This window comes from Salvelinus fontinalis, chromosome 21 (genome assembly GCF_029448725.1).
Source record: "Salvelinus fontinalis isolate EN_2023a chromosome 21, ASM2944872v1, whole genome shotgun sequence".
Lineage (NCBI taxonomy): Eukaryota > Metazoa > Chordata > Actinopteri > Salmoniformes > Salmonidae > Salvelinus > Salvelinus fontinalis.
In genome coordinates this window covers 5,358,647-5,419,594 of record NC_074685.1, presented here as the reverse complement: position 1 = coordinate 5,419,594, position 60,948 = coordinate 5,358,647, and the positions used below count along the sequence as shown (strand labels likewise).

General features: G+C 46.6%; 1 protein-coding gene across 1 annotated transcript; it reads left to right on the top strand.

Annotated features, from left to right (window-relative positions):
* The first annotated feature begins 4,398 nt into the window (after positions 1-4,398).
* On the top strand, positions 4,399-52,136 carry LOC129818074 (ceramide glucosyltransferase-like). Its single transcript, XM_055873626.1, has 9 exons — positions 4,399-4,682; positions 19,238-19,379; positions 24,417-24,519; positions 38,540-38,641; positions 42,289-42,401; positions 45,619-45,797; positions 47,033-47,119; positions 47,458-47,644; positions 48,075-52,136. The coding sequence occupies exons 1-9, from the start codon at positions 4,585-4,587 to the stop codon at positions 48,243-48,245; spliced, it is 1,182 nt and encodes a 393-aa protein (XP_055729601.1). The 5' UTR covers positions 4,399-4,584; the 3' UTR covers positions 48,246-52,136.
* Positions 52,137-60,948: the final 8,812 nt, after the last annotated feature.

The window sequence follows — 60,948 nt, the reverse complement described above, 5'->3', positions numbered from 1 at the left end:
GTGATGTTGGTGTCTAGCTGTAGGCTAGTTGTCTTGTGATATTGATATCTAGCTGTAGGCTAGTTGTCTAGTGATATTGGTGTCTAGCTAGCTGTTGGCTAGTTGTCTAGTGATATTGGTGTCTAGCTGTAGGCTAGTTGTCTAGTGATATTAGTGTCTAGCTGTAGGCTAGTTGTCTAGTGATATTGGTGTCTAGCTGTAGGCTAGTTGTCTAGTGATATTGGTGTCTAGCTGTAGGCTAGTTGTCTAGTGATATTGGTGTCTAGCTGTAGGCTAGTTGTCTAGTGATATTGGTGTCTAGCTGTAGGCTAGTTGTCTAGTGATATTGGTGTCTAGCTGTATGCTAGTGATATTGGTGTCTAGCTGTAGGCTAGTTGTCTAGTGATATTGGTGTCTAGCTGTAGGCTAGTTGTCTAGTGATGTTGGTGTCTAGCTGTAGGCTAGTTGTCTAGTGATATTGGTGTCTAGTGATATTGGTGTCTAGCTGTAGGCTAGTTGTCTAGTGATGTTGGTGTCTAGCTGTAGACTAGTTGTCTAGTGATATTGGTGTCTAGCTGTAGACTAGTTGTCTAGTGATATTGGTGTCTAGTTGTCGAGTGATATTGGTGTCTAGCTGTAGGCTAGTTGTCTAGTGATATTGGTGTCTAGCTGTAGGCTAGTTGTCTAGTGATATTGGTGTCTAGCTGTAGGCTAGTTGTCTAGTGATATTGGTGTCTAGTGATATTGGTGTCTAGCTGTAGGCTAGTTGTCTAGTGATGTTGGTGTCTAGCTGTAGACTAGTTGTCTAGTGATATTGGTGTCTAGCTGTAGACTAGTTGTCTAGTGATATTGGTGTCTAGTTGTCGAGTGATATTGGTGTCTAGCTGTAGGCTAGTTGTCTAGTGATATTGGTGTCTAGCTGTAGGCTAGTTGTCTAGTGATATTGGTGTCTAGCTGTAGGCTAGTTGTCTAGTGATGTTGGTGTCTAGCTGTAGGCTAGTTGTCTAGTGATATTGGTGTCTAGCTGTAGGCTAGTTGTCTAGTAATATTGGTGTATAGCTGTAGGCTAGTTGTCTAGTGATATTGGTGTCTAGTGATACTGGTGTCTAGTGATATTGGTGTCTAGCTGTAGGTTAGTTGTCTAGTGATATTGATATCTAGCTGTAGGCTAGTTGTCTAGTGATATTGGTGTCTAGCTGTAGGCTAGTTGTCTAGTGATATTGGTGTCTAGCTGTAGGCTAGTTGTCTAGTGATATTGGTGTCTAGCTGTAGGCTAGTTGTCTAGTGATATTGGTGTCTAGCTGTAGGCTAGGTTTCTAGTGATATTGGTGTCTAGCTGTAGGCTAGTTGTCTAGTGATATTGATATCTAGCTGTAGGCTAGTTGTCTAGTGATGTTGGTGTCTAGCTGTAGACTAGTTGTCTAGTGATATTGATATCTAGCTGTAGGCTAGTTGTCTAGTGATATTGGTGTCTAGCTGTTGGCTAGTTGTCTAGTGATATTGATATCTAGCTGTTGGCTAGTTGTCTAGTGATGTTGGTGTCTAGCTGTAGGCTAGTTGTCTAGTGATATTGATGTCTAGCTGTAGGCTAGTTGTCTAGTGATGTTGGTGTCTAGCTGTAGGCTAGTTGTCTTGTGATATTGATATCTAGCTGTAGGCTAGTTGTCTAGTGATGTTGGTGTCTAGCTGTAGGCTAGTTGTCTTGTGATATTGATATCTAGCTGTAGGCTAGTTGTCTAGTGATATTGGTGTCTAGCTAGCTGTTGGCTAGTTGTCTAGTGATATTGGTGTCTAGCTGTAGGCTAGTTGTCTAGTGATATTAGTGTCTAGCTGTAGGCTAGTTGTCTAGTGATATTGGTGTCTAGCTGTAGGCTAGTTGTCTAGTGATATTGGTGTCTAGCTGTAGGCTAGTTGTCTAGTGATGTTGGTGTCTAGCTGTAGGCTAGTTGTCTAGTGATATTGATATCTAGCTGTAGGCTAGTTGTCTAGTGATATTGATATCTAGCTGTAGGCTAGTTGTCTAGTGATGTTGGTGTCTAGCTGTAGGCTAGTTGTCTAGTGATATTGGTGTCTAGCTAGCTGTTGGCTAGTTGTCTAGTGATATTGGTGTCTAGCTGTAGGCTAGTTGTCTAGTGATATTAGTGTCTAGCTGTAGGCTAGTTGTCTAGTGATATTGGTGTCTAGCTGTAGGCTAGTTGTCTAGTGATATTGGTGTCTAGCTGTAGGCTAGTTGTCTAGTGATGTTGGTGTCTAGCTGTAGGCTAGTTGTCTAGTGATATTGATATCTAGCTGTAGGCTAGTTGTCTAGTGATATTGATATCTAGCTGTAGGCTAGTTGTCTAGTGATGTTGGTGTCTAGCTGTAGGCTAGTTGTCTAGTGATATTGGTGTCTAGCTGTAGGCTAGTTGTCTAGTGATATTGGTGTCTAGCTGTAGGCTAGTTGTCTAGTGATATTGGTGTCTAGCTGTAGGCTAGGTTTCTAGTGATATTGGTGTCTAGCTGTAGGCTAGTTGTCTAGTGATATTGATATCTAGCTGTTGGCTAGTTGTCTAGTGATGTTGGTGTCTAGTGATATTGGTGTCTAGCTAGCTGTTGGCTAGTTGTCTAGTGATGTTGGTGTCTAGCTGTAGGCTAGTTGTCTTGTGATATTGATATCTAGCTGTAGGCTAGTTGTCTAGTGATATTGGTGTCTAGCTAGCTGTTGGCTAGTTGTCTAGTGATGTTGGTGTCTAGCTGTAGGCTAGTTGTCTAGTGATATTAGTGTCTAGCTGTAGGCTAGTTGTCTTGTGATATTGATATCTAGCTGTAGGCTAGTTGTCTAGTGATATTGATATCTAGCTGTAGGCTAGTTGTCTAGTGATATTGATATCTAGCTGTAGGCTAGTTGTCTAGTGATAAATAAACATGTTTTTCTTACTAGTTTAATAGACTTAATAGAAAAGTCTGAATTTATTTTTCTATTTGGGGAGGTCATAGGTCATTCACACTTTTTGAGTGGTTTAAACAATATGCTGTAAAACAGTCAGACACTGTTGAATGAGCCTTAATACATTTAGAATGATTTTATGGAGAAGGGTGAGATTATTTTACAGGACAAAGTCTGAGTGTTACTGCAGTAATCAGTATTATTGCGTCAGATATCCACAGAGGTTTAAGAGCACCAGAAAGGTAAAGTTTATTTTAGTAAACAAACCAACATGCTGTATGGATGAAGGTTATGTATTTTGTGCTCCCGAGTGGCGCAGCGGTCTAAGGCACCGCATCTCAGTGCTAGAGGTGTCACTGCAGGCCCTGGTTCGATTCCAGACTGTATCACAACCGGCCGTGACTGGGAGTCCCATAGGGAGGTGCACAATTGGCCCAGCGTCGTCTGGGTTTGGACGGGGTAGGCCGTCATTGTAAAAAATAAAATGTTCTTAACTGACTTGCCTAGTTAAATAAAGGTTAAAATACATGGAATGCATGACATGTACTTGGGAATGTGCACCCATTGAGAATTTCCAAAGACACACATGCTTCCTCGTACATGTTGTATGACTCCCGAGATGTACATTGTCAGTGAGAGTGAGGCAATACTCAGCAGGTAAGAGATGTTGGCATATTAAATATCGGTGGAAACAACCAGAGGAGAAAGTCCAGTCCAATGACGCCATAATGACGCATATCCATGGGAACAAGAGTGGAGTGGATCGTTCGTTCATATAGAAAGGATTGGGTGTGATGCACAGTTATATAAAGGAGATGTGATTGTGCTCTTACCAAGTATACCCATTCAGTACACAATAGGTCATGAATAAATCATTACAAATTATTTCCCCAAAAACAGCCAATTGAAAACTTTTTTTGTGACACGTGAAACATTCATGAATGAATTAACACACAAACTGTCCACACATAAACAAAGCAAGTTAAGACATAAAATTCAACAGTACAAAATATTTCAACAATACCAAATAACAGACAGGTAATAATCTATCAAAATTAATCCATACCGCATGTTGGTATAACGTACATTTATTTAACTAGGCAAGTCAGATAAGAACAAATTCGTATTTACAATGAAGGCCTACCCCGACCGGTTGTGATACAGCCTTGTAATACAAGGTAGTTTGATAAGGACTTGAATTAAATTATCTGTTCATAAAGATAACATGAAACTTGACTATGCAAACACGAAAAGCTTTTTTTCTGTTCTGCAAAATTAATCTTCAAAAGCTTCTGTAACTTAAGTTAGTTCTTCTCTAAGGAACTCCTTTCTCTAATATAGGCCTACAAATGATATTTATAACTGGTGCTGATATTGCAATAGTATATCATTCTAAAGAAGGAATGCATCGACATGCTTTCTCACACAAGTTGTATTGTATTATAGCGCAATATGATCTGTAGTAGACGAGAGAGACGTGGTTCTCTGGTCAGGAACTCGAAGTCTTTTTTTGAGTTAGAAGACTACCGTCGTCATGGGCGGAAGTGCTGTACCCCGCCCAGTTCGTACCTTATGCGACGTTTTGGAGCAGATTCTCTACCTCGGTGATTCGCTCACCAGTCTGCGTGGGTATTTACACCCGTGGTACACCCGTGGTGTAGCTACAACAAGGCGCAACCATGGACCTTGTGGATCTTGCTATGCAAGGGCTCTCTGTCTTTGGATTCATTCTTTTTCTCGTACTCTGGTTTATGCATTTCATGTCCATCATCTATGTGTAAGTATTGCCTATCAATTTAGGTAGCTAGCTAAGTTAGTACTGTAGCCAATTTAACTCATCTCCACGATGAGTTGATCCGTAACTAACGTTAGTGTGGGCAGAGATGAGCTCTGAGTCACATCAAATGAAGTTTTTTTTAAATAAAAAACGATAGATTTCAGCACCCAAAGAATAGCCTGCAATTACACACGACATTGTTATGCGTAATTTTGGCCTATTGTTTGGGTGCTGAAATCAGTAGTTGTTGAACAACTCCAGTCTGTCCAAACTAACGTTAGTCGCCGCTCAACTCCACCGTAAATCGTTGAGTTTAGTCGGCTAGGTATGTCGCTCAAGACAAGGTAGCACGCTAACGGTAGCCTACTCAAAGTTGTCAAATGGTAGCAGCTTGCTATCTAACTAGTTATCTATGCCAATATACTGATTTTAGAACTCCTAACCTCGCATATAACTAACTAGCCACCGTGAGCTACATGGCTAGCTTAACATCGATTAGCTTACTAGCTAACGTCAGCTGACTAGCTACCTAGCTAAGGTGAAGTGGGCACTGTAAAGTTGGTTAACTAAAACGTAACTAGTAACAGTTGTTAGCTAACTATTTGTAAGATACTACCAAAGATACTGGTAACTAATGCTACTTGTTTTTTGTTGTTGTCTAAACCGGTGTTTTTCAGCGCTTCCTTGTGGTTCTGATGCGGCACTATCTACAGTAACTAGATGGTTACTTTACTTAGTGGCTTGGTATCTAGCTAGCTAGTTTGATAGCGATCTAGTACCTGCTCTTGGGGCTAAGGAAATCCGTTACCTCTGTCATTTTCATTACCGTGAGAAAGCACCGTTCCCCCATTTGATGGCGAGTTAGCCAATTCAACTCTAGGAGATGGAGCCACCTTTTCGGTCAGCCCCGTTTCTGTCTCAGGCACAAACCTCTCTACTCAGAGTTCAGCCACACACTTACTCAGATTTGCCTACAGGGGAAAAAACAATCAATGTGTTTTAGCTGCTCATGTGCACATTACATGAACCCTTGTAAAATGAAATACTAACTACTAGTTTTGAGTCTAGGCAGATGTAGATAGGCAGTGGCTGTTATTCAAAGGTACATCGAAGTTGCTGATTTGTAAATTCTTTACTCAAAGCCGGTGCACTATAAAAGTGGTGCACTATATAGGGAATAGGGTGCCATAGGGATCTAATCAAAAGTAGTGCACTATATAGGGAATAGGGTTCCATTGGGATCTAGTCAAAAGTAGTGCACTATATAGGGGAATAGGGTGCCATAGGGATCTAATCAAAAGTAGTGCACTATATAGGGAATAGGGTGCCATAGGGATCTAGTCAAAAGTAGTGCACTATATAGGGAATAGGGTGTCATTTGGGATGCACCCAGGAGTCTGGACAGGAGAGAGGTGGTATGTTTGGTATGGTACTATAGGTAATGGATGGGGAGGCTGACCATTTGTAATGTATACATGTGTAGCTAATGGATTTGCTGCTTACATCAAATGCATCAAAACACAATGTTGAAGACCCCTGCCAACTAGTATTAACACTTATATTTAGTTTTGGATAAATGATTTGCTTTCTGTAAGTTTTTAAAAGGCCCAGTGCCTGTCGGGTGTGATTTTTATTTTATTTATCAGTGTTATTCCTGCTGTTGTTGTTTTTTTACAATCAGCAACTATCTAGACAGGACCTTCTAATCAACAGGTTTGCATGGGCGGGACTTTTGTCTTTCCCAGGTGATGTCATCATGTGGTTTAATAGACCAATAGCAAAGTGTTCCAAACCCCTCTGCCATTCCAAATAGCTTTTATTTCCCTGGGAGGGAACTTCATGTCTGGTGATGAATGGTACATACAAGACGCGACAACATAAAACACTAAAACATGCAGGCTACAGTATAAACTAATCATTCTATGTAATCACAGGGTATGTATACAAATAGAGTAATTGAAAACACATCTATCTTTTCTAATATAGAAATGCTCTATTTTTACATAAGCTAATGATGGAGTGCTGCTGGAGATAATGAATATGAAGTTGACATAAAAATAAAAATAAAATCCCTTTAAGTGATTTGCTTTGTATAAAAGTAAAGACGGCTTCAAAATGGTGTAGCATACACTGTAGTTGGAGGAAACATGCTTTAAAAGTTGGTACATTTGAGCTCCGTTCAAGACTATCCTACCAACGGGTCGTAAAAAACTGTAATATCTTATTTTTCACCGAGTCGTGGCTGAACGACGACATGGATAACATACAGCTGGCTGGGTTTTCCGTTCATCGGCAAGATAGAACAGCTGCCTCCGGTAAGACAAGGGCTGGAGGTCTGTGGCTATCTGTCAACAACAGCTGGTGTGCGAAATCAAATATTAAGGAAGTCTCAAGGTTTTGCTCGCCGGAGGTAGAGTATCTCATGATAAACTGTAGACCACACTATTTACCAAGAGTTCTCATCTATATATTTTTTTTGTAGCTGTCTATTTACCACCATAAACCGATGCTGTCACTAAGACCGCACTCAACGAGCTGTATTCCGCCATAAGCAAACAAGGTTATGCTCCTCGAGAGGCGGTGCTCCTAGTGGCCGGGGACTTTAACGCAGGGAAACTGTTACATGTGCAACAAGAGTGGAAAAAACGTCTAGACCACCTTTACGCCACACACAGAGACTTGGAACAAAGCTCTCCCTCACCCTCCATTTGGAAACTCTGACCAGGTAGACAACAACACATCTGCCACGCTGATCCTCAACATGGGGGGCCCCCTCAGGGGTGTGCGCTTAGTCCCCTCCTGTACTCGCTGTTCACCCATGACTGCGTGGCCAAGCACGACTGAGGCCTGGTTACCGACAACGATGAGACAGCCTATAGGGAGGAACTCAGAGACCTGACAGTGTGGTTCCAGGACAACAACCTCTCCCTCAACATGATCAAGACAAAGGAGATGATCGTGGACTACAGGAAAAGGAGGGCCAAGCACTCCCCCATTCTCATCGACGTGGCTGTATTGGAGCAGGCTGAGAGCTTCAAGTTCCTTGGCGTCCACATCACCGACAAACTAGAATGGTCCAAACACACCAAGACAGTCGTGAAGAGGGCACGACAAAACCTTTTCCCCTTCAGGAGACAAAAGATTTGGCATGGGTCCCCAGATCCTCAAAACGTTCTACAGATGCACCATCGAGAGCATCCTGACTGGTTGCATCACCGCCTGGTGTGGCAACTGATTGGCCTCTGACCGCAAGGCGCTACAGAGGGTAGTGTGTAATGCCCAGTACATCATGGGGCCAAGCTTCCTGCCATCCAGGACATCTATACCAGGCGGTGTCAGAGGAAGACCCTAAAAATTGACTGACTCCAGCCACCCTAGTCATAGACTGTTCTCTCTGCTACCTCACAGCAAGCGGTAACGGAGCACCAAGTCTAGGACCAAAAGGCTCCTTAACAGCTTCTACCCCCAAGCCATAAGACTGCTGAACAATTAATCAAATGGCCACCGGACTAGTAGCATTGACCCCCCCCCCCCCCCCCCCCCACTGCTGCTACACGCTGTTTATTATCTATTACCTATCCATAGTCACTTCACCCCTACCTACATGTACATACTACCTCGGCTAACCTGTACCCCCGCACATTGACTCGATACCGGTATCCCCCTGTATATATTGTCTATTTTATTGTTGCTCTTTTGTCTTAACTTCCCTTAAGCCCGCCATATTTAGCATCGTTTACGGCCCCTTAAGCCCGCCATATTTATTAGCATCGTTTACGGCCCCTTAAGCCCGCCATATTTATTAGCATCGTTTACGGCCCCTTAAGCCCGCCATATTTATTAGCATCGTTTACGGCCCCTTAAGCCCGCCATATTTATTAGCATCGTTTACGGCCCCTTAAGCCTGCCATGTTTATTAGCATCGTTTACGGCCCCTTAAGCCCGCCATGTTTATTAGCATCGTTTACGACCCCTTAAGCCCGCCATGTTTATTAGCATCGTTTACGGCCCCTTAAGCCCGCCATGTTTAGCATCGTTTACATGTGAACCCATGTAACTGTGTCCATTTGCTAAAGCAGTGAGGTAGTGCTTCAATTAAGAAAAAATAATATATTTATTTACCTCAAGTCCTAGCCCACAAGTAGGAAACGCATGACGGTAAAAACACTAACTAGACCTATTACATTAAATATGTGATGTGAACCTTTTTAAACTTTAAAAACTTATTGACGCACGGATCCCTTTAGCGGGATCTATTTCATCAACAACTGCTAAATTGCAGAGCGCCAAATTTATTATTTTCTTCAAAAAATATTTATATTCATGAAATCACAAGTGCAATATAGCAAAACACAGCTTAGCTTGTTGTTAATCCACCTGTCGTGTCAGATTTTGAAAATATGCTTTACAGCGAAAGCAATCCAAGCGTTTGTGTGAGTTTATCGATCACTATGCAAAACATTAAGAACACCTAGCAGCAGTGTAGATTGGTCACGAAAGCCAGAAAAGCAATAAAATGAATCGCTTACCGTTGATGATCTTCGGATGTTTGCACTCACGAGACTCCCAGTTACACAATAAATGTTCGTTAAAGATAATTTTTATATTCAAAAACCTCCATTTGTTTGGCGCGTTATGTTCAGTATTCCACAGCCTTAGACAGGTCATCGAGGCTTGACGAAAATTCCAAAGAGTATCCGTAAAGTTCTTAGAAACATGTCAAAAGTTTTTAATAATCAATCCTCAGGTTGTTTTTAACATCAATAAACGATAATATTTGAACCGGACTGTAAACTATTCAATACTGGAGAGAAAGAAAATATCGAGCAAACAGTGGCGAGCGCATCAACTAATGGAGGGACATCCGTGTATCCACCGACGCGTTTTGATAAATCTCGCAAATTTTTCAAAATAAAAGCTTGAAACTATGTCTAAAGACTGTTCACACCCTGAGGAAGCCACAGGAAAAGGAATCTGGTTGATATCCCTTTAAATGGAGGATAGGCAGGCAATGGAACAGGGATTTTTCAAAATAGAAGTCACTTCCGGGTTGGATTTTCTCAGGTTTTCGCCTGCAAAATCAGTTCTGTTATACTCACAGACAATATTTTGACAGTTTTGGAAACTTTAGAGTGTTTTCTATTCTACCCTGTCAATTATATGCATATTCTAGCATCTGGACCTGAGAAATAGGCAGCTTACAATGGGAACGTTATTTTTCCAAACCTAAAAATTCTGCCCCCTAGCTTCAAGAGGTTTTAAAGATGCACTATGTAGAATTCATTCCGCCATTACAAAAATGTGAATAGTTCGCCTATTTTCAGTTTGTGGCTTAACAAGCAAGTGTAGTGTAGAGAATCATTGTACCATCTAAACCGCTGTGGAAAAATATTGTATAATCAGCTGCTGGGGTACAAAACCGAAAGTAAAAGATGCAAAACAAACTAAACTTAAGCAACATCTCACTCATCAATATCATCAATATCTATTCATTCATGATAGGACCAGCTTTACAGAAGTTGTGAGACATTGCAAGCCAAGTCAAGAAATTGAGAGATACAGCTTTTTGGTTGCCGATAGATAGGCCTAGGTCAGGATTCTGACTGTCTGCATGTTGGCCGACCTGCCTGTATTGTGTCCCTCCCGTCTCTTTCCATCTCTCGCTAGGTCGCTATGAAGGATGCCAGTGTTTGTGTTGCTCGGCTGTATGGCAACTAATCAGTCTCCTCCGTTTTCAAAAATACTGATTCTTAGGAGTCGATTCCTTGCAGGATCGAATGTTGACACTCCGAAATTGGGAGTCGCCATGCAAGGGGGTCGAGGAATACATTACTTTGGAGTCGACTCCAGCACTATGTCATCGTCGTTAACAGTTAGAAAAATGGAAAGTAGGGATCGGCGATTTTATATCGATATATTTCAAATGTCTGTTTTAGCGCAACGTTCCAAATGCCTTTTATAAACCGCATGGTTCGAGCCCTGAATGCTGATTGGCTGACAGCCGTGGTATATCAGACCGTATACCACGACTATGACAAAACATTCTATTTTTACTGCTCTAATCACGTTGGTAACCAGTTTATAATAGCAATAAGGCTCCTCTGGGGTTTGTGGTATATGGCCAATATACCACGGCTAAGGGCTGTATCCAGGCACTAAGAATCTCCCTTAGCCGTGGTATATGGCCAATATACCACGGCTAAGGGCTGTATCCAGGCACTAAGAATCTCCCTTAGCCGTGGTATATGGCCAATATACCACGGCTAAGGGCTGTATCCAGGCACTAAGAATCTCCCTTAGCCGTGGTATATGGCCAATATACCACGGCTAAGGGCTGTATCCAGGCACTAAGAATCTCCCTTAGCCGTGGTATATTGGCCAATATACCACGGCTAAGGGCTGTATCCAGGCACTAAGAATCTCCCTTAGCCGTGGTATATGGCCAATATACCACGGCTAAGGGCTGTATCCAGGCACTAAGAATCTCCCTTAGCCGTGGTATATGGCCAATATACCACAGCTAAGGGCTGTATCCAGGCACTAAGAATCTCCCTTAGCCGTGGTATATGGCCAATATACCACGGCTAAGGGCTGTATCCAGGCACTAAGAATCTCCCTTAGCCGTGGTATATGGCCAATATACCACGGCTAAGGGCTGTATCCAGGCACTAAGAATCTCCCTTAGCCGTGGTATATGGCCAATATACCACGGCTAAGGGCTGTATCCAGGCACTAAGAATCTCCCTTAGCCGTGGTATATGGCCAATATACCACGGCTAAGGGCTGTATCCAGGCACTAAGAATCTCCCTTAGCCGTGGTATATGGCCAATATACCACGGCTAAGGGCTGTATCCAGGCACTAAGAATCTCCCTTAGCCGTGGTATATGGCCAATATACCACGGCTAAGGGCTGTATCCAGGCACTAAGAATCTCCCTTAGCCGTGGTATATTGGCCATATACCACAACCCCTCGTACCTTATTGCTTAAGTATATATCGCAAGAATCAAGGTTTTTATTAACATTTTTAACATTTTTTAAGAGCGTTCTGTGTCTTTGGTCTCATCTCCTTCTGTGCCGTGTGCACTGTGCACCTTCCCACTCCACAGACGCCAAGCCCCTTCCTCTGCCGCTCACAACAACAACAGAAGACAGAAGATAACTTGTTCTCGAACAACGAGCAGATTCAACGAGCTATTTGAGGTTTGCTACAACAGATTCGGTCATATCGACCCTGATTTAATGAGCACAGCAGACCCTACTAAAACGAGAGGATTAATGAACACAGCAGACCCTACTAAAACGAGAGGATTAATGAACATGTTGAACACAGCAGACCCTACTAAAACGAGAGGATTAATGAACACAGCAGACCCTACTAAAACGAGAGGATTAATGAACATGTTGAACACAGCAGACCCTACTAAAACGAGAGGATTAATGAACACAGCAGACCCTACTAAAACGAGAGGATTAATGAACATGTTGAACACAGCAGACCCTACTAAAACGAGAGGATTAATGAACACAGCAGACCCTACTAAAACGAGAGGATTAATGAGCACAGCAGACCCTACTAAAACGAGAGGATTAATGAGCACAGCAGACCCTACTAAAACGAGAGGATTAATGAACATGTTGAACACAGCAGACCCTACTAAAACGAGAGGATTAATGAACACAGCAGACCCTACTAAAACGAGAGGATTAATGAGCACAGCAGACCCTACTAAAACGAGAGGATTAATGAACATGTTGAACACAGCAGACCCTACTAAAACGAGAGGATTAATGAGCACAGCAGACCCTACTAAAACGAGAGGATTAATGAACACAGCAGACCCTACTAAAACGAGAGGATTAATGAACACGATCGAGGGAAATGTGTGCTCAGGTTTTTTTATTCAGGTAGGCCATTGCGGTACCGCGTAGTCGCAAAAATCTTGCCACAGACTCTTATATGCTACCTGTCTAGTTTTGTGTTTGTTTTTTTAATACATATTGAGTGAGCATAAAAATACAGGTTTTATATCAGGATTTGGCTTATCATTTTGAGTAATAAGCATCGTCTTATCCAGGTAGGCCACTTGATTTCAACATGTAAACAAAGTGAACAGGCTGTGTTGTTAACAGTTGGAGACGGACAGGAGGGTGAATCGCCGTATACAGAACAGTTCAACTGTTCTACCTAGTTAGCAAGAAAATAGATCCGTTTTTGGCTAGAATTTAAATCTAAAGTTTAGCTGGTTACTCACTAGCATGTGGACTTGTTCCTGAGAGATTGTTAGTGAGTCCTTGTTAATGATCTATATGGTCTCCTACCAGAAGTTGGTCTTTCAAATCAAAGTTTATTTGTCACGTGCGCCGAATACAACAGGTGTAGTAGACCTCACAGTGAAATGTTTACTTACAGGCTCTAACCAATAGTGCCAAAAATAGGTGTTTGGTGAGCAATAGGTAAGTAAAAATAAATAAAAACAACAGTAAAAAGACAGGCTCTGTGCGGCAGAGGGGCTCTGTGCGCGGCAGAGGGGCTCTGTGCGCGGCAGAGGGGCTCTGTGCGCGGCAGAGGGGCTCTGTGCGCGGCAGAGGGGCTCTGTGCGCGGCAGAGGGGCTCTGTGCGCGGCAGAGGGGCTCTGTGCGCGGCAGAGGGGCTCTGTGCGCGGCAGAGGGGCTCTGTGCGCGGCAGAGGGGCTCTGTGCGCGGCAGAGGGGCTCTGTGCGCGGCAGAGGGGCTCTGTGCGCGGCAGAGGGGCTCTGTGCGCGGCAGAGGGGCTCTGTGCGCGGCAGAGGGGCTCTGTGCGCGGCAGAGGGGCTCTGTGCGCGGCAGAGGGGCTCTGTGCGCGGCAGAGGGGCTCTGTGCGCGGCAGAGGGGCTCTGTGCGCGGCAGAGGGGCTCTGTGCGCGGCAGAGGGGCTCTGTGCGCGGCAGAGGGGCTCTGTGCGCGGCAGAGGGGCTCTGTGCGCGGCAGAGGGGCTCTGTGCGCGGCAGAGGGGCTCTGTGCGCGGCAGAGGGGCTCTGTGCGCGGCAGAGGGGCTCTGTGCGCGGCAGAGGGGCTCTGTGCGCGGCAGAGGGGCTCTGTGCGCGGCAGAGGGGCTCTGTGCGCGGCAGAGGGGCTCTGTGCGCGGCAGAGGGGCTCTGTGCGCGGCAGAGGGGCTCTGTGCGCGGCAGAGGGGCTCTGTGCGCGGCAGAGGGGCTCTGTGCGCGGCAGAGGGGCTCTGTGCGCGGCAGAGGGGCTCTGTGCGCGGCAGAGGGGCTCTGTGCGCGGCAGAGGGGCTCTGTGCGCGGCAGAGGGGCTCTGTGCGCGGCAGAGGGGCTCTGTGCGCGGCAGAGGGGCTCTGTGCGCGGCAGAGGGGCTCTGTGCGCGGCAGAGGGGCTCTGTGCGCGGCAGAGGGGCTCTGTGCGCGGCAGAGGGGCTCTGTGCGCGGCAGAGGGGCTCTGTGCGCGGCAGAGGGGCTCTGTGCGCGGCAGAGGGGCTCTGTGCGCGGCAGAGGGGCTCTGTGCGCGGCAGAGGGGCTCTGTGCGCGGCAGAGGGGCTCTGTGCGCGGCAGAGGGGCTCTGTGCGCGGCAGAGGGGCTCTGTGCGCGGCAGAGGGGCTCTGTGCGCGGCAGAGGGGCTCTATTAGTGGATGTGCGTTCTGGTTAAATTGAAGAAAAAGGTTGTTTTCATAGACAGACTTGAAAGCCAGGTCAGTTATTATTGCAAATAAAGCAGGTTAAACAATTGTGATAAAATAATCAAGTTATTAGTCTAATTTCATACACCCTGAATTCATTAGATTATTGCTAACTGTTTGTAATGTGGGGTATTTGACCTTTTTAATTGTACAAAGCTTATTTAGAGCAAACATTTTTTTGTTGATAATATATATATATATATATATATATATATATATATATTTTATACCTATCTCATGAATCGCCGTTAAGCTTGGAAAAAAATCAAAATATGATTTTTGTGACCATATTGACCAGCCCTATTCGTGTGGAAACATAGACTCTTAACAGTGTGATTAAACTTCGTTACTCCTTGCTGAAGAAACGAGCAACAAACAAGTATTTGGTTGCCTAGGCCTTACCCCTACAATGCAGCACACAAATATATATAATTAGTGCTCGTCTGTCTCCGTAAGAAGAGCGGTGACACTAACGATGTGATTGTCTGTCTCCTGTAGCCGACTCTCTGCCTCAACAAGAAGAGCGGTGACACTAACGATGTGATTGTCTCTCCTGTAGCCGACTCTCTGCCTCAACAAGAAGAGCGGTGACACTAACGATGTGCTTGTCTGTCCTGTAGCCGACTCTCTGCCTCAACAAGAAGAGCGGTGACACTAACGATGTGCTTGTCTGTCTCTCCTGTAGCCGACTCTGCCTCAACAAGAAGAGCGGTGACACTAACGATGTGCTTGTCTGTCTCTCCTGTAGCCGACTCTGCCTCAACAAGAAGAGCGGTGACACTAACGATGTGCTTGTCTGTCTCTCCTGTAGCCGACTCTCTGCCTCAACAAGAAGAGCGGTGACACTAACGATGTGCTTGTCTGTCTCTCCTGTAGCCGACTCTCTGCCTCAACAAGAAGAGCGGTGACACTAACGATGTGATTGTCTGTCCTGTAGCCGACTCTCTGCCTCAACAAGAAGAGCGGTGACACTAACGATGTGCTTGTCTGTCCTGTAGCCGACTCTCTGCCTCAACAAGAAGAGCGGTGACACTAACGATGTGATTGTCTGTCCTGTAGCCGACTCTCTGCCTCAACAAGAAGAGCGGTGACACTAACGATGTGATTGTCTCTCCTGTAGCCGACTCTCTGCCTCAACAAGAAGAGCGGTGACACTAACGATGTGCTTGTCTCTCCTGTAGCCGACTCTCTGCCTCAACAAGAAGAGCGGTGACACTAACGATGTGCTTGTCTGTCTCTCCTGTAGCCGACTCTCTGCCTCAACAAGAAGAGCGGTGACACTAACGATGTGCTTGTCTGTCTCTCCTGTAGCCGACTCTCTGCCTCAACAAGAAGAGCGGTGACACTAACGATGTGCTTGTCTCTCCTGTAGCCGACTCTCTGCCTCAACAAGAAGAGCGGTGACACTAACGATGTGATTGTCTCTCCTGTAGCCGACTCTGCCTCAACAAGAAGAGCGGTGACACTAACGATGTGCTTGTCTGTCCTGTAGCCGACTCTGCCTCAACAAGAAGAGCGGTGACACTAACGATGTGATTGTCTGTCTCTCCTGTAGCCGACTCTCTGCCTCAACAAGAAGAGCGGTGACTCTAACGATGTGATTGTCTCTCCTGTAGCCGACTCTGCCTCAACAAGAAGAGCGGTGACTCTAACGATGTGCTTGTCTGTCTCTCCTGTAGCCGACTCTGCCTCAACAGGAAGAGCGGTGACACTAACGATGTGATTGTCTCTCCTGTAGCCGACTCTCTGCCTCAACAAGAAGAGCGGTGACACTAACGATGTGATTGTCTCTCCTGTAGCCGACTCTCTGCCTCAACAAGAAGAGCGGTGACACTAACGATGTGCTTGTCTGTCCTGTAGCCGACTCTCTGCCTCAACAGGAAGAGCGGTGACACTAACGATGTGCTTGTCTGTCCTGTAGCCGACTCTGCCTCAACAAGAAGAGCGGTGACACTAACGATGTGATTGTCTGTCCTGTAGCCGACTCTGCCTCAACAAGAAGAGCGGTGACACTAACGATGTGATTGTCTCTCCTGTAGCCGACTCTCTGCCTCAACAGGAAGAGCGGTGACACTAACGATGTGATTGTCTCTCCTGTAGCCGACTCTCTGCCTCAACAGGAAGAGCGGTGACACTAACGATGTGCTTGTCTCTCCTGTAGCCGACTCTCTGCCTCAACAAGAAGAGCGGTGACACTAACGATGTGCTTGTCTGTCTCTCCTGTAGCCGACTCTGCCTCAACAGGAAGAGCGGTGACACTAACGATGTGCTTGTCTGTCTCTCCTGTAGCCGACTCTCTGCCTCAACAAGAAGAGCGGTGACACTAACGATGTGCTTGTCTGTCTCTCCTGTAGCCGACTCTCTGCCTCAACAAGAAGAGCGGTGACACTAACGATGTGCTTGTCTGTCTCTCCTGTAGCCGACTCTCTGCCTCAACAAGAAGAGCGGTGACACTAACGATGTGCTTGTCTGTCTCTCCTGTAGCCGACTCTCTGCCTCAACAAGAAGAGCGGTGACACTAACGATGTGTCTGTCTCTCCTGTAGCCGACTCTCTGCCTCAACAAGAAGAGCGGTGACACTAACGATGTGCTTGTCTGTCTCTCCTGTAGCCGACTCTCTGCCTCAACAAGAAGAGCGGTGACACTAACGATGTGCTTGTCTGTCTCTCCTGTAGCCGACTCTCTGCCTCAACAAGAAGAGCGGTGACACTAACGATGTGCTTGTCTGTCCTGTAGCCGACTCTGCCTCAACAAGAAGAGCGGTGACACTAACGATGTGATTGTCTCTCCTGTAGCCGACTCTGCCTCAACAAGAAGAGCGGTGACACTAACGATGTGATTGTCTCTCCTGTAGCCGACTCTGCCTCAACAAGAAGAGCGGTGACACTAACGATGTGATTGTCTCTCCTGTAGCCGACTCTGCCTCAACAAGAAGAGCGGTGACACTAACGATGTGCTTGTCTGTCCTGTAGCCGACTCTCTGCCTCAACAAGAAGAGCGGTGACTCTAACGATGTGCTTGTCTGTCTCTCCTGTAGCCGACTCTCTGCCTCAACAAGAAGAGCGGTGACACTAACGATGTGCTTGTCTCTCCTGTAGCCGACTCTCTGCCTCAACAAGAAGAGCGGTGACACTAACGATGTGATTGTCTCTCCTGTAGCCGACTCTCTGCCTCAACAAGAAGAGCGGTGACACTAACGATGTGATTGTCTCTCCTGTAGCCGACTCTGCCTCAACAAGAAGAGCGGTGACACTAACGATGTGATTGTCTCTCCTGTAGCCGACTCTGCCTCAACAAGAAGAGCGGTGACACTAACGATGTGATTGTCTCTCCTGTAGCCGACTCTCTGCCTCAACAAGAAGAGCGGTGACACTAACGATGTGCTTGTCTGTCCTGTAGCCGACTCTCTGCCTCAACAAGAAGAGCGGTGACACTAACGATGTGCTTGTCTGTCTCTCCTGTAGCCGACTCTCTGCCTCAACAAGAAGAGCGGTGACACTAACGATGTGATTGTCTCTCCTGTAGCCGACTCTGCCTCAACAAGAAGAGCGGTGACACTAACGATGTGATTGTCTGTCCTGTAGCCGACTCTGCCTCAACAAGAAGAGCGGTGACACTAACGATGTGATTGTCTGTCCTGTAGCCGACTCTGCCTCAACAAGAAGAGCGGTGACACTAACGATGTGATTGTCTCTCCTGTAGCCGACTCTCTGCCTCAACAGGAAGAGCGGTGACACTAACGATGTGATTGTCTCTCCTGTAGCCGACTCTCTGCCTCAACAAGAAGAGCGGTGACTCTAACGATGTGCTTGTCTGTCTCTCCTGTAGCCGACTCTGCCTCAACAGGAAGAGCGGTGACACTAACGATGTGATTGTCTCTCCTGTAGCCGACTCTCTGCCTCAACAAGAAGAGCGGTGACACTAACGATGTGATTGTCTCTCCTGTAGCCGACTCTCTGCCTCAACAAGAAGAGCGGTGACACTAACGATGTGCTTGTCTGTCCTGTAGCCGACTCTCTGCCTCAACAGGAAGAGCGGTGACACTAACGATGTGCTTGTCTGTCTCTCCTGTAGCCGACTCTGCCTCAACAGGAAGAGCGGTGACACTAACGATGTGATTGTCTGTCTGTCCTGTAGCCGACTCTCTGCCTCAACAAGAAGAGCGGTGACACTAACGATGTGCTTGTCTGTCTGTCCTGTAGCCGACTCTCTGCCTCAACAAGAAGAGCGGTGACACTAACGATGTGCTTGTCTGTCTCTCCTGTAGCCGACTCTCTGCCTCAACAAGAAGAGCGGTGACACTAACGATGTGCTTGTCTGTCCTGTAGCCGACTCTGCCTCAACAAGAAGAGCGGTGACACTAACGATGTGATTGTCTCTCCTGTAGCCGACTCTCTGCCTCAACAAGAAGAGCGGTGACACTAACGATGTGATTGTCTCTCCTGTAGCCGACTCTCTGCCTCAACAAGAAGAGCGGTGACACTAACGATGTGATTGTCTCTCCTGTAGCCGACTCTGCCTCAACAAGAAGAGCGGTGACACTAACGATGTGCTTGTCTGTCCTGTAGCCGACTCTCTGCCTCAACAGGAAGAGCGGTGACACTAACGATGTGCTTGTCTGTCTGTCCTGTAGCCGACTCTGCCTCAACAGGAAGAGCGGTGACACTAACGATGTGCTTGTCTGTCCTGTAGCCGACTCTCTGCCTCAACAGGAAGAGCGGTGACACTAACGATGTGCTTGTCTGTCTGTCCTGTAGCCGACTCTGCCTCAACAGGAAGAGCGGTGACACTAACGATGTGATTGTCTCTCCTGTAGCCGACTCTCTGCCTCAACAGGAAGAGCGGTGACACTAACGATGTGCTTGTCTGTCTGTCCTGTAGCCGACTCTGCCTCAACAGGAAGAGCGGTGACAAGCAGCCCTACAGTAAGCTGGCAGGGGTCTCTCTACTGAAGCCTCTGAAAGGAGTAGATCCTAACCTCATCAATAACCTGGAGACCTTCTTTGAACTCGACTACCCCACGGTACTTCCTGTTCTATATCCTACATGTCTATATCCTACCCCACGGTACTTCCTGTTCTATATCCTACATGTCTATACTCTACCCCACGGTACTACCTGTTCTATATCCTACATGTCTATATCCTACCCCACGGTACTACCTGTTCTATATCCTACATGTCTATACTCTACCCCACGGTACTACCTGTTCTATATCCTACATGTCTATACCCTACCCCACGGTACTACCTGTTCTATATCCTACATGTCTATACTCTACCCCACGGTACTACCTGTTCTATATCCTACATGTCTATACTCTACCCCACGGTACTACCTGTTCTATATCCTACATGTCTATACCCTACCCCACGGTACTACCTGTTCTATATCCTACATGTCTATACCCTATCCCTCGACTACCCCACGGTACTACCTGTTCTATATCCTACATGTCTATACTCTACCCCTCGGTACTACCTGTTCTATATCCTACATGTCTATACCCTACCCCACGGTACTACCTGTTCTATATCCTACATGTCTATACCCTATCCCTCGACTACCCCACGGTACTACCTGTTCTATATCCTACATGTCTATACCCTACCCCTCGGTACTACCTGTTCTATATCCTACATGTCTATATCCTACCCCACGGTACTACCTGTTCTATATCCTACATGTCTATACCCTACCCCTCGGTACTACCTGTTCTATATCCTACATGTCTATACCCTACCCCTCGGTACTACCTGTTCTATATCCTACATGTCTATATCCTACCCCACGGTACTACCTGTTCTATATCCTACATGTCTATACTCTACCCCACGGTACTACCTGTTCTATATCCTACATGTCTATACCCTACCCCACAGTACTACCTGTTCTATATCCTACATGTCTATACCCTACCCCTCGGTACTACCTGTTCTATATCCTACATGTCTATACCCTACCCCACGGTACTACCTGTTCTATATAGTGCGTGTCTATACCCTACCCCACGGTACTAGCTGTTCTATATCGTGCGTGTCTATATCCTACCCCACAGTACTAGCTGTTCTATATCGTGCGTGTCTATATCCTACCCCACGGTACTACCTGTTCTATATCCTACATGTCTATACCCTATCCCTCGGTACTACCTGTTCTATATCCTACATGTCTATACCCTATCCCTCAGTACTACCTGTTCTATATCCTACATGTCTATACCCTACCCCACGGTACTACCTGTTCTATATCCTACATGTCTATACTCTACCCCTCGGTACTACCTGTTCTATATCCTACATGTCTATACCCTATCCCTCAGTACTACCTGTTCTATATCCTACATGTCTATACTCTACCCCACGGTACTACCTGTTCTATATCCTACGTGTCTATACTCTACCCCTCGGTACTACCTGTTCTATATCCTACGTGTCTATACCCTACCCCACGGTACTACCTGTTCTATATCTTGCGTGTCTATATCCTACCCCACGGTAGGAACCTCTTCTACAGGCTTGAGCATAACCACCCCAAGGTACGACCTGTTCTATATCCTACGTGTCTATACCCTACCCCACGGTAGGAACCTCTTCTACAGGCTTGAGCATAACCACCCCAAGGTACGACCTGTTCTATATCCTACATGTCTACACCCTACCCCACGGTAGGAACCTCTTCTACAGGCTTGAGCATAACCACCCCAAGGTACGACCTGTTCTATATCCTACATGTCTATACCCTACCCCACGGTAGGAACCTCTTCTACAGGCTTGAGCATAACCACCCCAAGGTACGACCTGTTCTATATCCTACATGTCTATACCCTACCCCACGGTAGGAACCTCTTCTACAGGCTTGAGCATAACCACCCCAAGGTACGACCTGTTCTATATCCTACATGTCTATACCCTACCCCATGGTAGGAACCTCTTCTACAGGCTTGAGCATAACCACCCCAAGGTACGACCTGTTCTATATCCTACGTGTCTATACCCTACCCCACGGTAGGAACCTCTTCTACAGGCTTGAGCATAACCACCCCAAGGTACGACCTGTTCTATATCCTACGTGTCTATACCCTACCCCACGGTAGGAACCTCTTCTACAGGCTTGAGCATAACCACCCCAAGGTACGACCTGTTCTATATCCTACATGTCTATACCCTACCCCATGGTAGGAACCTCTTCTACAGGCTTGAGCATAACCACCCCAAGGTACGACCTGTTCTATATCCTACGTGTCTATACCCTACCCCACGGTAGGAACCTCTTCTACAGGCTTGAGCATAACCACCCCAAGGTACGACCTGTTCTATATCCTACATGTCTATACCCTACCCCACGGTAGGAACCTCTTCTACAGGCTTGAGCATAACCACCCCAAGGTACGACCTGGAACGACACTGTTTGTAAAGAGTTAATTTCCCTCCCAGACGTCTCGCCACATTGTTTCAGTGACTCTCTATCAGTCTACTGTTAGAATGTTGCAGTGCAGTTAGACAGGGCAAAGTCATGCATTATAGGGTGCAGCAAGCAGGTACTACGTGCTGCTTCCCGTAGAACAAGTTCTACGTGCTGCTTCCCGTAGAACAAGTTCTACGTGCTGCTTCCCGTAGAACAAGTTCTACGTGCTGCTTCCCGTAGAACAAGTTCTACGTGCTGCTTCCCGTAGAACAAGTTCTACGTGCTGCTTCCCGTAGAACAAGTTCTACGTGCTGCTTCCCGTAGAACAAGTTCTACGTGCTGCTTCCCGTAGAACAAGTTCTACGTGCTGCTTCCCGTAGAACAAGTTCTACGTGCTGCTTCCCGTAGAACAAGTTCTACGTGCTGCTTCCCGTAGAACAAGTTCTACGTGCTGCTTCCCGTAGAACAAGTTCTACGTGCTGCTTCCCGTAGAACAAGTTCTACGTGCTGCTTCCCGTAGAACAAGTTCTACGTGCTGCTTCCCGTAGAACAAGTTCTACGTGCTGCTTCCCGTAGAACAAGTTCTACGTGGCTAGAGCGGAGGGGCGGCTGGTAGACTAGCGGTTAGAGTGGAGGGGATCAGTATGAGGCCCGTTAACCAGACCGGGGTAATAACATGGCAGCTTTGGACTAATGTCTCTCTGTGTTTCTCTCCCCAGTATGGGACTAATGTCTGTGTTTCTCTCCCCAGTATTGGACTAATGTCTGTGTTTCTCTCCCCAGTATGAGACTAATGTCTCTCTGTGTTTCTCTCCCCAGTATTGGACTAATGTCTGTGTTTCTCTCCCCAGTATTGGACTAATGTCTGTGTTTCTCTCCCCAGTATGGGACTAATGTCTCTCTGTGTTTCTCTCCCCAGTATGGGACTAATGTCTCTCTGTGTTTCTCTCCCCAGTATGGGACTAATGTCTCTCTCTGTGTTTCTCTCCCCAGTATGGGACTAATGTCTCTCTGTGTTTCTCTCCCCAGTATGGGACTAATGTCTCTCTGTGTTTCTCTCCCCAGTATGGGACTAATGTCTCTCTGTGTTTCTCTCCCCAGTATGGGACTAATGTCTCTCTGTGTTTCTCTCCCCAGTATGGGACTAATGTCTGTGTTTCTCTCCCCAGTATGGGACTAATGTCTCTCTGTGTTTCTCTCCCCAGTATGGGACTAATGTCTCTCTGTGTTTCTCTCCCCAGTATGGGACTAATGTCTCTCTGTGTTTCTCTCCCCAGTATGGGACTAATGTCTCTCTGTGTTTCTCTCCCCAGTATGGGACTAATGTCTGTGTTTCTATCCCCAGTATGAGACTAATGTCTCTGTGTTTCTCTCCCCAGTATGAGACTAATGTCTCTGTGTTTCTCTCCCCAGTATGAGACTAATGTCTGTGTTTCTCTCCCCAGTATGGGACTAATGTCTGTGTTTTTCTCCCCAGTATTGGACTAATGTCTCTCTCTGTGTTTCTCTCCCCAGTATGAGACTAATGTCTCTGTGTTTCTCTCCCCAGTATGAGACTAATGTCTCTGTGTTTCTCTCCCCAGTATGAGACTAATGTCTGTGTTTCTCTCCCCAGTATGAGACTAATGTCTCTGTGTTTCTCTCCCCAGTATGAGACTAATGTCTGTGTTTCTCTCCCCAGTATGGGACTAATGTCTGTGTTTTTCTCCCCAGTATTGGACTAATGTCTCTCTCTGTGTTTCTCTCCCCAGTATGGGACTAATGTCTCTCTCTGTGTTTCTCTCCCCAGTATGAGACTAATGTCTCTGTGTTTCTCTCCCCAGTATGAGACTAATGTCTCTGTGTTTCTCTCCCCAGTATGAGACTAATGTCTCTGTGTTTCTCTCCCCAGTATGGGACTAATGTCTCTCTGTGTTTCTCTCCCCAGTATGGGACTAATGTGTCTCTCTGTGTTTCTCTCCCCAGTATGGGACTAATGTCTCTCTGTGTTTCTCTCCCCAGTATGGGACTAATGTCTCTCTGTGTTTCTCTCCCCAGTATGGGACTAATGTCTCTCTGTGTTTCTCTCCCCAGTATGGGACTAATGTCTGTGTTTCTATCCCCAGTATGAGACTAATGTCTCTCTGTGTTTCTCTCCCCAGTATGGGACTAATGTCTCTCTGTGTTTCTCTCCCCAGTATTGGACTAATGTCTCTCTCTGTGTTTCTCTCCCCATTATGGGACTAATGTCTCTCTCTGTGTTTCTCTCCCCAGTATGGGACTAATGTCTCTGTTTCTCTCCCCAGTATGAGACTAATGTCTCTGTTTCTCTCCCCAGTATGGGACTAATGTCTGTGTTTCTCTCCCCAGTATTGGACTAATGTCTGTGTTTCTCTCCCCAGTATGAGACTAATGTCTCTGTGTTTCTCTCCCCAGTATGGGACTAATGTCTGTGTTTCTCTCCCCAGTATTGGACTAATGTCTCTCTCTGTGTTTCTCTCCCCAGTATGAGACTAATGTCTGTGTTTTTCTCCCCAGTATTGGACTAATGTCTCTCTCTGTGTTTCTCTCCCCAGTATGGGACTAATGTCTGTGTTTCTCTCCCCAGTATGGGACTAATGTCTGTGTTTCTCTCCCCAGTATGGGACTAATGTCTCTGTGTTTCTCTCCCCAGTATGAGATCCTGTTGTGTGTACAGGACCATGATGACCCAGCCGTTGATGTGTGTAAAAAGCTCCTGGGAAAATATCCCAACGTAGATGCTAGGTTGTTTGTAGGTAAGAGCTTGACTTTATGTTTTATTAGAAGAAACTGTTAATTTAATATTCATGTTTCTGACATTTCTACAATCTGTCTAATAAATATGTTTGTGTAGTATTGAAGTGGGGAACCTGTTGGTATTAACAGTTTTATACATTGATTCCAAGGTAGTCTAGTCTATAAATATAACAAATGATGTCAAAATGTGTGTAATTGGACTATAGAGGCCAAAATGTCACCTTATTCCATAATAGTGTGAGGCCATTTGGAGAAACTATTGATTCTAGCTCATTAGCAGCATCTGAGGTCTCTCTCTAGTGAAAGGCAGGGGATCCACACTGTGCTGTCTGTAAGGCAGGGGATCCACACTGTGCTGTCTGCAGGGGATCCACACTGTGCTGTCTGAAAGGCAGGGGATCCACACTGTGCTGTCTGTAAGGCAGGGGATCCACACTGTGCTGTCTGAAAGGCAGGGGATCCACACTGTGCTGTCTGCAGGGGATCCACACTGTGCTGTCTGCAGGGGATCCACACTGTGCTGTCTGAAAGGCAGGGGATCCACACTGTGCTGTCTGTAAGGCAGGGGATCCACACTGTGCTGTATGAAAGGCAGGGGATCCACACTGTGCTGTCTGCAGGGGATCCACACTGTGCTGTATGAAAGGCAGGGGATCCACACTGTGCTGTATGCAGGGGATCCACACTGTGCTGTCTGCAGGGGATCCACACTGTGCTGTCTGAAAGGCAGGGGATCCACACTGTGCTGTATGAAAGGCAGGGGATCCACACTGTGCTGTCTGCAGGGGATCCACACTGTGCTGTCTGAAAGGCAGGGGATCCACACTGTGCTGTCTGCAGGGGATCCACACTGTGCTGTCTGCAGGGGATCCACACTGTGCTGTATGCAGGGGATCCACACTGTGCTGTCTGCAGGGGATCCACACTGTGCTGTCTGAAAGGCAGGGGATCCACACTGTGCTGTATGAAAGGCAGGGGATCCACACTGTGCTGTCTGCAGGGGATCCACACTGTGCTGTCTGAAAGGCAGGGGATCCACACTGTGCTGTATGAAAGGCAGGGGATCCACACTGTGCTGTCTGCAGGGGATCCACACTGTGCTGTCTGAAAGGCAGGGGATCCACACTGTGCTGTCTGAAAGGCAGGGGATCCACACTGTGCTGTCTGTAAGGCAGGGGATCCACACTGTGCTGTCTGTAAGGCAGGGGATCCACACTGTGCTGTCTGAAAGGCAGGGGATCCACACTGTGCTGTCTGCAGGGGATCCACACTGTGCTGTCTGTAAGGCAGGGGATCCACACTGTGCTGTCTGTAAGGCAGGGGATCCACACTGTGCTGTCTGTAAGGCAGGGGATCCACACTGTGCTGTCTGCAGGGGATCCACACTGTGCTGTCTGTAAGGCAGGGGATCCACACTGTGCTGTCTGTAAGGCAGGGGATCCACACTGTGCTGTCTGCAGGGGATCCACACTGTGCTGTATGAAAGGCAGGGGATCCACACTGTGCTGTCTGAAAGGCAGGGGATCCACACTGTGCTGTCTGAAAGGCAGGGGATCCACACTGTGCTGTATGAAAGGCAGGGGATCCACACTGTGCTGTCTGTAAGGCAGGGGATCCACACTGTGCTGTCTGTAAGGCAGGGGATCCACACTGTGCTGTCTGCAGGGGATCCACACTGTGCTGTATGAAAGGCAGGGGATCCACACTGTGCTGTATGAAAGGCAGGGGATCCACACTGTGCTGTCTGAAAGGCAGGGGATCCACACTGTGCTGTCTGAAAGGCAGGGGATCCACACTGTGCTGTCTGCAGGGGATCCACACTGTGCTGTCTGCAGGGGATCCACACTGTGCTGTCTGAAAGGCAGGGGATCCACACTGTGCTGTCTGAAAGGCAGGGGATCCACACTGTGCTGTCTGCAGGGGATCCACACTGTGCTGTCTGTAAGGCAGGGGATCCACACTGTGCTGTCTGAAAGGCAGGGGATCCACACTGTGCTGTCTGTAAGGCAGGGGATCCACACTGTGCTGTCTGAAAGGCAGGGGATCCACACTGTGCTGTCTGTAAGGCAGGGGATCCACACTGTGCTGTCTGCAGGGGATCCACACTGTGCTGTATGAAAGGCAGGGGATCCACACTGTGCTGTCTGTAAGGCAGGGGATCCACACTGTGCTGTATGAAAGGCAGGGGATCCACACTGTGCTGTCTGCAGGGGATCCACACTGTGCTGTCTGTAAGGCAGGGGATCCACACTGTGCTGTCTGAAAGGCAGGGGATCCACACTGTGCTGTCTGAAAGGCAGGGGATCCACACTGTGCTGTCTGAAAGGCACCCCCCCCCCCCAGTCGGTGGCACCCCCCCAAAAGGTTTCTGCAGCGTCAAACAATCGGCTACATTTGAGTCGTTATCTAATGAAGTCAGTATAAAGTAATTCGCTTTATGAAGAGGTGCAGTCGATGACTGAGATGTTACTTAATAAATACGTCGTTACGTCTAACATGTCCACGCTGGAATGGAGGATTCAAAACATTTTGATATGCAGCCTAGTTCAGTGATTGGCATGAATGTTGGTTTGACAATTAGGCTATTTTTTGTTATATTTTACTGTCAAAATAGGGCAATTTTTTTTATTTTTTTTGTTAATTAGAAATGAATTTGCCTTTCATCGTTATTTACCCCCAATACTATACGAAGGCCTTATTGAATTGGTGGTAATTCATCACCTGAGGAAGTGGAAACTCATTAGTTTATTCTAAATGTAACCCCCTACTAATTACCATGTTTTAATCTAACAGTAAATGTAGTGTCCTAAAAATATAAAAATGGTATCCATGAGTTTGTCTGACTCTTGGTAAGTACATTTTTACATTTTAGTCATTTAGCAGACGCTCTTATCCAGAGCGACTTACAGAGTGCATACATTTGATTACATTTTTTACATACTGAGACAAGGATATCCCTACCGGCCAAACCCTCCCTAACCCGGACGACGCTATGCCAATTGTGCGTCGCCCCACGGACCTCCCGGTTGCGGCCGGCTGCGACAGAGCCTGGGCGCGAACCCATAGACTCTGGTGGCGCAGCTAGCACTGCGATGCAGTGCCCTAGACCACTGCGCCACCCGGGAGGCTAAGTAGATCAACAACCAAAATCTCACAGTATCCCTTTAAAGCACCGCTGACCGATTGGCAAGTGTTTTTCTGTTGCTGGTCTCTTGACCGATTCCCCGTTTTGGTTTATGATGTTTGTCCCTCATGAGACACTACACATGGAAGCCTACACTACATTAACAAAAGTATGTGGACACCTGCTTGTCGAACATCTCATTCCAAATATCATGGGTATGGAGATGGTCCTCCCTTTGCTGCTATAACAGCCTCCACTCTGCTGGGAAGGCTTTCCACTAGATGTTGGAACATTGCTGCTATAACAGCCTCCACTCTTCTGGGAAGGCTTTCCACTAGATGTTGGAACATTGCTGCTATAACAGCCTCCACTCTCCTGGGAAGGCTTTCCACTAGATGTTGGAACATTGCTGCTATAACAGCCTCCACTCTTCTGGGAAGGCTTTCCACTAGATGTTGGAACATTGCTGCTATAACAGCCTCCACTCTTCTGGGAAGGCTTTCCACTAGATGTTGGAACATTGCTGCTATAACAGCCTCCACTCTTCTGGGAAGGCTTTCCACTAGATGTTGGAACATTGCTGCTATAACAGCCTCCACTCTTCTGGGAAGGCTTTCCACTAGATGTTGGAACATTGCTGCTATAACAGCCTCCACTCTTCTGGGAAGGCTTTCCACTAGATGTTGGAACATTGCTGCTATAACAGCCTCCACTCTTCTGGGAAGGCTTTCTACTAGATGTTGGAACATTGCTGCTATAACAGCCTCCACTCTTCTGGGAAGGCTTTCCACTAGATGTTGGAACATTGCTGCTATAACAGCCTCCACTCTTCTGGGAAGGCTTTCCACTAGATGTTGGAACATTGCTGCTATAACAGCCTCCACTCTTCTGGGAAGGCTTTCCACTAGATGTTGGAACATTGCTGCTATAACAGCCTCCACTCTTCTGGGAAGGCTTTCCACTAGATGTTGGAACATTGCTGCTATAACAGCCTCCACTCTTCTGGGAAGGCTTTCTACTAGATGTTGGAACATTGCTGCTATAACAGCCTCCACTCTTCTGGGAAGGCTTTCCACTAGATGTTGGAACATTGCTGCTATAACAGCCTCCACTCTTCTGGGAAGGCTTTCTACTAGATGTTGGAACATTGCTGCTATAACAGCCTCCACTCTTCTGGGAAGGCTTTCCACTAGATGTTGGAACATTGCTGCTGTAACAGCCTCCACTCTTCTGGGAAGGCTTTCCACTAGATGTTGGAACATTGCTGCTATAACAGCCTCCACTCTTCTGGGAAGGCTTTCCACTAGATGTTGGAACATTGCTGCTATAACAGCCTCCACTCTTCTGGGAAGGCTTTCAACTAGATGTTGTAACATTGCTGCTATAACAGCCTCCACTCTTCTGGGAAGGCTTTCCACTAGATGATGGGACATTGCTGCGGGGACTTGCTTCCATTCAGCCACAAGAGCATTAGTGAGGTCGGGCACTGATGTTGGGCGATTAGGCCTGGCTCGCAGTTGGTGTTCCAATTCATCCCAAAAGTGTTAGATGGGGTTGAGGTCAGGGCTCTGTGCAGGCCAGTCAAGGTCTTCCTCACTGATCTCGACAAACCATTTCTGTATGGACCTCGCTTTGTGCACAGGGGCATTGTCATGCTGAAACAGGAATGAGCCTTCCCCAAACTGTTGCCAGAAAGTTGGAAGCACAGAATCTTCTAGAATGTCATTGTATGCTGTAGTGTTAAGATTTCCCTTCACTGGAACTAAGGGGCCCGAACCATGAAAACCAGACCATTATTCCTCCTCCACCAAACTTTACAGTTGACACTACATTCGGGCAGGTAGCGTGCTCCTGGAATCCTCCAAACCCAGATTAGTCCGTCGGACTGCCAGATGGTGAAGCGTCATTCATCCAGGCTGTATCACAACCGGTCGTGATTGGTAGTCCCATAGGGCGACGCACAATTGGCCCAGCGTCGTCCGGGTTTGTCTGGGCTAGGCCGTCGTTGTAAATAAGAATTTGTTCTTAACTGACTTGCCTCGATAAATAAAGGTTAAATAAATGTTAAAAAATCACTCCAGGGAACGCTGCTCCAATGGCGGTGAGCTAAACACCACTCCAGCCAACGTTTGGCATGTTGTATGGTGATCTTCGGCTTGTGTGAGGCTGCTCGGCAACGGAAACCCACTTCGTGAAGCTCCCGACAAACAGTTATTGTGCTGACGTTGCTTCCAGAGGCAGTTTGGAACTCGGTAGTGAGTGTTGCAGCCGAGGACAGACGATCGATAAGCTTTTCAGCACCCGGCGGTCCCGTTCTGTGAGCTTGTGTGGCCTACCACTTCGTGACTGAACCGTTGTTGCTCCTTGACGTTTTCCTCTTCACAATAACAGCACATACAGTTGACCGGGGCAGATCTAGCAGGGCAGACATTTGTCGAACTGACTTGTTGGAAAGGTGGCATCCTATGACGGTGCCACGTTGAAAGTCACTGAGCTCTTCAGTAAGGCCATTCTACTGCCAATGTTTGTCTATGGAGATTGCATGGCTGTGTGCTCGATTTTATACACCTGTCAGCAACGGGTGTGGCTGAACTAGCCGAATCCACTAATTTTAAGTGGTGTCCACGTACTTTTATATGTGCACATTCAGAAAGTATTCAGACCCCTTGACTTTTTCCACGTTTGTTACGTTACAACCCAGTTTCTAAAATGAATAAAATAAATGTTTTTCCTCATCAATCTCCAATACAATACCCCATAATGAGATCACAATACCCCATAATGAGATCACAATACCCCATAATGAGATCACAATACCCCATAATGAGATCACAATACCCCATAATGACAAAGCAAAAACAGGATTTGGGACTCCAGGATGCTGGCCTTCTAGGCAGAGTTCCAAACATTTTGACTATATTAGCCCACACAGCTACGAGGATGCACGTTCATGCTCAAGTCCTCAACTGGCAGCTTCGTTAAATAGTACCCACAAAACACCAGAGTTCCTCTGTCCAGTGTCTGTGTTCTTTTGCCCATCTTAATCTTTTATTTTTATTGGCCAGTCTGAGATATGGCTTTTTCTTTGCAACTCTGCCTAGAAGGCCAGCATCCCGGAGTCGCCTCTTCACTGTTGACGTTGAGACTGGTGTTTTGTGGGTACTATTTAATAAAGCTGCCAATTGAGGACTTGTGAGGTGTCTGTTTCTCAAACTAGACACTCTAATGTACTTGTCCTCTTGCTCAGTTGTGCACCGGGGCCTCCCACTCCTCTTTCTATTCTGGTTAGAGCCAGTTTGCGCTGTTCTGTTAAGGGAGTAGTGCACAGCGTTGTACGAGATCTTCATTTTCTTGACAATTTCTCACATGGAATAGCCTTCATTTCTCAGAACAAGAATAGACTGACGAGTTTCGGAAGAAAGGTCTTTGTTTCTGGCCATATCAAATCAAGTTTATTTTATATAGCCCTTCGTACATCAGCTAATATCTCGAAGTGCTGTACAGAAACCCAGCCTAAAACCCCAAACAGCAAGCAATGCAGGTGTAGAAGCACGGTGGCTAGGAAAAACTCCCTAGAAAGGCCAGAACCTAGGAAGAAACCTAGAGAAGAACCAGGCTATGAGGGGTGGCCAGTCCTCTTCTGGCTGTGCCGGGTAGAGATTATAACAGAACATGGCCAAGATGTTCAAATGTTCATAAATGACCAGCATGGTCAAATAATAATCAGGAGTTAATGTCAGTTGGCTTTTCATAGCCGATCATTAAGAGTATCTCTACCGCTCCTCTCTAGAGCCTGTAATCAAACCTACAAATGCTGATGCTCCAGATACTCAACTAGTCTAAAGAAGGCCAGTTTTTATTGCTTCTTTAATCAGAACAACAGTTTTCAGCTGTGCTAACATACTTGCAAAAGGGTTTTCTAATGATCAATTAGCTTTTTAAAATGATAAACTTGGATTAGGTAACACAACGTGCCATTGGAACACAGGAGTGATGGTTGCTGATAACGGGCCTCTGTACGACTATGTAGATATTCCATAAGAAAATCTGCCGTTACCAGCTACAATGGTCGTTTACAACATTAACAATGTCTACACTGTATTTTTGTTCAATTTGATGTTATTTTGATGGACTTTCAAAAACAAGGACATTTCTACGTGACCCCAAACTTTTGAACGGTACTGTAAATATTCAGACCCTTTACTCAGTACTTTGTTGAAGCAGCTTTGGCAACGATTACAGCCTCGAGTCTTCTTGGGTATGACGCTACAAGCTTGGCACACCTGTATTTGGGGAGTTTCTCCCATTCTTCTCTGCAGATCCTCTCAAGCTCTGTCAGGTTGGATGGGGAGTGTCGCTGCACAGCTATTTTCAGGTCTCTCCAGAGATGTTAGATCGGGTTCAAGTCCGGGCTCTGGCTGGGCCACTCAAGGACATTCAGAGACTTGTCCCAAAGCCACTCCTGCGTTGTCTTGGCTGTGTGCTTATGGTCGTTGTCCTGTTGGAAGGTGAACCTTCGCCCCAGTCTGAGGTCCTGAGCGCTCTGGAGCAGGTTTTCATCAAGGATCTCTCTGTACTTTGCTCTGTTCATCTTTCTCTCAATCCTGACTAGTCTCCCAGTCCCTGCTGCTGAAAAACATCCCCACAGCATGATGCTGCCACCGCCATGCTTCACCGTAGGAATGGTGCCAGGTTTCCTCTAGACGTGACGCTTGGCATTCAGGCCAAAGAGCTCAATTATGGTTTCATCAGAACAGAGAATCTTCTTTCTCATGGTCTGAGACTCTTTAGGAGAAGAAGGACAACCATCTCCACAGAGGAACTTGGGAGCTCAGTCTGAGTAACCATCGGGTTCTTGGTCACCTCCCTTACCAAGGCCCTTCTCCCCCGATTGGTCAGTTTGGCCGGGCGGCCACCTCTATGAAAAGTCTTGGTGGTTCCAAACTTCTTCCATTTTAAGAATGATGGATGACCCTGTGTTCCTGGGGACCGCAGAAATGTTTTGGTACCCTTCCCCAGATCTGTGCCTCGACACAATCCTGTCTCGGAACTCTACGGACAATTCCTTCGACCTCTTGGCTTGGTTTTTGCTCTGACATGCACTGTCAACTGGTGGGACCTTGTATCGACGGGTTTGTGCCTTTCCAATTATGTCCAGTCAATTGAATTTATCACAGGTGGACACCAAGTTGTAGAAACATCTCATGGATGATCAAGGAAAATCCAGATGCACCCGAGCTCCATTTCCAGTCTCATAGCAACGGGTCTGAATACTTATTTAAATAAGGCATTTCAGTTTTTATATTTTTAAATGTGCAAACATTTCTAAAAACTTGTTTTCACTTTGTCATTATTGGGTAATCTGTGTAGATTTGAGGATTTGTTTCTTCAGAATAAGGCTGTAACGTAACAATGTGGAAAAGGGGATATGGTCTGTCTACTTTCCGAGTGCAGTGTGTTTCATGTCCTTAAAATCCCCAGAATGAATGAATCAATTAATTATTATATTAATTAATCCAACATAACTCAAGATTTGATGTTAACTAGTAAATAGTAGCCTACAGCAAAGTGTGTTTAAATCATTTCTAACTTGTCAACAATTTCTGCTGGTTAGTTTTTGCTACCGTGTGGGTTTTAACCCTGCTTGAGCCTGATAACTGGGGAGTGTTAATTCACCTGTTTCCATACATGGTTCATTTCAAAACATTTATCTTACAAAGGAGTTGATTCTTCTAACTGCTTAACTATTTATCTGTACATGGAATTGTATTTGTTTTTTTTTACTCATTTTTTAAATAATCTTTATAGGAAAATGCCACGGGCACTATCTGATGTGTGGAGACATTTCACTGCAGCTAATGTAGAAGGAAAAGCTGTGTACATTTGCAAATACTGTGCCCAATCATATGTGAAGAATGCAACAAAGATGCAGAATCATCTGGCCAAGTGCATAAAGTTCCATCAGCGCTCACGACAAGCAACCTCCAAATAGAAGTAGAGACTTTTTCCAAAGTGAAAATGATGAATCAGACACCTTATCGATAGCAACAGCTCATGGGCTTCCTGGAATCTGATGTTTTTTTTTTTAACTCAATGGAGGAACGTAGTCAGAGAAATGCTGATGAATGTCTTGCTCGAGCTGTGTATGCAACTGGTTCACCTCTGATGCTCACAGGCAATGTGTATTGGAAGAGATTTCTGAATGTTCTTTACCCAGCATACACCACTCCAACCAGACATGCTTCATCTACTCATTTACTGGATGCAGAGTTCAACAGAGTTCAAGTGAAGGTCAAGCAAATCATAGAGAAAGCAGACTGTATTGCAATCATCTCTGATGGGTGGTCGAATGTCCGTGGGCAAGGAATAATTAACTACATCTCCACCCCTCAACCAGTATTCTACAGAGCACAGACACAAGGGACAACAGACACACCGGTCTCTAAACTGCAGAGGAGCTGAATGCAGTCATCAATGACCTTGGACCACAGAAGGTATTTGCACTGGTGACGGGTAATGCTGCCAACACGAAGGCTGCTTGGTCTAAAGTGGGAGGAGTCCTACCCTCACATAACACCCATTGGCTGTGCTGCTCATGCATTGAATCTTCTCCTCAAGGACATCATGGCACTGAAAACAATGGATGCACTCTACAAGAGAGCCAAGGAAATGGTTAGGTATGTGAAGGGTCATCACGTTATAGCAGCAATCTACCTCACCAAGCAAAGTGAGAAGAATAAGAGCACCACATTGAAGCTGCCCAGCAACACCCGTTGGGGTGGTGTTGTCATCATGTTTGACAGTCTCCTTGAGGGGAAGGAGTCTCTCCAAGAAATGGCCATATCACAGTCTGCCGATATGGATAGCCCCATCAAGAGGATCCTCCTGGATGATGTATTTTGAGAGAGAGTTGTAAGCAGCCTGAAACCTATAGCAGTAGCCATGGCACGGATTGAGGGAGACAATGCCATCCTGTCTGATGTTCAGACTCTGCTTGCAGATGTAAGAGAAGAGATCCGTACTGCCCTGCCCACTTCACTGTTGCTCCAAGCAGAGGAAACTGCAGTTCTGAAATACATCAAAAAGCGTGAAGACTTCAGCCTGAAGCCCAAACACGCCGCAGCGTACATGTTGGACCCCAAGTATGCTGGCAAGAGCATCCTGTCTGCTGCAGAGATCAACAAGGCCTATGGTGTCATCACTACCGTGTCTCGCCACCTTGGCCTGGATGAGGACAAGGTTCTGGGCAGTCTGACGAAGTACACTTCCAAGCAAGGGCTTTGGGATGGAGATGCAATATGGCAGTGGTGCCAACATATCTCATCAGCCACCTGGTGGAAGGGACTTTGTGGATCTGAGGTTCTTTCCCCTGTTGCCTCCATCATCCTCCAAATCCCACCAACATCAGCCGCCTCAGAGCGCAACTGGTCCTTGTTTGGGGACACACCAAAACACGCAACAGGCTGACCAATACAAGGGTTGAAGAATTGTCTATCCGGGCAAATTTGAGGCTTTTTGAGCCTGACAACGAGCCATCCTCAACAAGGTTGGAAAGTGACAGTGAAGATGAGGCCTCAGAGTCTGCTGTTCAAGAGGTGGATATTGAGGAGGTCCAGGGAGAAGACATGGAAGCCTGAGAGGAAGACAACCAAAGCTTTAGTTTCTAGACTATATTTTTACAGATGAATGTTGAAAACGTTTTTGGGAGACGCGATGGATCATTGGGGATCATTCAATATTCCCTTTTTGTTGTTCAGTAAAATCATCCTGTGTGAAGAGTCAACTCATTTAATTAAAGTTCAATTCATAACTAAATCGTTTTTTAAATTTATATTGGAAGGATTTAATCATTTGCAATGATGTCTACTTATGATAATGTAAAAGGTTTCTGTTTCTGTCTCCATATGATATGGTAAATATATATATATATAAAAAATATAAATTCTAAATAGTATTAATATTAATTAGCATATATTTCTGTTAATTCCCGTTAATTCCCACGGAAAGTTTCACCTCTGCATATTCCCCAAAATGTGCAACCCTAGTGATTGGTGTGACCTTTTACTCTCTGCCCATCTGTTAGACTGAACGGCTTGGTGTGACCTTTATACTCTCTGACCATCTGTCAGAGACTGGACGGCTTGGTGTGACCTTAATACTCTCTGCCCATCTGTTAGAGACTGACCGGCTTGGTGTGACCTTTATACTCTCTGCCCATCTGTTAGTGACTGACCGGCTTGGTGTGACCTTTATACTCTCTGCCCATCTGTTAGTGACTGACCGGCTTGGTGTGACCTTTATACTCTCTGACCATCTGTTAGAGACTGACCGGCTTGGTGTGACCTTTATACTCTCTGCCCATCTGTTAGACTGAACGGCTTGGTGTGACCTTTATACTCTCTGACCATCTGTTAGACTGACCGGCTTGGTGTGACCTTTATACTCTCTGACCATCTGTTAGACTGACCGGCTTGGTGTGACCTTTATACTCTCTGACCATCTGTCAGAGACTGGACGGCTTGGTGTGACCTTTATACTCTCTGCTCATCTGTTAGAGACTGGACGGCTTGGTGTGACCTTTATACTCTCTGCCCATCTGTTAGACTGAACGGCTTGGTGTGACCTTTATACTCTCTGCTCATCTGTCAGAGACTGGACGGCTTGGTGTGACCTTTATACTCTCTGCTCATCTGTTAGAGACTGGACGGCTTGGTGTGACCTTTATACTCTCTGCCCATCTGTTAGACTGAACGGCTTGGTGTGACCTTTATACTCTCTGCCCATCTGTTAGAGACTGGACGGCTTGGTGTGACCTTTATACTCTCTGCTCATCTGTTAGAGACTGACCGGCTTGGTGTGACCTTTATACTCTCTGCCCATCTGTTAGAGACTGGACGGCTTGGTGTGACCTTTATACTCTCTGCTCATCTGTTAGACTGGACGGCTTGGTGTGACCTTTATACTCTCTGCCCATCTGTTAGTGACTGACCGGTTTGGTGTGACCTTTATACTCTCTGCCCATCTGTTAGAGACTGGACGGCTTGGTGTGACCTTTATACTCTCTGCCCATCTGTTAGTGACTGACCGGCTTGGTGTGACCTTTATACTCTCTGCCCATCTGTTAGAGACTGACCGGCTTGGTGTGACCTTTATACTCTCTGCTCATCTGTTAGACTGGACGGCTTGGTGTGACCTTTATACTCTCTGCCCATCTGTTAGAGACTGACCGGCTTGGTGTGACCTTTATACTCTCTGCCCATCTGTTAGACTGGACGGCTTGGTGTGACCTTTATACTCTCTGCTCATCTGTTAGAGACTGGACGGCTTGGTGTGACCTTTATACTCTCTGCTCATCTGTTAGACTGAACGGCTTGGTGTGACCTTTATATCAATCAATTTTATTTTATATAGCCCTTCGTACATCAGATAATATCTCGAAGTGCTGTACAGAAACCCAGCCTAAAACCCCAAACAGCTAGATTGCAGGTGTAGAAGCACGCTGGCTAGGAAAAACTCCCTAGAAAGGCCAAAACCTAGGAAGAAACCTAGAGAGGAACCAGGCTATGAGGGGTGGCCAGTCTTCTTCTGGCTGTGCCGGGTGGAGATTATAACAGAACTATGCCAAGATGTTCAAAAATGTTCATAAGTGACAAGCATGGTCAAATAATAATCATGAATAATTTTCAGTTGGCTTTTCATAGCTGATCATTAAGAGTTGAAAAACAACAGGTCTGGGACAGGTAGGGGTTCCATAACCGCAGGCAGAAGAGTTGAAACTGGAATAGCAGCAAGGCCAGGCGGACTGGGGGCAGCAAGGAGTCACCACGGCCGGTAGTCCCGACGTATGATCCTAGGGCTCAGGTCCTCCGAGAGAAGGAGAAAATTAGAGAGAGCCAAGATTTTCAAAATGTTCATAAATGACAAGCATGGTCAAATAATAATCAGGAATAAATCTCAGTTGGCTTTTCATAGCCGATCATTAAGAGTTGAAAACAGCAGGTCTGGGACAGGTAGGGGTTTCGTAACCGCAGGCAGAAACAGTTGAAACTGGAATAGCAGCAAGGCCGGGCGGACTGGGGACATACTCTCTGCCCATCTGTTAGAGACTGACCGGCTTGGTGTGACCTTTATACTCTCTGCCCATCTGTTAGAGACTGAACGGCTTGGTGTGACCTTTATACTCTCTGCCCATCTGTTAGAGACTGACCGGCTTGGTGTGACCTTTATACTCTCTGCCCATCTGTTAGAGACTGGACGGCTTGGTGTGACCTTTATACTCTCTGCCCATCTGTTAGACTGACCGGCTTGGCGTGTCCATTTAGTTTAACAGACGACCCTGACCCAATCCTATTTGTCCGTAAGGTGAGATCCTAAAGGAGGAAACAGCTGTTCACCCCAGCACCTTCTTTTGTTTTGTTGCATCGTGGGTAAAAATTAGTTGCAGTACATATTCTGCTCTTCTATAGCGTGTGCAATGATGTCAGAGAATAAAAGACAGGGTTCGCTGTTTGATGTGACTCCTTTGTTGTAATATTGCAAAAGGAAGTGGAAGTTTCTCCGTTTTAAGGATTTCTGCTTTAAAGGGAAGTGAAAGAATACAGGTTTAAGAGAATGTCTCTGGGGATCAGTCTGGCGGTCAGCGACGGTCAGTCTGGCGATCAGCGACGGTCAGTCTGGCGATCAGCGACGGTCAGTCTGGCGATCAGCGACGGTCAGTCTGGCGATCAGCGACGGTCAGTCTGGCGATTAGCGACGGTCAGTCTGGCGGTCAGTCTGGCGGTCAGTCTGGCGGTCAGCGACGGTCAGTCTGGCGATCAGTCTGGCGATCAGTGACACAGTCGTTATGGCTAGGACACTTCAGGCCAGAAAGCTGACATTGTTTCTTTCCATTCCAGGAGGGAAGAAGGTTGGCATCAACCCCAAGATTAATAACCTGATGCCAGGTTATGAGGGGGCAAAGCATGACCTGGTGTGGATCTGCGACAGCGGAATACGAGGTAGGAAACTAACACGGTGTCCCAAATGGTGCCCTATTTCCTACATACTACCCTGGTCAAAAGTAGTGCACTGCATAGGGAATAGGGTGCCATTTGGTACGCATTCTTACTCCAATTTCATCATTCTTATCCCTAGGGCTGATGTGTTTCTTATCCCTAGGGCTGATGTGTTTCTTATTCCTAGGGCTGATGTGTTTCTTATTCCTAGGGCTGATGTGTTTCTTATCCCTAGGGCTGATGTGTTTCTTATCCCTAGGGCTGATGTGTTTCTTATTCCTAGGGCTGATGTGTTTCTTATTCCTAGGGCTGATGTGTTTCTTATCCCTAGGGCTGATGTGTTTCTTATCCCTAGGGCTGATGTGTTTCTTATCCCTAGGGCTGATGTGTTTCTTATCCCTAGGGCTGATGTGTGTCTTATCCCTAGGGCTGATGTGTTTCTTATCCCTAGGGCTGATGTTTCTTATCCCTAGGGCTGATGTGTGTCTTATCACATGTGTTTCTTATCCCTAGGGCTGATGTGTGTCTTATCCCTAGGGCTGATGTGTTTCTTATCCCTAGGGCTGATGTGTTTCTTATCCCTAGGGCTGATGTGTTTCTTATCCCTAGGGCTGATGTGTTTCTTATCCCTAGGGCTGATGTGTTTCTTATCCCTAGGGCTGATGTGTGTCTTATCACGTGTTTCTTATCCCTAGGGCTGATGTGTGTTTCTTATCCCTAGGGCTGATGTGTGTTTCTTATCCCTAGGGCTGATGTGTGTTTCTTATCCCTAGGGCTGATGTGTGTTTCTTATCCCTAGGGTTGATGTGCTTCTTGTCCCTAAGGCTGATGTGTGTTTCTTATCCCTAGGGTTGATGTGCTTCTTGTCCCTAGGGCTGATGTGTTTCTTATCCCTAGGGCTGATGTGTTTCTTATCCCTAGGGCTGATGTGTTTCTTATCCCTAGGGCTGATGTGTGTCTTATCCCTAGGGCTGATGTGTGTCTTATCCCTAGGGCTGATGTGTGTCTTATCCCTAGGGCTGATGTGTGTCTTATCCCTAGGGCTGATGTGTTTCTTATCCCTAGGGCTGATGTGTTTCTTATCCCTAGGGCTGATGTGTGTCTTATCACATGTGTTTCTTATCCCTAGGGCTGATGTGTTTCTTATCCCTAGGGCTGATGTGTTTCTTATCCCTAGGGCTGATGTGTGTCTTATCCCTAGGGCTGATGTGTGTCTTATCCCTAGGGCTGATGTGTGTCTTATCCCTAGGGCTGATGTGTGTCTTATCCCTAGGGCTGATGTGTGTCTTATCCCTAGGGCTGATGTGTTTCTTATCCCTAGGGCTGATGTGTTTCTTATCCCTAGGGCTGATGTGTGTCTTATCACGTGTTTCTTATCCCTAGGGCTGATGTGTGTTTCTTATCCCAAGGGCTGATGTGTGTTTCTTATCCCTAGGGCTGATGTGTGTTTCTTATCCCAAGGGCTGATGTGTGTTTCTTATCCCTAGGGCTGATGTGTGTTTCTTATCCCTAGGGCTGATGTGTTTCTTATCCCTAGGGCTGATGTGTTTCTTATCCCTAGGGCTGATGTGTTTCTTATCCCTAGGGCTGATGTGTTTCTTATCCCTAGGGCTGATGTGTTTCTTATCCCTAGGGCTGATGTGTTTCTTATCCCTAGGGCTGATGTGTTTCTTATCCCTAGGGTTGATGTGCTTCTTATCCCTAGGGCTGATGTGTGTCTTATCCCTAGGGCTGATGTGTGTCTTATCCCTAGGGCTGATGTGTGTCTTATCCCTAGGGCTGATGTGTTTCTCATTAGATAATGGAGGTCCCTTTCAGCTCTAGTTTTGAACCTACAGTTGAAGTCGGAAGTTTTACAGACAAATACATTTAAACTCCGTTTTACATACACCTTAGCCAAATACATTTAAACTCAGTTTTTCACAATTCCTGACATTTAATCCTAGTAAAAATTCCCTGTCTCAGGTCAGTTAGGATCACCACTTTATTTTAAGAATGTGAAATGTCAGAATTATAGTAGAGAGAATTAATTATTTCAGCTTTTATTTATTTCATCACATTCCCAGTGGGTCAGAAGTTTACATACACTCAATTAGTATTTGGTAGCATTGCCTTTTTAAATAGTTTAACTTGGGTCAAATGTTTTGGGTAGCCTTCCACAAGCTTCCCACAATAAGTTGGGTGCATTTTGAGCCATTCCTCCAGACAGAGCTGGTGTAACTTAGTCAGGTTTGTCGGCCTCCTTGCTCGCACACGCTTTTTCAGTTCTTCCCACAAATGTTCTGTAGGTTTGAGGTCAGGGCTTTGTGATGGCCACTCCAATACCTTGACCTTGTTGTCCTTAAGCCATTTTCCCACAACTTTGGAAGTATGCTTGGGATCATTGTCCATTTGGAAGACCCATTTGCGACCAAGCTTTAACTTCCTGACTGATGTCTTGAGATGCTGCTTCAATATATCCACATCATTTTCCAGACTCATGATGCCATCTATTTTGTGAAGTGCACCAGCCCCTCCTGCAGCAAAGCACCCCCACAACATGATGCTGCCACCCCCGTGCTTCACGGTTGGGATGGTGTTCTTCGGCTTGCAAGCCTCCCCCTTTTTCCTCCAAACATAACGATGGTCATTATGGCCAAACATGTTTCATCAGACCAGAGGACATTTCTCCAAAAAGTACGATGTTTGTCCCCATGTGAAGTTGCAAACTGTAGTCTGGCGTTTTTGGAGCGGTGGCTTCTTCCTTGCTGAATGGCCTTTCAGGTTATGTCAATATAGGACTTGTTTTACTGTGAATATAGATACTTTTGTACCTGTTTCCTCCAGCATCTTCACAAGGTCCTTTGCTGTCCTGGGATTGATTTGCACTTTTTGCACAAAGTACGTTCATCTCTAGGAGACAGAACGTGTCTCCTTCCAGAGCGGTATGACGGCTGCGTGGTCCCATGGTGTTTATACTTGTGTACTATTGTTTGTACAGATGAACATGGTACCTTCAGGCGTTTGGAAATTGTTCCCGAGGATGAACCAGACTTGTGGAGGTCTACAATTATTTTTCTGAGGTCTTGGCTGATTTCTTTTGATTTTCCCATGATGTCAAGCAAAGAGGCACTGAGTTTGAAGGTAGGCCTTGAAATACATCCACAGGTACACCTCCAATTGACTCAAATGATGTCAACTATCATATCAGAAGCTTCTAAAGCCATGACATCATTTTCTGGAAATTTCCAAGCTGTTTAAAGGCACAGTCAACGTAGTGTATGTAAACTTCTGACCCACTGGAATTGTGATAAAGTGAATTATAAGTGAAATAATTCGTCTGTAAACAATTGTTGGAAAAATGACTTGTGTCATGCACAAAGTGGAAGTCCTAACCGACTTGCCAAAACTATAGTTTGTTAACAAGAAATTTGTGAAGTGGTTGAAAAACGACTTTTAATGACTCCAACCTCAATGTACGTAACTTCCGACTTCAACTGTAGATCATCAGGCTTTGATTGCTTTTACTTACAAACATGTTACTATTTGATTCAAATACTGTAATTGGATGAAATACTTTGATAAGTTCGTTTTAATCCCGTTGCCTGATTTTGTAAACGCTTTTGTTGACAAACGATTGATTGGCCAATCCTGTCCTCTTCCCTCCCCAGTGAAACCCGACACCCTGACGGATATGGCCTATCAGATGACGGAGAAGGTGGGGTTAGTCCATGGCCTTCCCTACGTGGCCGACAGACAGGGCTTCGCTGCTACACTAGAACAGGTGAGTGTCCGTAGACTCTTCAACCTCAGTTCATCTTTCTGCCATTTCCTTCCTCGCTTCCTTCTCCAGTGTTTAGCTAGAGAAGGTTTAAGGTCCCTTCCTTCCGACCTTCTTCTCCAGTGTTTAGCTAGAGAAGGTTTACAGTCCCTCCCTTCTGATCTTCTCCAGCGTTTAGCTAGAGAAGGTTTACGGTCCCTTCCTTCCGACCTTCTTCTCCAGTGTTTAGCTAGAGAAGGTTTACAGTCCCTCCCTTTCTGACCTTCTCCAGTGTTTAGCTAGGGAAGGTTTACGGTCCCTCCTTTCTGACCTTCTCCAGTGTTTAGCTAGGGAAGGTTTACAGTCCCTCCCTTCCGATCTTCTCCAGCGTTTAGCTAGGGAAGGTTTAAGGTCCCTCCCTTCTGATCTTCTCCAGTGTTTAGCTAGAGAAGGTTTATGGTCCCTCCCTTCTCCAGTGTTTAGCTAGAGAAGGTTTAAGGTCCCTCCCTTCCGATCTTCTCCAGTGTTTAGCTAGGGAAGGTTTACGGTCCCTCCCTTCTCCAGTGTTTAGCTAGGGAAGGTTTACAGTCCCTCCCTTCTGATCTTCTCCAGTGTTTAGCTAGGGAAGGTTTACGGTCCCTCCCTTCTGATCTTCTCCAGCGTTTAGCTAGAGAAGGTTTACGGTCCCTCCCTTCTGATCTTCTCCAGTGTTTAGCTAGAGAAGGTTTATGGTCCCTCCCTTCTCCAGTGTTTAGCTAGAGAAGGTTTAAGGTCCCTCCCTTCTGACCTTCTCCAGTGCGTTTTGACGAAGCGGCGAGGATGTTAGGAATTAAAGAAACTAAATATATTCCCCAAATAAATGTATTCTCAAATATTGTATTTTCTATGTTACGCTGGGTGCACAGAGCTGACCTGTATGACTGTTGCTGACAATCCGATGGTCAGATGAAGGGAACTAAACTAGTATTTAATTTCTAGGGAGTTTTTCCTAGCCACCGTGCTTCTACACCTGCATTGCTTGCTGTTTGGGGTTTTAGGCTGGGTTTCTGTACAGCACTTTGAGATATTAGCTGATGTTAAAATGGCTTTAAAAATACATTATATTTGATAGATTGAGTACCACGACGGCACTGTGGTGCCTAATGTAACTGCTGGTGAAGTCATTCCAAGCCTCCTATTTCATCACTCAGGATTTAACTTTCCACTGCTACTATTTCTGCAATGTTATTAAAACAAAATCAGACAACCCCCCCCCCCCCCATAGTAGAATGGTTGTTTACCTAGTCGGCTTGTTGTGGTGTGTTCTGTGTGAGAGTTATTCCTCTCGGAGGCGCGTTCAAGTTGTCGAGAGCCATAAGGAGGGAAAGTCGACGCTGAAAATTAATTTGGCTTCCTGTTTAAAAAGAAAATGGAGAACATGAAGGAAAAATACTGGGATTTTGGTTCAGGTACAGCCAATGAGCACACAAATAATATTGCGATTATTGTCAAAACGATATATATAATATCGTTTTGACAATATCGCATTTATATATATAGTCAAAAATAATATCCCGACATGTACAGTAGGGCAACAAAGTATTTAGTCAGCCACCAATTGTGCAAGTTCTCCCACTTTAAAAAGATGAGAGAGGCCTGTCATTTTCATCATAGGTACACTTCAACTATGACAGACAAAATGAGGGGGGAAAAAATCCAGAAAATCACATTTGTAGGATTTTTTATTTATTTATTTGCAAATAAAATCACCAGCGAGCCGCCAGTTGAGGAAACCTGCCCTAGAACTTGCCCAAGTACACCTGACAACAAAAACACACGTACGGTACCAGTGAAAAGTTTAGACGCACCAACTCATTCAAGGGTTTTTCTTTATTTTTTACAATTATTGCTTTCTGAGCAACAAAAAATATTTACTTATTTTTGGGGGAGATGGACAGAAGACTAAAAACACCAGCGAATCAGCTGATTTTGAAAATCTTTTCCAAAGTAGTCCCACGCATTATATATATATAAACTAAATAAATATATATAAAAGAAACGTCCTCTAACTGTCAACTGCGTTTATTTTCAGCAAACTTAACATGTGTAAATATTTGTATGAACATAACAAGATTCAACAACTGAGATATAAACAGAACAAATTCCACAGACATGTGACTAACAGAAATGGAATAATGTGTCCCTGAACAAAGGGGGGGGATCAAAATCAAAAGTCAGTATCTGGTGGCCACCAGCTGCATTAAGTACTGCAGTGCATCTCCTCCTTGTGGACTGCACCAGATTTGCCAGTTCTTGCTGTGATATGTTACCCCACTCTTCCACCAAGGCACCTGCAAGTTCCCAGACATTTCTGTGGGGAATGGCCCTAGCCCTCACCCTCCGATCCAACAGGTCCCAGACGTGCTCAATGGGATTCGCTGGCCATAGCAGAACACTGACATTCCTGTCTTGCAGGAAATCACACACAGAATGAGCAGTATGGCTGGTGGCATTGTCATGCTGGAGGGTCATGTCAGGGTGAGCCTGTAGGAAGGGTACCACATGAGGGAGGAGGATGTCTTCCCTGTAACGCACAGTGTTGAGATTGCCTGCAATGACAAGTTCAGTCCGATGATGCTGTGACACACCGCCCCAGACTATGACGGACCCTCCACCTCCAAATCGATCCCGCTCCAGAGTACAGGCCTCAGTGTAACGCTCATTCCTTCGACGATAAACGCAAATCCGACCATCACCCCTGGTGAGACAAAACCGCGACTCGTCAAGGAAGAGCACTTTTTGCCAGTCCTGTCTGGTCCAGCGACGGTGGGTTTGTGCCCATAGGCGACGTTGTTGCCGGTGATGTCTGGTGAGGACCTGCCTTACAACAGCCTACAAGCCCTCAGTCCAGCCGACCTCAGCCTATTGCGGACAGTCTTAGCACTGATGGAGGCATTGTATGTTCCTGGTGTAACTCGGGCAGTTGTTGCCATCCTGAAAAAGGGACAGTTTCTTTTTTTGCCGAGTTTGTGATTGTATACAAATGTAATGTGATTATGTTTTAGTATTATATCTGTTTGGCCGCATTGCAGCCAATTTAGAGTCGACAAATGATTTGTTAATTATGATCCGGCCTCCTGACCGTCCACTCGAGAAAGAATCGGCCCGTGGCTGAATCTAGTTAATGATCCCTGGGGGTCTTAGGTCTGTCTAAATGATCAGTAATCTGTCCTACCAGTAATCTACCTCCATTTTCTAACAGGTGTATTTTGGCACCTCCCACCCGCGCTCCTACATCTCAGCCAACGTGACGGGTATTAAGTGTGTGACCGGGATGTCCTGTCTGATGAGGAAAGATATCCTGGACCAGGCTGGAGGGCTGATCGCCTTCGCTCAATACATCGCTGAGGACTACTTCATGGCGAAGGCTATCGCTGACAGGTGCAGTCATTACTTTATCTTCCACGTTAGCCCGAGGAGGCGTTGACACGCTAGCCCTAGGAGGAGTTGACGCGTTAGCGCTACCGACACGGTGGCCTGTCTCTCGTCCTCCCCCGACACGGTGGCCTGCCTCTCGTCCACCCCCGGCACGGTGGCCTGCCTCTCGTCCACCCCCGGCACGGTGGCCTGCCTCTCGTCCACCCCCGGCACGGTGGCCTGCCTCTCGTCCACCCCCGGCACGGTGGCCTGCCTCTCGTCCTCCCCCGGCACGGTGGCCTGCCTCTCGTCCTCCCCCGGCACGGTGGCCTGCCTCTCGTCCTCCCCCGGCACGGTGGCCTGCCTCTCGCCCTCCCCCGGCACGGTGGCCTGCCTCTCGCCCTCCCCCGGCACGGTGGCCTGCCTCTCGCCCTCCCCCGGCACGGTGGCCTGCCTCTCGCCCTCCCCCGACAGGGTGGCCTGCCTCTCGTCCTCCCCCGGCACGGTGGCCTGCCTCTCGTCCTCCCCCGGCACGGTGGCCTGCCTCTCGTCCTCCCCCGGCACGGTGGCCTGCCTCTCGTCCTCCCCCGGCACGGTGGCCTGCCTCTCGTCCTCCCCCGGCACGGTGGCCTGCCTCTCGTCCTCCCCCGGCACGGTGGCCTGCCTCTCGTCCTCCCCCGGCACGGTGGCCTGCCTCTCGTCCTCCCCCGGCACGGTGGCCTGCCTCTCGTCCTCCCCCGGCACGGTGGCCTGCCTCTCGTCCTCCCCCGGCACGGTGGCCTGCCTCTCGTCCTCCCCCGACACGGTGGCCTGCCTCTCGTCCTCCCCCTAGGAGCCTGTCTCTCGTCCTCCCCTTGGAATGAGATCATGGTCTCAACGAGAAGTCCATAATGAAGGTTCCTCACCCTGAATATAGGCCGGGACAAACTGTAATCCACGGTCGGTTTTCTGTAAACCGACACTAGAAACGCCAGCTAAACTTAACCCAAACCACTGCTAGCTAACAACCAATGGGAGTGATTGCAACTTGATCTTCCCCTTTTTAACAACCAATGGGAGTGATTGCAACTTGAACTTCCCCTTTTTAACAACCAATGGGAGTGATTGCAACTTGAACTTCCCCTTTTTAACAACCAATGGGAGTGATTGCAACTTGAACTTCCCCTTTTTAACAACCAATGGGAGTGATTGCAACTTGAACTTCCCCTTTTTTAACTGAAGGCTCACGGTTTCCTTTTTGTCCCTCCCTTTTCTCACAGGGGATGGAAGTTCTCCATGGCAACACAGGTAGCCATGCAGAACTCTGGGTCCTATTCGATTGCTCAGTTCCAGTCCCGCATGATCAGGTAAGTCATCGGTGGGCTTTGTGTTTGTCCCCCCATAACCCACAGTCAACGACCCAGAGATGTAAAACGTCACACACACCCATTGTTCTAGAGCAGGGGTGTCAAACTGAGTTCCCGGAGGGACACGGGTCTGTGTGATTTCACTCTTCTTTGGACTTGATGGATCCGTGAAGACGACAGCAGACACAACCCTCCAGGAACTGAGCTTTGTTCTAGTTTATTTCAACATGTTTATTTAGCTTTTGTATTAGTCTCCTAATAGTCCATTTTGAAGTCCACTGACTGGCCTGCTACATTTGGGGATAATTCTTCAGTTTCTACTATGGTGTCCCTCTCAGATGGGCCAAGCTTCGTATCAACATGCTCCCCGCCACCATCTGTGAGCCCATCTCGGAGTGTTTCCTAGCCAGCCTGATCATTGGCTGGGCGGCGCATCACGTATTCCACTGGGATATTATGGTCTTCTTCATGTGCCACTGTCTGGCGTGGTTCATCTCTGATTACATCCAGCTCCGAGGAGTCCAGGTACACACACACACACACACACACACACACACACACACACACACACACACACACAGACAGAGTGTGTCTGGTATGGTTAATCTCTGACTACATTCAGCTTCGAGGGGTCCACAGACAGGTTTAGGTACCAGATGGCGTACTCTCTAACTCTCAATAGCTGCTTTCACATTTACACACTTAATCTGTCCAGTGCTAGCTAGAGCCAGAGGTTTAATCTGTACAGCCCAGTGCTAGCTAGAGCCAGAGGTTTAATCTGTACAGCCCAGTGCTAGCTAGAGCCAGAGGTTTAATCTGTACAGCCCAGTGCTAGCTAGCGCCAGAGAAGTTTGAAAGTTAAGCGACTCGATTAGCGACGACTTCCTGTAACTTGAGACAGAAACATGAAGAATCAAGCTGGATAGAAACCATATTCCTTTATTCCGTGTCACAGGGCGGTGCGCCGGCCTTCTCCAAACTGGACTACGCCGTAGCCTGGTTCATCAGAGAGTCCATGACCATCCAGATCTTCCTGTCGGCCCTGTGGGACCCCACCATCAGCTGGAGGACGGGGCGCTACAGGTTACGATGTGGGGGTACGGCCGACGAGATCCTGGACGTATAGCTGTACTGCATGAGTCCCACCTACAGGGACAATACCCGGGGTCCAATCACCCCCAGGGGCCAGAGACAATACCCTGGGTCCAATCACCCCCAGGGGCCAGAGACAATACCCTGGGTCCAATCACCCCCCAGGGGTCAGAGACAATACCCTGGGTCCAATCACCCCCAGGGGCCAGAGACAATACCCTGGGTCCAATCACCCCCAGGGGCCAGAGACAATACCCTGGGTCCAATCACCCCCCAGGGGCCAGAGACAATACCCTGGGTCCAATCACCCCCCAGGGGCCAGAGACAATACCCTGGGTCCAATCACCCCCAGGGGCCAGAGACAATACCCTGGGTCCAATCACCCCCAGGGACCAGAGACAATACCCTGGGTCCAATCACCCCCAGGGGCCAGAGACAATACCCTGGGTCCAATCACCCCCAGGGGCCAGAGACAATACCCTGGGTCCAATCACCCCCAGGGGCCAGAGACAATACCCAGACACAGACTGAGACCCGTGTCCCGGATGGTACCCTACATAGTGCACTTTCTGACCTGGGCCCACACTTGCCCATACTTTCTGCTCTGCTCAACAGTAGTGGACTATAAGAGCCGTAGGTTACCATTCGGGACGCGGACAAAGAGATGGTAACGTTAAGAAGAAAGAAACAGCTTTGGAATCATCCAAAGCTTTTGGCTGTTTTTAACCTGCTTGTTAAATGTTTTCATTCTTTATGTTACTGTTGCTTGTCTTTCCTGTTTTTTTATTTAAAACTCTTGCTTGGACGATTCTCCAATAGGGAGACCGGGTTGTGGGCTGTGTCCGGCCTGTGTCCCAAATGCACCCTATTCCCTATGTAGTGCACTACTTTTGACCAGAGCCCAATGGGCCCTATAAAGGGAATAGGGTGCCATTTGCAAATAGCGTGACTCTCTTCAGCCAGGCTTTGGGGGTAAGATGTACACTTCTTACTGTAAGTTTCACTGGGCTATCATTAATATGTTGGTACAATATCGCTAAGTCTCAAGCAGCACTAACTAGAATAAAATCATTCTCCACTCACTTTAAAAATATATATTTTTTAAATATGAGAACTACAATTTATGAATTCCCTTTGCTCCATTTTTTTTGTTGTTGTTGCCTGGTCAGATTTATTTTCAAGCCATGTGCTGGTACTCTGATCTGTAGTTATCTGAGCCGACAAGATCACAGCTGTACTTTCCTCATCAGGAGTTTCCTGCTTCGCTAGCTGGAGAGTTACTTCCTGGTTGTGCAAGGTTTTTATTACAACCCAGCACTAACACACTTTGGGTCTGGACCATTTGATTAGCTGATTGGGTGTGTTTTTAGTGCAGGGTTGGAACAAAAGCCCGACCCTACAGTATGACGCTCCGTTCCACCTTCACTCCTGTGAAGTTCCCCTGTCTGGTCTGTCAGTGTGCTGTCATTTAAACACAACAAGACAGGCAGCAATATAAAGTTTAGGCAGAAACCATTTTGGGGGGTTTAAAAGTGTGTTTTTTTTGGTGAGGAGAATTTTTTTCCCATACGTTTCTATCTTCTGCCTCCATTTCATTCGTGTCACATTGTGTAGTGTGGAAGTTCTATAGCTGTAGGGTGTGCGTCCACAATGGTACCCTATTCCCTATCATTTACTGCTTTTGACCTGGTCCCATGTAGCTCTGTAGTGCACTATGTATTGTGAACAGGGTTCCATTTGTGACACAACCCTAGGTCTTTTATCGTGTGACTGTATACATAATATGACTACTGTGCTACCAGGCTTAGACTCTGGGGTTGGATGGCAAACCTATACATACGAGAGAATACCTTTTTAAGGTGAATACTTTTTATATCTATATTATGTATATCTCTCCCTCGCTCCCTCTCTCTCACTGCCCATGTAGCCTCCCTCTCTCTCTCTCTCTCTCTCTCCCTCTCTCTCTCTCTCCCTCTCTCTCTCCCTCTCCCTCTCCCTCTCCCTCTCTCTCCCTCTCTCTCTCTCTTTCTCTCCCTTCCTCTCTCTCTCTCACTGCCCATGTAGCCTCCCTGCCTCCCTCTCTGACTCTCACGTAGCCTCCCTGCCTCTCTCTCACTCTCACGTAGCCTCCCTGCCTCTCTCTCACTCTCACGTAGCCTCCCTGCCTCTCTCTCACTCTCACGTAGCCTCCCTGCCTTTCTCTCTCACTCTCATGTAGCCTCCCTGCCTTTCTCTCTCACTCTCACGTAGCCTCCCTGCCTCTCTCTCTCTCACGTAGCCTCCCTGTCTCACTCTCACGTAGCCTCCCTGCCTCTCTCTCACTCTCACGTAGCCTCCCTGTCTCACTCTCACGTAGCCTCCCTGCCTCTCTCTCACTCTCACGTAGCCTCCCTGCCTCTCTCTCTCTCACGTAGCCTCCCTGCCTCTCTCTCACTCTCACGTAGCCTCCCTGCCTCTCTCTCACGTAGCCTCCCTGTCTCACTCTCACGTAGCCTCCCTGCCTCTCTCTCACTCTCACGTAGCCTCCCTGTCTCACTCTCACGTAGCCTCCCTGCCTCTCTCTCTCTCACGTAGCCTCCCTGCCTTTCTCTCTCACTCTCACGTAGCCTCCCTGCCTCTCTCTCACTCTCACGTAGCCTCCCTGTCTCACTCTCACGTAGCCTCCCTGCCTCTCTCTCACTCTCACGTAGCCTCCCTGCCTCTCTCTCTCTCACGTAGCCTCCCTGCCTTTCTCTCTCACTCTCACGTAGCCTCCCTGCCTTTCTCTCTCACTCTCACGTAGCCTCCCTGCCTTTCTCTCTCACTCTCACGTAGCCTCCCTGCCTCTCCCTCTCTCCCTCCCTCCCCAGGCTGTCTGGACATAGAGCAGTATTGTGAAGTCAGATAATCAGCTGCTATTCATTATTCTATGAGATGAATCAGTAGAGCGTTAACATGTTGAGCTCAGAAAGTCCCTGGATGTGTCCCAAATTGGACCAGAGCCCTGGTCAAAAGTAATGCACTAAATAGGGGATAGGGTGCAATTTGGGACATAGACCCAATGGTGAGCCAGATAATCCTAATCAGGTCTGGGGGGAGAGAGGACATGAGGAATATACAGACGGGTCTAATGACTATATACAGACAGACAGACGGGTCTAATGACTATATACAGACAGACAGACGGGTCTAATGACTATATACAGACAGGTCTAATGAGAAGGTTCTGGGTGCCTCCCACTCCCAAAACAAAATGGCAACTTTGATTTAGTTACCTCAGCAAGAGGTTTTCCCGCTGGCTAAAAGTGTAGTGAACAAAGTAACCCTGTGCCACAACCATGCACCATATTTACAATGACCCGGCTGACTACATTATCAGCACAGTGATTGTGACCTGTCGACTGACTGAAGGAAATACGATATTTATTTAGTCAAAAGAGAGGTCACGTGACCTCAGAACAGCCTTAGTTCGTCGGGGCATGGACTCTACAAAGGTGTCAAAAGCGTTCCACGGGGATGCTGGCCCATGTTGACTCCAATGCTTCCCACAGTTTGTGTCAAGTTGACTGCTGGATGCCCTTTGGGTGGTGAACCATTCTTGATACACCCGGGAAACTGTTGAGTGTGAAAAACCCCAGAAGCATTGCAGTTCTTGACACAAACTTAAATCTTTTGTCTTGTCCATTCACTCTCTGAATGACACACATACACAATCCATGTCTCATTTGTCTCAAGGCTTAAAAATCCTGCTTTAACCCGTCTCCTCCCCTTCATCTACACTGATTGAAGTGGATTTAACAGGTGACATCAATAAGGGGATCACAGAGTTCACCTGGATTCACCTGGTCAGTTCTGTGTCAATGGAAAGAGCAGGTGTTCTTAATGTTTTGTCCACTCAGTGTATAGGGAATAGGGTGCCATTTTGGGATTCCCCCCCCCCCCCCCCCCCCCCCCCGCCTGATAGATACGACAAAACAGAACCATATAATTTTGTCATGACCGAGCTAGGGAGGTAGCGGTCTGACGTGGTGCAACACCATGGTCTTATCCCAGGGAAGGTCTCAGGCCGGACACCAGGGTCTTATCCCAGGGAAGGTCTCAGGCCGGACACCAGGGTCTTATCCCAGGGAAGGTCTCGGGCCGGACACCAGGGTCTTATCCCAGGGAAGGTCTCGGGCCGGACACCAGGGTCTTATCCCAGGGAAGGTCTCAGACCGGACACCAGGGTCTTAGCCCAGGGAAGGTCTCGGGCCGGACACCAGGGTCTTATCCCAGGGAAGGTCTCAGACCGGACACCAGGGTCTTATCCCAGGGAAGGTCTCAGACCGGACACCAGGGTCTTATCCCAGGGAAGGTCTCAGACCGGACACCAGGGTCTTATCCCAGGGAAGGTCTCAGACCGGACACCAGGGTCTTAGCCCAGGGAAGGTCTCGGGCCGGACACCAGGGTCTTAGACCAGGGAAGGTCTCGGGCCGGACACCAGGGTCTTATCCCAGGGAAGGTCTCGGGCCGGACACCAGGGTCTTATCCCAGGGAAGGTCTCAGACCGGACACCAGGGTCTTAGACCAGGGAAGGTCTCGGGCCGGACACCAGGGTCTTAGCCCAGGGAAGGTCTCGGGCCGGACACCAGGGTCTTAGCCCAGGGAAGGTCTCGGGCCGGACACCAGGGTCTTAGCCCAGGGAAGGTCTCGGGCCGGACACCAGGGTCTTATCCCAGGGAAGGTCTCGGGCCGGACACCAGGGTCTTATCCCAGGGAAGGTCTCGGGCCGGACACCAGGGTCTTATCCCAGGGAAGGTCTCGGGCCGGACACCAGGGTCTTATCCCAGGGAAGGTCTCGGGCCGGACACCAGGGTCTTATCCCAGGGAAGGTCTCGGGCCGGACACCAGGGTCTTATCCCAGGGAAGGTCTCGGGCCGGACACCAGGGTCTTATCCCAGGGAAGGTCTCGGGCCGGACACCAGGGTCTTATCCCAGGGAAGGTCTCGGGCCGGACACCAGGGTCTTATCCCAGGGAAGGTCTCGGGCCGGACACCAGGGTCTTATCCCAGGGAAGGTCTCGGGCCGGACACCAGGGTCTTATCCCAGGGAAGGTCTCGGGCCGGACACCAGGGTCTTATCCCAGGGAAGGTCTCGGGCCGGACACCAGGGTCTTATCCCAGGGAAGGTCTCGGGCCGGACACCAGGGTCTTATCCCAGGGAAGGTCTCGGGCCGGACACCAGGGTCTTAGCCCAGGGAAGGTCTCGGGCCGGACACCAGGGTCTTAGCCCAGGGAAGGTCTCGGGCCGGACACCAGGGTCTTAGCCCAGGGAAGGTCTCGGGCCGGACACCAGGGTCTTAGCCCAGGGAAGGTCTCGGGCCGGACACCAGGGTCTTATCCCAGGGAAGGTCTCGGGCCGGACACCAGGGTCTTATCCCAGGGAAGGTCTCGGGCCGGACACCAGGGTCTTAGCCCAGGGAAGGTCTCGGGCCGGACACCAGGGTCTTATCCCAGGGAAGGTCTCGGGCCGGACACCAGGGTCTTAGCCCAGGGAAGGTCTCGGGCCGGACACCAGGGTCTTAGCCCAGGGAAGGTCTCGGGCCGGACACCAGGGTCTTAGCCCAGGGAAGGTCTCGGGCCGGACACCAGGGATACAGTGAAAGAAGCCATTGAGATTCCAGAGCCCCATCAATAACACAGGGTGAAGACCAAATGGGACGCTATTCCCTATAAAGTGCACTAGTTTTTACTGGACCCTGGTCTCGTGATGGGCCCCGGTCAAAACTAGTACACTATGTAAGGAATATGGTGTCATTTGAGATGTAAAGATTGTCCTTAGTGACAAAGACAGAGGAAGCGAAAGTAACAGCAATAAAGAATACAGTTTCCTGAACGAGACTTTATTCCACTAAAACAGAATAGATTTAAGATGCATTATCTTCCGGTCTCGTTTTGAAACATTTCAGATATTGAAAGACGGTATGTAAATTTAAAAAACAACTTATGTAATTCAATATGACTTCAATAAGACTATTGAATGTAATAATGCCTGTAAATAATTGTTAGAATACTATTTGTTTATGTTTTCAGTTAGAGCTGATTTAAGCCGTTTGAACAATGTTTGCTACTAAATAGGGAATGAGGCGCCATTTTTGGGACGATAGCCTAGGTGAGCATTTATATATGATCTGGCAGCCATCTTGCTTCATGGTCGCGAGTGACTATCAGAGCTGTAGTCAGACTGCTGGTCTCCTTCTTTCAACTGTTCTCTTCATAAAGTATCATCTGAGCACCTCATTGATTGACAAGTCTACAATGCACTGTACATTTCCTAGTTTAGACTTATTTTGTGTGCGCGTGTGTGTGTGTGTGTCCATGCTATTGATGGCCTTTTTTTGAACATTGCAAATAAAAAAAGATTGTATTATTGTGATGTACTTTGGGGAACTGAACTAGTTTTACTATTTATGCCTGCGTCAGAGTCTCTATGATTATTACATACACTACCAGTCAAGAGTTTGGACGCACCTACTCATTCAAGGGTTTTTCTTTTTTTTTTTTTTACTATTTTCTACATTATAGAATAATAGTGAAGACATCAAAACTATGAAATTTCACATATGGAATCATGTAGTAACCAAAAAAGTGTTAAATATAAAATATATTTTGATTTGTTTGAGATTCTTCAAATAGCCACTCTTTGCCTTGATGACAGCTTTGCACACTCTGCAATTTTCTCAACCACCTTCATGAGCTAGTCACCTGGAATGGATTTCAATTAAGAGCTGTGCCTTGTTAAAGGTTCATTTTGAATTTCTTTCCTTAATGTGTTTGAACCAATCAGTTGTGTTGTGACAAGGTAGGGTTGGTATACAGAAGATAGCCCTATTTGGTAAAAGACCAAATCCATATTATGGCAAGAACAGCTCAAATAAATAGAAACGACAGTCCCTTACTTTAAGATGTGAACGTCAGTCAAACTGGGAAAATGTCAACTTTGAAAGTTTTTTCTTCGAGTGCAGTCTTCTGTACTCATGGAACAACTACCTACTAACGTGCTGACCACACAGCTCGCGAGCGTCGCTAAATAAATGTCTATCTACATGTTACTCATCGAACAACTACCAATCATTGCACCCACACTGCTCGTGCGTGGCCAGGCACTAAAATAGAAATTGGTTCTATTTGTGACCCTCAACGCACTGCAAGTCCGGCCTCTCCCATCTCCTCATTGGTTGATAGGAGCATATACCCACGTCCCATCTCCTCATTGGTTTTTAGGAGCGTATACCCACGTCCCATCTCCTCATTGGTTTATAGGAGCATATACCCACGTCCCATCTCCTCATTGGTTTTTAGGAGCATATACCCACGTCCCATCTCCTCATTGGTTTTTAGGAGCATATACCCACGTCCCATCTCCTCATTGGTTGATAGGAGCATATACCCACGTCCCATCTCCTCATTGGTTGATAGGAGTATATACCCACGTCCCATCTCCTCATTGGTTTTTAGGAGTATATACCCACGTCCCATCTCCTCATTGGTTTATGGGAGTATATACCCACATCCCATCTCCTCATTGGTTTTTAGGCGCATATACCCACGTCCCATCTCCTCATTGGTTTTTAGGCGCATATACCCACATCCCATCTCCTCATTGGTTTTTAGGCGCATATACCCACATGGGTGTTTTGAAAGATGAACTTAGGTCCACGCTCCAGTCGGTTGTAGTAATGCTGTAAAGTTGGTTGCCAACCGTCATATAAAGTCCAAACATAAAAAAGAAGCCTGAATGAAGGAGAGATTACGAGAAACAAATTCAGTTGACCGTTTTATCTGTGGATGAATTGTTGGGAGTAGAGGACCTTGTGCATTTCAGGTAAAATAACAACAACAACAATCTAGCTAGCTAAATTGCCATAAATGTTTCATTCTTTTTGACCTGTCCCCAAATTAATATAATTGGTTCAGAGTTTGTTTTGATATTTCAACCCGGGGTACCTTATCGCTTCTGGTGTGGGTGAACAACATCAACTTGTGTGGGTGGACGACATCATCGTGTGGGTGGACAAAATCAACGTGTGGGTGAATAAAATCAACGTGTGGGTGAACAACATCAACGTGTGGGTGAACAACATCAACGTGTGGGTGAACAAAATCAACGTGTGGGTGAACAAAATCAACGTGTGTGGGTCGACAACATCAACGTGTGGGTGAACAACATCAACGTGTGGGTGAACAACATCAACGTGTGGGTGGACAAAATCAACGTGTGGGTGAACAACATCAACGTGTGGGTGGACAAAATCAACGTGTGGGTGAACAAAATCAACGTGTGGGTGAACAACATCAACGTGTGGGTGAACAAAATCAACGTGTGGGTGAACAAAATCAACGTGTGTGGGTCGACAACATCAACGTGTGGGTGAACAAAATCAACGTGTGGGTGAACAAAATCAACGTGTGGGTGAACAACATCAACGTGTGGGTGAACAAAATCAACGTGTGGGTGAACAAAATCAACGTGTGGGTGAATAAAATCAACGTGTGGGTCGACAACATCAACGTGTGGGTGAACAACATCAACGTGTGGGTGAACAAAATCAACGTGTGGGTGAACAACATCAACGTGTGGGTGGACAAAATCAACGTGTGGGTGAACAAAATCAACGTGTGTGTGGTTTGGTCAGCACGTGACAATTAGGTGACCTGTTTTTTTTATTTTTGTCTCATTGATACGATGTTGAGCATCATCATAACATCTAGCTCATGTTATAACTTGCTGTGATGTGTAGCAGGACATGAGGATAACTACCTAGTGACTGGTGATCAGGTGAAGTCATGAATCTAACTGGCAGGTTGGAGGATCAGGCCATGTTAATGTCCCAGCCTGGCAGGACTAATGGACCACAGTGTCAGTGTTTTCTGTGTCCCAAATGGCACCCTATTATAGTGCACTACTTTAGACCAAGGAAGGCCTATAGGGGTCAACGATAGACTAGCAGTGTGCCCGATATAGTGCACTACTTTAGACCAAGGAAGGCCTATAGGGGTCAACGATAGACTAGCATTGTGCCCGATATTATATTTTACCCGGGGGGGTGGGGGGTGGGGGCATGTTACTCAAATACGATAGCCAGTCACAGCACTGCTTTTTGTTCCAATGCCAGTGATTGGCTAGCTAAATGAAAGTCAGAACCAACGTGACGTCTACACCGCCAGGTAGCTAGCCAGTAGCCACACTGCAACATGGAGGACTTCCCTTCAAGGCGTTTCTTATTTTAGGTAAGAAAGCTAGATAGCTAATTCAGGCTAATGCTAGTTCAACGTGTTTTTTTTTTGCGATCTCATTTATGTAAAGATTTGCCAGTGGATATATGTAACTAATTTATCTCACGTCACTCATATAGGAACTAATGTCACACGTTGCGTTCATCCTAGCTACTGTACTATCGACAGGCTTGTTATATTAGGAAGCTGTAGATGTGAGGGAAAAACAGATCTATTTATATTATCTATAAAGATAAGGACATGAGGTAGCTAGCTAGCTAAGGGTCAGGCTGTCTGGTCTGCAGTTGCGGTCGTTGCCATTTAAGATGAAGTAGGGCAATCTTGTTTTTTGATGAGAATGGCCTTATTTCTATTACAGCGTATTGGATGACTGTCATTCACATTCATATTCCCCCAGTTCAATGTAACAGTGACAGGTTTAGGTTACTGTCATTCATATTCACCCAGTTCAATGTAACAGTGATAGGTTTAGGTTACTGTCATTCATATTCACCCAGTTCAATGTAACAGTGATAGGTTTAGGTTACTGTCATTCATATTCACCCAGTTCAATGTAACAGTGATAGGTTTAGGTTACTGTCATTCATATTCACCCAGTTCAATGTAACAGTGATAGGTTTAGGTTACTGTCATTCATATTCACCCAGTTCAATGTAACAGTGATAGGTTTAGGTTACTGTCATTCATATTCACCCAGTTCAATGTAACAGTGATAGGTTTAGGTTACTGTCATTCATATTCACATATTCACCCAGTTCAATGTAACAGTGACAGGTTTAGGTTACTGTCATTCATATTCACCCAGTTCAATGTAACAGTGATAGGTTTAGGTTACTGTCATTCATATTCACCCAGTTCAATGTAACAGTGATAGGTTTAGGTTACTGTCATTCATATTCACCCAGTTCAATGTAACAGTGATAGGTTTAGGCTACTGTCATTCATATTCACCCAGTTCAATGTAACAGTGATAGGTTTAGGTTACTGTCATTCATATTTACCCAGTTCAATGTAACAGTGATACGTTTAGGTTACTGTCATTCATATTCACCCAGTTCAATGTAACAGTGATAGGTTTAGGCTACTGTCATTCATATTCACCCAGTTCAATGTAACAGTGAGAGGTTTAGGTTACTGTCATTCATATTCCATTCACCCAGTTCAATGTAACAGTGATAGGTTTAGGTTACTGTCATTCATATTCACCCAGTTCAATGTAACAGTGATAGGTTTAGGCTACTGTCATTCATATTCACCCAGTTCAATGTAACAGTGATAGGTTTAGGTTACTGTCATTCATATTCACCCAGTTCAATGTAACAGTGATAGGTTTAGGCTACTGTCATTCATATTCACCCAGTTCAATGTAACAGTGATAGGTTTAGGTTACTGTCATTCATATTCACCCAGTTCAATGTAACAGTGATAGGTTTAGGTTACTGTCATTCATATTCACCCAGTTCAATGTAACAGTGATAGGTTTAGGTTACTGTCATTCATATTCACCCAGTTCAATGTAACAGTGATAGGTTTAGGATATTGTCATTCATATTCACCCAGTTCAATGTAACAGTGACAGGTTTAGGTTACTGTCATTCATATTCACCCAGTTCAATGTAACAGTGATAGGTTTAGGTTACTGTCATTCATATTCACCCAGTTCAATGTAACATCGATAGGTTTAGGTTACTGTCATTCATATTCACCCAGTTCAATGTAACAGTGATAGGTTTAGGCTACTACATGATACTCTAATGTTCTTGTACCCAGCATCAGGTTGCTACAACCTGGCCTATGAATGAAAGTTTACAACGTATGTGCACACAGGTCGAGAGAAGTTTGAGTAATCAAGGTGACAGACATTGACACGTTTAATACCACCTTACACACTCTGGCCTGCATCTAGCTGATCTGGGGTGTAATCAATAGTCCAACAGTTACAATCAAGAGTTTCTATTGGACAAATTCATGTATGTTTATCCCCGTTTCGTTCCGTTTGCTTCCGTTTAAGAAATGTTTTTCTACAGAATCAGCGGAATGAATACACCCTTGATCACACGCAAACACAGTTCACTTTCATAGCGGCCTCGTACAAACAGCATGATCACTTTCATAGCAGCCTCGTACAAACAGCATGATCACTTTCATAGCAGCCGCGTACAAACAGCATGATCACTTTCATAGCAGCCACATACAAAAAAAAATGATCTCTTTGATTATTGTATAATTTCTTCTCACATCTACGCGCTCTCCTCCTCTCACCTTTTCCTTCGCTTGTAGACTTCAGTGCACATCACATCAGCTGTCTGTGACCAGGCAAAAAAAACTTTCCTAGCCAAATCTTCATATCCCTAACCGCTATCGCCTACATTGTTGTCACCTATATTACCACGTCATAGTCAACATAGCTACTAGAAACTAACGCGTTAGTAAACCCACTACAATCATGCACTACAGTGTACAATCAGCAAGGAGTTTAGCAGTTACACCGGCCAGCCCCGGGGGCAATAAATTAATAAAACCCAAAAGCTCACCTTGACTTGGAAGAGTTCTAGTGTTGAATAGCCACAGTGAGCTAGCTAACATAACATCCCCCTCAGCTTGAGCCAGGTATTTGAGTAGGCTAAACTAGCTAACTGCATTCGCTAGCTAAGTGAAGGTGAAAAAATGATGAAATATCTCTTTCTCTCTCTCTCTTGCTTCTCCTTAATGTTTTAAGAAATACATTTGTTTAAAACTGTTAAACTATTGTCTCTCTCTCTCTTTGAGTCAACCACTCACCACATTTTATGCACTGCAGTGCTAGCTAGCTGTAGCTTATGCTTTCTGTACTAGATTCATTATCTGATCCGTGCTTCTACACCTGCATTGCTTGCTGTTTGGGGTTTTAGGCTGGGTTTCTGTACAGCACTTTGAGATATCAGCTGATGTAAGAAGGGCTATATAAATACATTTGATTTGATTTGATTGGGTGGATGAACAACAGGTCAGTACATGCTGCAAGAGCTCTGATAGGTTGGAGGACGTCCTCTGGAAGTTGTCATAATTACTGTGTGGAAGGGGGAAGGGGGTGAGAACCATGAGCCTCCTAGGTTTTGTATTAAAGTCAATGTACCCAGAGGAGGACGGAAGCTAGCTGTCCTCCGGCTACACCATGGTGCTACCCCACAGAGTGCTTTTGAGGATACTGTAGACCTTCATTGCAAAACAGTGTGTTTTAATCAATTATGTGGTGACATGAATATACTTAGTTTAGTTTTATATAAAAAGGATAACTTTTTTAATGCCAACGGTGAAGAATGTTGGAGGCACCATTATGCTGTGGGGATGTTTTTCAGTGGCAGGGAATGGGAGACTAGTCAGGATCGAGAGAAAGATGAACGGAGGAAAGTACAGAGAGATCCTTGATGAGAACTGTCACAGGTTCTGTTTTATTTGAGTGTTGTTTCCTTAGGTTACCACTGGAGGGCACCCTTACCTTG

Excerpts from the sequence above, each read along its gene's own strand:
- LOC129818074 (XM_055873626.1), top strand. The coding sequence starts at position 4,585 with ATGGACCTTGTGGATCTTGCTATGCAAGGGCTCTCTGTCTTTGGATTC. Across the intron at positions 45,798-47,032 it reads GCGAAGGCTATCGCTGACAG|GGGATGGAAGTTCTCCATGG; the intron begins GTGCAGTCATTA and ends CTTTTCTCACAG. Across the intron at positions 47,645-48,074 it reads TCCAGCTCCGAGGAGTCCAG|GGCGGTGCGCCGGCCTTCTC; the intron begins GTACACACACAC and ends TCCGTGTCACAG.